This window comes from Narcine bancroftii, unplaced genomic scaffold, assembly GCF_036971445.1.
Source record: "Narcine bancroftii isolate sNarBan1 unplaced genomic scaffold, sNarBan1.hap1 Scaffold_242, whole genome shotgun sequence".
NCBI classification, from domain to species: domain Eukaryota; kingdom Metazoa; phylum Chordata; class Chondrichthyes; order Torpediniformes; family Narcinidae; genus Narcine; species Narcine bancroftii.
The window spans coordinates 75,614-147,226 of record NW_027211977.1 but is presented as its reverse complement, the minus strand read 5'-3'; the positions used below and the strand labels follow the sequence as shown (position 1 = coordinate 147,226).

Below are 71,613 nucleotides of genomic sequence, written 5' to 3'. Positions count from 1 at the left end.
ATAACAAATCTTTTTTGTGCACCATCCAAATCAAGTCCAAATTCTTTGTTTTTTATATTACTTAGGAGGAAGATCTCTGGGTTTTTTGGTATATTTCTTTTTGTGATTTTATTTAATATCTGGTTTAGATCTTCCCAAAATTTTTTCACTTTCTCACATGTCCAGATTGCATGAATTGTTGTTCCCACTTCCTTTTTACAGCAAAAACATCTGTCAGATACTGTTGGGTCCCATTTATTTAACTTTTGAGGTGTAATGTATAGCCTGTGTATCCAGTTATATTGTATCATACGTAACCTCGTATTTATTGTATTTCTCATCGTTCCAGAGCATAACTTCTCCCATGTTTCCTTCTTTATCTTTATGTTTAGATCTTGTTCCCATTTTTGTTTAGTTTTACCATTTGTTTCCTCATTCTCCTTTTCTTGTAGTTTAATATACATGTTTGTTACAAATTTTTTGATTATCATTGTGTCTGTAATCACATATTCAAAATTACTTCCCTTTGGTAACCTCAGACTGCTTCCCAATTTGTCCTTCAAGTAGGATTTCAGTTGGTAGTATGCCAACACTGTATCGTGAGTTATATTATATTTATCCTTCATTTGTTCAAAGGATAATAATTTATTTCCCGAAAAGCAATTTTCTATTCTTTTGATCCCTTTTTTCTCCCATTCTCTAAAGGAAAGGTTATCTATTGTAAAAGGGATTAGCTGATTTTGTGTCAGTATTAGTTTTGATAGTTGGTAATTTGTTTTATTCCTTTCTACATGAATCTTCTTCCAAATATTGAGCAGATGATGTAATACTGGAGAATTCCTATGTTGTACCAATTTTTCATCCCATTTATATAATATGTGTTCAGGTATCTTCTCCCCTATTTTATCTAGTTCTAATCTAGTCCAATCTGGCTTTTCCCTTGTTTGATAAAAATCTGATAGGTATCTTAATTGTGCGGCTCGATAATAATTTTTAAAGTTTGGCAGTTGTAAGCCTCCTTGTTTATAACATTCTGTTAATTTATCTATTGCTATCCTCGGTTTCCCTCCTTTCCATAAGAATTTCCTTATTATTTTCTTTAACTCCTTGAATAATTTCTCTGTCAAGTGTATTGGCAATGCCTGAAATAGGTATTGTATCCTTGGGAAAATGTTCATTTTAATACAGTTTATCCTTCCTATTAGTGTTAGTGGTAAGTCTTTCCAATGCTCTAAGTCGTCTTGTAATTTTTTCATTAGTGGATAATAATTGAGTTCATATAGATGGCCGAGGTTTTTATTTATTTGTTTTTTTAAAAACTTTATTTAAAGATTTTATCACAGGAATAAAAAGAAAAATTACATTTAAAGAAAAGATATAAAATAAAAACAATATAATTACAATACAACATTAATAACCTAACTTAATTCAACCTAACCCCCCATACATATACAAGAACTAAAAAATCTATATATAAAAAAAACCCACCCTTCCCCTCTCCCAAAATAAAGAGTGAAGAATTAGTAAAATTAATAATATTATGTATTAAAAAAACACACACAAAGAAAAAGAAAAATATGACAAATAAAAATAATTAAAAAGAAAGATTTATCAGATCTAAAATATCACATCTAAGAACATACTTAAATCAAACTTAATTGCATATACTTAACAAATGGAGTCCACTTCAACTTATAAAAAGACATCTTATCTTGAATTGAAAAAGATATCCTTTCCATAATTAAACAAGACTTCATCTCTAAATACCACCTGTCCAAAGTTGGTATATTTCTATCTTTCCAAGTAGACGCTATTCATTTCTTGGCCACTGCTAAAGCTAAATAGATAAAAGAAATCTGATAATCATTTAATCCTAAATCAATTAATGATTGCATATTCCCTAATAAAAATATATCAGGATCTAATACAAGACAAATATTATATAATCTATTAAATATAGATTGAATACCTTTCCAAAACTGTTGCAATCAGTCACAGGACTAGACAGTATGTAAAAAAGTATTAGCTGTCTGGTCACAACGAAAACAACAGTCTGACTTACTAAGACCAAATTTTTTTAATTTTTCTGGTCTTAAATATAATTGATGTATAAAATTATAATTAATCATCGCTAATCTAGCATTTATCAATTTCCGAATACTGTTTTGACAAATTTCCATCCAAGCTTCTTCAGCTATTGTAGAACCTAAATCTTTTTCCCATTTCAACTTATCTTTGTCCCAATCTTTCTTACTTTCATTTTCTTGCAAAATACAATACAAATCAGATATATACCCCTTTTCTGGTATTGAAAGTACATATTTCTCAAAACTAGTTTCAGGCAATAAAGTCATTTGCCGACCACATATCTGTTTTACAAATGATCTTAACTGATAGTACACAAATACAGAGTTTCCACTAATCTGTATCCCCACTCTCAGGGAAAAATGTCCATGTACCCCGGTGTCTGTCTGTTTTACAATACACTTCCCTGCCCCGTCTACCTGTGTCCCCACTCTCAGGGATAGAGGTCCCTATACCGCGGTGTCTCTGTTCTCCAACACCATTCCCAGCCTGTCTATCTGTGTCCCCACTCTTATGGAACAATATTCCTGTACCACGGGGTCTCTCTCTTCTACAACACCCTTCCCCGCTCTGTCTACTTGTGTTCCCACTCTCAGGGAACAATGCCCTGTACCCCGGGATCTCTCTGTTCTCCAACACCCTTTCCCGCTCCATCTAAGTGTGTCCACATTCTCACTGAACGATGTCCCTGTATTCAGGATCTCTCTGTTCTACAAAACTCATCCCCGCACCGTTTACCTGTGTCCCCACTCTCAGGGAATGATGTCCCGATACCCCGGGGTCTCTCTGTTGTACAACACCCTTCCCCGCTCTGTCTATTTGTGTTCCCACTCTCAGGGAACGATGTCCCTGTACCACGGGGTCTCTGTTCTCTAGCACCCTTCCCCGCTCCGTCTACTTGTGTTCCCACTCTCAAGGAAAAATGTCCATGTACCCCGGGGTCTGTCTGTTCTACAATACACTTCCCTGCCCCGTCTACCTGTGTCCCCACTCTCAGGGATAGAGGTCCCTGTACCGCGGTCTCTGTTCTCCAACACCATTCCCAGCCATGTCTATCTGTGTCCCTACTCTTATGGAACAATATTCCTGTACCACGAGGTCTCTCTGTTCTACAACACCCTTCCCCGCTCCGTCTACTTGTGTTCCCACTCTCAGGGAACAAGGTCCCTGTACCCCGGGGTCTCTCTGTTCTCCAACACCCTTCCCGCCCCATCTACCTGTATCCCCCACTCTCAGGGAACAATGCCCCTGTATCCCTGGGTCTCTCTCTGTTCTACAACACCCTTCGCCGATCCATCTACCTGTGTCCCCAATATCAGTAAACGGTATCCCTGAACCCCGGGGTCTCTCATTTCTCCAGCACCCTTCCCCACCCATCTACCTGTTACCCCACTCTCAGAGAACAATGTCCCTATGCCCAGGGTCTCTCTGTTCTCCAACATCCTTCCCCACCTCATCTCCCAGTCTTCCCACTCTCAGGGAACTATATCCCTGTACCCCAGGGTCTCTCTGTTCTCCAACAACCTTCCCTGCTCCGTCTATCTGTGTCCCAACTCTCGTGGAATAATGTCCCTGTAACCGGGGTCTGTTTGTTCTATAACATCCTTCCCCGCCCTGTCTACCTGTCTCCCCACTCTCAGGGAAATATTTACCTGTACCCCTTGGTCTCTCTGTTCTCCAGCACCCTTCCTTGCCCCATCTAACTGTATCCCCACTCTCTGGGAACAATGTCCATGTACCCCGGGGTCTGTCTGTTCTACAATACTGTTCCCCACCCCGTCTACCTATGTCCCCACTTTGAGGGAAAGAGGCCCTGTACCCCAGGATTTCTCTGTTCTCCAACACAATTCCCCCCCACGTCTATCTGTGTCCCCACTATCATGGCTCAATATTCCTGTACCACGGGGTTTCTCTGTTCTCCAACAACTTTCCCTGCCCCGTCTACCAGTGTCCCCACTCTCATGGAACAATGTCCCTGTAACCTAGGGTCTTTCTGTTCTACAACACCCTTCCCAACCCCATCTCCCTGTGACTCCACTCTCAGTGTACCATGTCCCTGTACCCCAGAACCTCTGTTCAATAACACTCACAAGGGCATGACTATTCACTGCATACATCCTGATATGGTTTAACATGTCTTTCTCTCTCTCTCTCTTTACCTCCTCGTTTCTTCCCCCCTCTCCGTCCCTTTGTCTATCTCTCCCTCTCCCTGCTCTCTCTACCTCTCTCTCTTTCTCTTTCTCTCTCTCTCTCTCTCTCCCTCTCTGCCCCACCCCCTCCTCACTTGTGACTTGTCCCACCAGATCACCGAAGGACAGTACCCATGATTATAATCATATTTGTTCCTATTGTGGTTTTCTTACTGATGGTAATTCTGGTGATCTGCACAGTGAAAAATGAGGGATCAAAATCCTCGAGGTAGGTTCAGTGTGAAGACGGCTCCCTCCGCACCATCCTATCACCTGCTCCCTCCCTCCGCACCATTCAGTCTCACTGTCCCTCCGCACTGTCCTGTCAAACACTCACTCCTTCCGCACCATTCCATCACACACTCCCGGGGTCAGACACAGAGTGAAGCTCCCTCCACACCGTCCCATCACACACTCCCGGGGTCAGGCACAAAGTGAAGCTCCCTCCGAACCGTCCCATCACACACTCCCGGGGTCAGACACAGAGTGAAGCTCCCTCTACACCATCCCATCACATACTCCCGGGGTCGGACAGAGTGAAGCTCCCTCCACACCGTCCCGTCACACACTCTCGGGGTTAGACACAGAGTGAAGCTCCCTCCGCACCATCCCATAACACTCTCCCGGGGTCGGACACAGATTGAAGTTCCCTCCGCACCATCCCGTCACACACTCCCGGGCTCAGAAACAGAGTGAAGCTCCCTCTGCACTGTCCCATCACACACTCTCAGGGTCAGACACAGAGTGAAGCTCCCTCCATACCGTTGCATCACACTCTCCCGGTGTCAGACACAGAGTGAAGCTCCCTCCGCACTGTCCCATCACACACTCCCGGGGTCGGACACAGAGTGAAGCTCCTGATCATGTTTGAACATTAATAATTATTCTCCTTTGGTGAATTCCAGGTTGAATTTCCCTAAAGCTTCTGAAGTGTAATTCTGGATTCTGGTTCGTTTGGTGGACTTCACGAAATTACGTTACCCAAACTTTCATCCCGGACAGACTATTTTATTCTACAGAATTTTGAGTTCTCTGCACAAGGCCTCACAAAGATGCTCTCTATAAAGGCTGGTAGAGACTGACCTTGTGTTTCCCAGCTTGCCTTTGTTCAGTTTACTCATGGGCGGAGTATACACCTGTTTGTTGATTCATTCAGAGTAAATTCCTACTGTTAGTCTGCTAATTGGTCCTTTTGAATTGCCTTGCCCTCCTTACTAGAATGCCTCAAAATCTGCCTTTTACTCTCATTGGCTTTTAACCCCTTTCTTCCTCGTAATGATTTCTCCTGCGGTGACCGTGGAGGGGGCAGGGGGGTAAAGGGAGACATACGACTGGTTCAGGCTCCTGGTCATGCCCAGTCTCTGTCCTCCTAGGCTTAGGTTTCCAGTGACACCTACAGAGCATCACCCTCACCTTCAGTGGGCTCCTACCCCCGCTTATGCTCCACAGTGCACTGTCCCACAACTCCAAGCCCACCTGAGGCCTCTCCACACTGTGCATCACCTCTCCTGCCCTCTTCTCCTACCTCACACCAGACTGTGAGCCGATAGCCGCCAGAAGCAGACGAGAGAGAATTCATTAAAACAAAGGTAAAGCGGCTCCTGGCGGAGGGCGTCGTAGAACCCAGTACCAGCTTGTGGAGAGCCAAGGGGGCAGCCAACCGAGAATGGTCATAGACTACAGTCAGACTATTAACCGGTACACCCAGCTGGATGCCTACCCCTTACCCAGGATAGCTGACATGGTCAATGAGATAGTCCGCTACAGGGTCTTCTCCACAATCGACCTGAAGTTGGCCTATCATCAGCTCCCAATCCACAGGTGGGACAAGCCCTACACTGCCTTTGAGGTAGACAGGTGTCTCTACCAGTTCTGCCGAGTTCCGTTTGGGGTCACTTCCAGCACGAAATGGACAGCAGGGTAGACCTGCACAACCTTCCCATATCGGGACAATGTCACCATCTGCGGCCATGACCAGCAGGACCTCAATGCCAACCTGGAGAGATGACTCCGGATGGCCGAGGAGTTGAACCTCACTTACAACAAGGAGAAGTGTGTGTTCTGCACCACCCGCCTCGCCGTCCTAGGGTACATGGTGAAACCGGCCCTGATTCAGAGCGCACGCGCCCATTAATGGAGCTACCCCTCCCCCACACACTCAAGGCCTTCCACAGGTACCTCGGCCTCTTTTCCTACTACTCCCAGTGAGTTCCCCGCTTCTCTTTTGACCAATTCAAAAGGCCCAGGCCACCACCTTTCCCCTCCCACCTGCGCACGGCGCAGGCAGCCTTTACCTGCATCAGGCAGGACATTGCAGATGCCACAATGCATGCCGTGGATGAGGACTCCCTGTTCCAAGTGGAGTGCGATGCCTCTGATGTGGCCCTCGCCGCCACCCTCAACCAGGAGGGGCGGAGGGGGTGTGGCAAGATGACGTAGAGGGCAGATGTGCGATCCCACCCCTCCTCCGACAGTTTTTTAAGCACCCGTCTTTAAAGTTATCTAAGTGATTAAAAGTTGTATCTTTATTTTTGGGAACATTACTGGGTCACAATGGCGACTAATGTTAAAAAAAAACAGAAGCTCAATTACAGAAGAAATTACCTTTTAAAAGTGCTGAAGAATTGAGGCCTACCTGTCCAGTTGAAGCCACGGAATTGTCGTTTGGAACCTCCAAGGCACAGAGAACTCCTGCCAGGCTGAGTATTACACTGGCACCGACCTTGTCTCCACAAGATGGCGCCAGCATGTTGACGAGCTCGGCCGGAGTTGATTCGCGTGTTCGCGATGTCAATCGCGCAGGCGACCCGGCTGAGAGAAGAGCCCTTGAGCCTGGGCTGCCATCGGGTGAGCCGGGGACGCGCAGAAGGGCGTCAGAAGCTGCCTCTGCACAGTCCCTGGCCTTGCCAGGCATGCGCAGGCGCTTCAAGGGTCCGTGAGTTACTGGACCGTGTGTGGGCTGTAGGTGGGGGGGGCTGAGCGGCGGCGTCCCGACGTGGTCAGGATACCGCCGTCAGGTGTACAGACCTGCAGCCGCACTGGGAAGGGCCCGACAACGTTGGAAGAAGAGGAAGACTTACCTTTAACGAGCAGTTCACAAGAACAATTGGAGGTGGAGTCCAGAGAAGGTAGGCCTCAAAATGTGGAACTGGAATCTGGAATGGAGTCTGTACAGTGTTGGAAGGGATTCCCTATCATATGGACAATATGTCTAAACAAATGACTCAAGGATTTTTGGATGTGACCGCTAAAATATCTAATATGTCTGAAGATATATCTACAGTTAAGAGGGGTCAGTAAATGTATTAAATCAGTGGATACAGTGCAAGAAAATTTTTTTTTAATTGAAAGAGTTTTTTCTGAATGTAAAATTCAAGTTGAATGAAACAAGCAAAAAAATAGAGAAAGTGGAAGATTAGTTTGTGGATTGGGGAATCCAGAAGAAAGACTTACTGAAAAAAAATTGATTCATTGGAAAATCAAAGTCAGAGAAACAATGTGAAAATTGTGGGTCTTCCAGAAGACATTGAAGGGTCTGATCCAATAAAATTTTTCAAGAGTTGGATTCCCGAGGTGTTGGGCAAAGAATTTTTTTCAGAAGGTTTAGTATTGGAGAGGGCACATAGAGCATTACGAAATAAACTGTTACCATGACAACCACCACGAGCGGTCTTAGTTCGGTGCCTGAACTATCAAGACAGAGAAATGATACTACGGTGGGACGAGAAAGTCAATCTCCAATGATAATTCAAAATAATAGTTTTCTTTTTACACAAATTTGAATTAAGAAATTATTAGGCGACGAAGGGAATTTAATTCGGCTGAAGAAGTGCTGTGGCGGAAGGGTTATAAATTTGCTTTTCGATATCCTGCTGTGTTAAAGGTCTTTTCTGGCAACTTTCAATCTCAATTTTTTGAGAATGATCTCGATGCGTTAGTTTTTGCTAATTTATCACCGGATTTACGTGGACATGGAAGAGTTTCACCACCGTCGCCTAAAAAGAGGGCAAATGGAAACGGAAATGGGCAGAATGAGAAAAATGGAAAGAAAGAGGTTTTAACACAAAGTCTTATTGACATTGAAGACCCGGAACAATCATTGGGAATGGAGTCATTGGGTTGAATATATTTGCAGTACTGGATTGTATTAATATGAATGATGTATTTCTGGCTGGGTGGGAGGGGATAGCAATGAAATCTTTGATAGTCATCTGCCACTAGTGGGGTTTACCACACCCAGTTTTTTAGGGCATTACTACCTTTTTTGGGGGGGAATAATTAATTTTTTTATATGTATACTTTCTTATAAAAAATATTTAGGGGAGGGAGAGTGGTTTTAACTTACTAGAAGGGGAGTGATATTTTGTAGTAAGTGTTTATATTGTTAGTTTATAAGGATGTCTAATTTGAAATTTGCAACTTTTAATGTTCAGGGGTTGAATAAGCCGATTAAGTGAAAGCGAGTTTTGGCTTATATCAAGAAAATGAAAATTGATATTGCCTTTTTACAAGAAACGCATTTGACTGAAACAGAACATCTGAAATTGAAAAGAGATTGGGTTGGGCATGTGTTTTTTTCTTCATTTAATTCTAAGGTGAGAGGTGTAGCGATTCTAATTCGTAAGAATTTGTCTTTTGAGTTGCAAACTATGGAAGGGAATGCGGGAAGGGTTTTAAAGGTGAATTGTAAAATTTTTAATGAATCTTGGACTTTGCTTAATGTTTATGCACCTAATGTGGATGATGAGTGTTTTATTTCGGATGCTTTTTTGTTATTAAATCAAGCTAATGAAAATATTTTAGTTGGGGGAGATTTTAATTGTGTCTTGGATTCTTTTTTGGATAGATCCCCAAATAGAATAAAGAAATCAAAGATGGCAATACAAATTGGGGTCTTGATATAGGATTTAAATTTGGTGGATATTTGGAGAAGGGTTAATCCTACAGAGAAGGATTTTTCTTTTTACTCGTCTCAACATGATTCATTTTCTAGAATAGATTTTTTTTTTTAGTATTGACACATTTACAAGGAAGGGTATTATAGGCAGAATATAAAAGCAGGGTTATATCAGATCATTCTTTATTATTTTTTTCTTCTGTAAGTTCAGAAGTGATATGTTCATCTTATAGATGGAGATTTAACATTATGTTGTTGAAAAAAACAGAGTTCATTATCTTTGTTAAAGAACAGATTACTTTTTTTGTCTGAAAATGCTAATTCAGTAAAAAGTCATTTTGTGTTATGGGATGCATTAAAAGCTTACTTAAGAGGACAGATTATTAATTACACTACTAAAGTTAAGAAGCAGTATATGGCAGTAAGTTTAGAATTAGAAAAGCAAATTGATGAATTGGAGAAGGAATTTCAGAAGGAAGTGACAGAAGATTTTAAAAAGTGGCTTTGACAAAATTGAAATTGTGTTATCATTGCAGACTTATCAATTTGAATGTTTAATTAATCAATCTAAGCAGCGATATTATGAGTTGGGTGAGAGGGCACATAAAGTACTTGCATGGCAGTTAAAGAAGGAACAAGTTTCACAGATTATTAATGCTGTAAAAAAGTAATTCAATAGTTACCTATAAACCTCAGGAAATTAATGACCAGTTTTATTCATTTTGTAAAATAATTATATACTTCTGAGGGGAAACAGGACAATGGTTCTATTGATTTTTTTTATCTAAGTTAACGTTATCAGCATTAGAAGAGGAGAATGTTATGGATCTGGAAGCTCCGTTTACAGAATTAGAGATTAAGGCGGCTATGTTGGAAATGCCCAATGGAAAGTCATCAGGTGATGATGGGTTTTCGGTGGAATTATATAAAACTTTTTATGAAAATTTATCTTTGGCGTTTGGGGAGGTATTACAACAAGTCACTGAACATTATGAGTTACCAGAATCTTGCTCTAGTGCTTTAATTACTGTAATCCTGAAAAAAGATAGAGACCCGTTGAAAGTGTCTTTGTATAGACCTATTTCTTTATTGAATGTTGATTATAAAATTATAGCAAAAGTGTTAGCAAATCGACTTTCTAAGTATTTACCTAAATTGATACATGTTGATCAAACAGGTTTTATTAAAAATAGAAATGCTTCAGATAATATTCTTTGATTGATTAGTTTGGTCAATGCATCTCGACAGCTTGATGTGGAAAAAGCCTTTGATAGGGTCGAATGGGATTTTTTAAATTTAAAGTATTGGAGAAGTTTAAATTTGGCCCTTTTTTTATTGGTTGGGTTTAAGCTTTATATACGAACCCGACTGCTAGGTTGGTGACAAATGGTCAAATTTCATCATCGTTTAAATTGAGGCATTCAACTCAACAAGGTTGTCCATTGTCACCAGCTCTGTTTGCATTGGCTATTGAACCGTTAGCTCAAACAATAAGGCAGAATGAACAGATAAGAGGGATGAGAGTTATGGATGAAGAGTGTAAGATTAATTAATTTGCAGATGATGTTTTGATATATTTAACAAACCCAGAACAATCATTGCCACATTTGCGGGAATGTTTATTACAATATGGAACATTATCCGGATATAAAGTTAACTGAGACAAGAGTGAAATTTTGCCAGTCAGAGAAGGAGATTATTCAGAGTATAAAAATATTATAAAACTGAAATGGTCTGATAAAATTAAATATTTAGAAATAATTGTAAATACTGAGTATCTATCTTTATACAAATTAAATTATGTTCCATTATTAAAAAAGATTAAAGCAGATTTAATTAAGTGGAAAGATCTTCCGTTAACTTTAATTGGTTGAGTTAACTGTATTAAGATGAATATTTTTCCTTGTATTCAATATTTATTTCAATCAATACCATGTTCTCTTTCAAAGAGTTTCTTTCAGGATTTAAATAAAGTTACAAGAGAATTTTTATGGAAAGGTAAACTACCACGAGTAGCATTATATAAACTTACTGGGAAGTATGCGCTAGGTGGGCTTCAATTACTTCATTTTCAAAATTATTATGAAGCAGCCCAGTTTAAATTTATTAGTAGACTGATGGATTTGGACCAGCCCCTGAGTTGGGCTAAAGTTGAGATGGCTTGTATTTCTGAAGTTGATGTGTATCAATTCATATTTTGATGGAATGTAAATTTGTTGAGGGAATATAATATGCCGATATTAAAACATCTATTAAAACTATGGATTAAAAAAAATAAGATTTTAGGATCAAAAGGTAAATTGTCAATTTTAACTCCATTATATAATCAGCTTATTTATTTTTCAATGTTGAATAATCATTTAAAGAGTTGGGACTCTCAGGGTATAAAAATATTACAGGATTGTTTTGTAGAAGGTCAGTTTCTTTTACTCATTTGAAAGAGTGTTTTGATATTGCTGAAAATTCTTTATTTGTTTATTATCAACTTTGATCTTTGGTGAAAAATATGTATGGTAGAGAGATTATTTTACCTGTATTGACAGAATTCGAGTCTTCGATTTCCTCTATACCAAAAAGGGGTTATATTTCTGTTATGTATCAAGTATTACAAGACAATATGGATAAGTTGTGGAATGGGAGAAATCTAAGCTTAAATGGGAAAATTATTTAGCTTTTGTTTTTCCTGAAGATGTGTCATGATAATGTTACTAAATTGACGAATGTACGGTATGGAATGGTTAATTATAACTTTCTACATCAATTGTATTGAACACCAGAGAAATTGAAAAAATATGGTTTTAGTAATTCGGATTCTTGTTTTAGATGTGGTGTATGTACTGGAACTTTTTTATATGCTGTTTGGTTTTGTGTGCATGTACAACCATTCTGGGATGAAATTAAGTTAATTTTGGAAAAATTATATAATTTTGTTACCATTAGATCCATCTATTTTTTTAATGGGTTATATGATTCCATCAAGGGGATTAGGGTTGGATAAATTTCAAATTGCATTTATATATTTAGCATTGTCTGTAGCTCGAAAATGTGCAGCAAGTACATGGAAAGATAACATAGTTATTAATATAATGTGATGGGATAATGAATTGAAAGCTTGTATGTTATGGAAAAAAGTTACATATAATCTGCATGACAATTATTCTTTTTTTGTTAATAAGTGGTCACCATATTTGGAATATATGCATTTAGATATATTTTGATTTGTTGCATACTTTTAGTTTCTGTTTATATATTTTTAGCTCTCCTTAAGAGAGTTGGTTGATGGGGTGGGGGGGGAGGGGATTTGATTTATTTTTTCTCTTATTATTTTCTTTCTTTTTGTTTTTTTTTAATTTTTAAAAAATATATATATTCATATAAAATTCTCTTTATGGAATGTATTCTGTATTACTATTAATGATTCTTCAAATAAATAAATTTTAATTAAAAAAAACCAGGAGGGGCGACCTGTTACCTTCTTCTCCAGGACTCTCCATGGTTCCGAGCTCGGGCACTCCACCATTAAAAAGGAGGCCCAGGCAATAGTGAAAGTGGTCCACCACTGGCACCTGGCAGGCAGGAGGTTCACCCTCCTCACCGACCAGCGTGCAGTGGCATTCATGTTCAACACCACCCACAAAGGCAGAGGGGGGGGGGGGTGGGGGGGTGGCTTGGGAGGAGGGAGGGGGGAGGGAGAAAAAGTCACTGTAAATGTGTGGAAAAGAAAAAGTGTATATCATGGCTATTGTGATTTATGGTGTGAAAAATAAAAAAAAAAAAAAAAAACACCACCCACAAAGGCAAGATCTTGCGCTGGAAAGTCGAGCTGGCAACGTACAGTTCAATGACTCCCCTGACGCCCTATCCCGGACCTGCGCGTCAGCCCAGGCTGACCAGCTGCAAGCACTCCACGAATCCCTCTGCCACACCTCTTCCATTTCATCAAGTCCCGGAACCTTCCATACACCATCCAGGAAGTGATAGACGAGCACTCCTGTTTTCCCTTCGCCATCCCATGCCCAGACACCTCCATGGCCACCGTCATCAGAGTCCTGACACAGATCTTCACTCTGTTCGGCTACCCCATGTTCATCCACAGTGACCAGGGGCTCCAGCTTCATGAGTGAGGTGCTGCGTCAGAACCTGACAGAGAGGGGCATCGCAACAAGTTGCATGACTAGTTACAACCCGAGGAGCAATGGGCAGGTGGAGTGCAAAAACGGGGTATCTGTAAGGCAGTCCTCCTGGCCCTTAAATCAAAAAGCTGATCCATGGACTACTGGCAGGACACCCTCCTCGAGGCGCTCCATGCCATCAGGTCACTCCTGTACACGGCTACCAACAAGATCCCCCACAAACACCTGTTTTCATTCCCCAGAAAATCGGTGACTGGAATCTCCCTCCCAGCATGGCTCATGTCTCCAGGACTGGTGCTCCTGTGTAAACATGCATGGGCCCACAAGGCCGACCCCCTGGTCGAGCAGGTGTTCCTCCTACACACCAACCACAGCTACACCTACGTCAGGTACCCCAATGGCCAGGAGGACACCATCTCAACCAGGTATCTGGCCCCAGCGGGAGCACCCACCTCGACACAGCAGCCCCCATCGCCCCAGGACCACTTTGGTCCAATGTGTCTTCCCCATCTCGGACACACATTGCCCACTCACACCACAGGGGACGACCTTTCTTCCCCACCCCACCCCTCCAACACCTCACACGCATGCCGATCCAGGCAGCCCTAGCCACCCCACCGCGCAGCGCCACGCCAACCACCCCACCGCCTGCCCTAGCCACTCCATCTAGCCCTCCCAGCATGCGCTCGCCGACCTTTGACCAGGAGCCGACCCTGCGACAGAAACAGACTGCGACGGCTGCCAGACCGTCTAAACCTGTAAATGTGCACATATCACCTCAGAATGTTACTAAAAAAAACCCCAACCCCCTGGGACAATTTTAAAGAGGGGGTGAATATGGTGATACACCACTAGCTGACTGCAGGGGGCGATCTCTGTACCTGCAGGAAGATCAGCAGAGCACAGACCACACCTGGCTGGCTATCGATCAGCCTAACTCCACCCAGCTGGCTGTCAATCAACCTAACTCCACCGGGCCGACAGTCAATCAGCCTAACTCCACCCAGCAAGCTGTCAATCAACCTAACTCTACCAGGCTGGCTATCAATCAACCTAACTCCACCCAGCTGGCTGTCAATCAACTTAACTCCACCGGGCCGACTGTCAATCAGCCTAACTCCACCCGGCCGGCTGTCAATCAACCTAACTCCACCAGGCTGGCTGTCAATCAGCCGCCTGGGATATAATCCTGAGCCAGACCCTCCTGAGGCAGTCACTCGGGAGCCACCAGTACAGCTACCACTGTAGCAGAGACTTTTAACTGAATAAAGCCGGTTGTACAGTCCTTCTCGAGTTTGTGTCTGTTCACTGCTGCACCACAGCCTATTGTTCAGGGATTTTGTGGATCCGATCAAACTGTGGTTATAAAATCATCCATTAAAAAGTGAAGTCCCTTTTATTGTCACCCAATTGTACAAGTACAACCCGATGAAACAGAGTTCTCTGGTCCTCAGGGCAAAACGCACAAGCACACAACCAGACAGAACACACAATCAGACAAACAGGTCAAGAATTTCTCATTTATACAAATAAATATTATTTCATGAATATGATGTTCCCAGAGGATCAGTGTGAGCGGTTTCCTTTGGTCGTTCGCTGCCCGTGGGAAGAAGATGCCTGGTGGTGCCGGCTCTAATCCTCCTGGATCTCTTCCCCCGACGGGAGCAGCTGGAAGTCACCATGTGCAGGGTGGAAGGGGGTACTCAATGATTTTGTGCACCCTCTTCAGACAATGATCCCGGTAGATCATGTCAATGGGAGGGGAGAGATATCCCAGTGATCTTCTTTGCTGCTCTTAGGGTCCTGTGGATTGACCCCTGATCCATTTCCCTGCAGCGACCGTCCCCACGCTGTGATGCAGCCCGGCCAGGACGCTCTGGATAGGGCTCCTGTAGAAGGTTGACGTGACAGTGGCCGGTGGCCTTGCCTGACTCAGTCTTCTCAGGAAGTGCAGTCTCTGTTGCTCCTTCCTGACAAGTGAGTGTACATGATAGGTCACTAGTTGATAAATGTAATGTCTGCCCACTGTCAGACCGAGAGTCACCGTGACCATCGCCCGATGCCTCTAACGGGAAAGAAAAGCAAGAGAGACCCTTCAGAGACACCGAGTGTCCGTGGATTGACCTCCCGCGGCCTCTGCAGCTCGCACAGGCTCCATCGGCCTTCCGAGCCCCTGATCTGAACCCCCGACATGATAGGGAAGCCCTTCAGTGCCTGAGCCCCCTTCGGGAGCCCCCTTCGTGTCCCTCGGCGCCCTCCCGAGCCCTGGCTCCGATCCCCAGTTCCCTACGAGCTGGTCTCCGGCAGCCCGCATGAGTCCCCTGGCTGGTCCAGCGACCACCATGCCCCTCCTTCTCCTTCTGTGGTGGGTAAGTCGGTTTGCGGGCGACACGTAGGACAGAAGAGCAATGGATGGAGCTGAAAGTCGTTGTTGGTTACAAGAGGACATCGGCAGGGTCCAGAGTTGGGTGGAAAAATTGGGAGATGGACTTCAATCTGGATCAGTGCGAGGCAATGAAAAACCAGAAGGCTGAGTACAGAGTTCACGGCTGGTTCGAGTGTGCGTGACACGATAAGTCCAAGCCAGTGTGAAGTGACGATCCTGCCTGACCAACCTATTGGAATTTATTTGAGGTAATCTCAGGTAAGGTGGACAAGGGGAAGGCTGTGGATGTCATGGATTTGGATTTTCAACAACCCTTGAATAAGAGGCTGTTTAATAAGATTAGAGGCCATGGAATTACCGGGAAGATGATAGACTGGGTGGAGCGTTGGCTGACAGGCAGGGGATAAAGGGGTCCTGTTCTGGTGGGCAGCCTGTGATGAGTGGTGTCTGCAGGGGACTGGTGTTGGTGGCCACTTCTTTTCACAACGTACATCGATGATTTAGATTGTGATGAAGCTTGGAGATGATGCCAAGATGGATGGTGGAGCAGGAGGTGTAGAAGAAACCGAAAGGTTGCGGAGAGACTGGGCAGTTTTGGGCCCCTTATCTGAGAAGGGATGGACTGATGTTGGAGAGAGGACAGAGATTTACCAGGCTGATTCCTGGACTGCAGGGGGCTAACAAATGAGGAGTGTTTAGCAGCTCTTGGACTGTATTCTTTTTTTTTTAATTTTTCACACCATAAACCACATTGACCAAGATACATACATTTTCCTTTTCAAATATATACAGTGCCATTTTCTTCCCCCCCTCCCTCCTCCCATCCCACCCTCCCTACCTCCCCCCCATTCATTTAAAGTACAAAATCTAAGATACATTAAACCAGTCAAACAATGTTGTCATTCATTAAAAATAAACAAGAAATTCCACTGAGTCAATTCTTTTCATTTCCTTCTCCTTTCGTTAATTTAGGTGGTAGACGTCCCCGGTAGGTTTCCTCTATTATGTTTCATGTATGGCTCCCATATTTGTTCAAATATTTCAATATTATTTCTTAAATTATGTTATTTTTTTCTAATGGAAAACATTTATTCATTTCTATATACCATTGTTGTATTCTCAAATTATCTTCCAATTTCCAGGTTGACATAATACATTTTTTTGCTACGGCTAGAGCTATCTTAACAAATCTTTTTTGTGCACCATCCAAATCAAGTCCAAATTCTTTGTTTTTTATGTTACTTAGGAGGAAGATCTCTGGGTTTTTTGGTATATTGTTTACTGTAATTTTATTTAATATCTGGTTTAGATCTTCCCAAAATTTTTCTACTTTCTCACATGTCCAGATTGCATGAATTGTTGTTCCCATTTCTTTTTTACAACGAAAACATCTGTCAGATACTGTTGGGTCCCATTTATTTAACTTTTGAGGTGTAATGTATAGCCTGTGTATCCAGTTATATTGTATCATACGTAACCTCGTATTTATTGTATTTCTCATCGTTCCAGAGCATAACTTCTCCCATGTTTCCTTCTTTATCTTTATATTTAAATCTTGTTCCCATTTTTGTTTAGTTTTACCATTTGTTTCCTCATTCTCCTTTTCTTGCAGTTTAATATACATATTTGTTATAAATCTTTTGATTATCATTGTGTCTGTAATCACATATTCAAAGTTACTTCCCTCTGGTAACCTCAGACTGCTTCCTAATTTGTCCTTCAAGTAGGATCTCAATTGGTAATATGCCAATACTATATCTTGAGTTATATTATATTTATCCTTCATTTGTTCAAAGGATAATAATCTATTTCCTGAAAAACAATTTTCTATTCTTTTGATCCCTTTTTTCTCCCATTCTCTAAAGGAAAGGTTATCTATTGTAAAAGGGAGTAACTGGTTTTGCGTCAGTATTAGTTTTGGTAATTGGTAATTTGTTTTATTCCTTTCGACATGAATCTTCTTCCAAATATTGAGCAGATGATGTAATACTGGAGAACTCCTTCGTTGTACCAATTTTTCATCCCATTTATATATGTTCAGGTATCTTTTCCCCTATTTTATCTAGTTCTAATCTAGTCCAATCTGGCTTTTCCCTTGTTTGATAAAAATCTGATAGGTATCTTAATTGTGCGGCTCTATAATAATTTTTAAAGTTTGGCAGTTGTGAGCCTCCTTGTTTATACCATTCTGTTAATTTATCTAGTGCTATCCTCGGTTTCCCCCCTTGCCATAAAAATTTCCTTATTATTTTCTTTAACTCCTTGAAGAATTTCTCTGTCAAGTGTATTGGCAATGCCTGAAATAGGTATTGTATCCTTGTGAAAATGTTCATTTTAATACAGTTTATCCTTCCTATTAGTGTTAGTAGTAAATCTTTCCAATGCTCTAAATCGTCCTGTAATTTTTTTCATTAGTGGATAATAATTGAGTTTATATAGATGGCTGAGATTTTTATTTATTCGTATACATAGGTATCGTATTGCTTGCATTTGCCATCTGAATGGTGATTCCTTCTTAAATTTTGAGAAATCCGCATTATTCATTGGCATTGCTTCACTTTTATTTACGTTAATCTTGTAACCCGACACTTCTCCATATTCCTTCAATTTCTTATATAATTATTTTATTGATAGTTCTCGTTCTGTTAAGTATACTATAACATCATCCGCAAATAAACTGATTTTATATTCCTTGCCTTTTATTTTTATCCCTTTTATATTATTTTCTGTTCTTATCAATTCTGCTAGTGGTTCTATAGCTAATGCGAACAATAAGGGTGATAGTGGGCATCCCTGCCTTGTTGATCTGCTTAAATTAAATTGCTTTGATATATATCCATTTACTGTCACTTTCGCCAATGGCCCCTTATATAATGCTTTAATCCAATTAATATACTTCTCTGGTAAACTGAATTTTGCAATACATTGAATAAATAATTCCATTCTACTCTGTCAAAGGCCTTCTCTGCGTCTAAAGCAACTGCTACTGTTGGCGCTTTACTCCCCTCCACTGCATGAACCAAGTTAATAATTTTACAAATATTGTCTGTTGTGCGTCTTTTTTTAATAAATCCAGTTTGGTCTAGTTTTACCATTTTCGGTACATACTCTGCTAATCTGTTTGCTAATAGTTTATCTATTATCTTATAATCTGTGTTAAGTAATGATATTGGTGTATATGAAGCTGATGCGAGTGGATCTTTCCCTTGCTTTGGGATTAATGTAATTATTGCTGTTTTACATGAATCTGGTAAGCTTTCTGTTTTATCAGTCTGGTTGATTACTTCCAGGAGGGGAGGAATTAATAAATCTTTAAATGTTTTATAGAATTCTATTGGGAATACATCCTCTCCTGGTGTTTTATTATTTGGTAGTTTTTTTATTATCTCTTGTATTTGTACTATTTCAAATGGTTCTGTTAATTTATTTTGTTCCTCTATTTGTAATTTTGGTAGTTAATTTTTAGTTAAAAATTCATCTATTTTGCCTTCTTTCCCTTCGTTTTCAGTTTGGTATAATTATTCATAGAATTCTCTAAAGTTTTCCTTAATCTCCATTGGATTATATGTGATTTGTTTGTCTTTTTTCCTTGATGCCAATACCATTTTCTTAGCTTGTTCTGTCTTAACCTGCCATGCTAGAATTTTATGCACTTTTTCCCCTAGTTCATAATATTTCTGTTTTGTCTTCATTATGTTCTTCTCCACCTTATATGTTTGTAGTGTTTCATATTTTATTTTTTTATCTGCCAATTCTCTTCTTTTAGTTGTATCTTCCTTCAATGCTAATTCTTTTTTCTATATTTACTATTTCCCTTTCCAACTGCTCTGTTTCCTGATTATAGTCCTTCTTCATCTTGGTTACATAACTTATTATTTGCCCTCTAATGAACGCTTTCATTGCGTCCCATAGTATAAACTTATCTTTCACTGATTCTGTATTTATTTCAAAGTACATTTTAATTTGTCTTTCAATGAATTCTCAAAAATCTTGCCTTTTAAGTAGCATGGAGTTTAATCTCCATCTATACATTCTTGGAGGGATGTCCTCTAACTCTATTGTCAATATCAAGGGTGAGTGGTCCGATAATATTCTAGCTTTATATTCTGTTTTTCTTACTCTATCTTGCATACGAGCTGATAACAAAAATAGGTCTATTTTTGAGTATGTTTTATGTCTACCCGAATAATATGAATATTCCTTTTCCTTTGGGTGTTGTTTCCTCCATATATCCAAAAGTTGGATTTCTTGCATCGATTTAATTATAAATTTGGTTACTTTGTTCTTTCTGTTAATTTTTTTCCCAGTTTTATCCATATTTGAATCCAAATTAAGGTTGAAATCCCCTCCTATTAATATGTTCCCTTGCGTATCTGCTATCTTCAAAAAAAATCTTGCATAGACTTTTGATCTTCTTCGTTAGGTGAATATACATTGAGTAGATACTAAAACTCCGAATATATCTGACATTTTATCATTACATATCTCCCTGCTGGATCTATTATTTCCTCTTCTATTTTAATTGGTATATTTTTACTAATTAATATAGCTACTCCTCTTGCTTTTGAATTATACGACGCTGCTGTTACATGTCCTACCCAATCTCTCTTTAATTTCTTGTGCTCCAATTCAGTTAAATGTGTTTCTTGCACAAATGCTATATCAATTTTTTCTTTTTTCAGTAAATTTAGCAGTTTCTTTCTTTTGATTTGGTTATGTATTCCGTTAATATTTAAAGTCATATAGTTCAACATAGCCATTTCATACTTTGTTTATCTTCCCTTTCTGTTTCTCCATCATCACCTTTCCTTCTTATCCATTTCTGCTTTCTTGTTTTGAACACTTTATAAGACAACATTTCTAAAACATCAAACATTTTCCTTATTCTCCTATCTAAAACTTCCTTAACCCCATTCTCCCCTTCCCCTCCTAAGTTGCCCTTTATCCCTTGTCGGGCAACCACATCTCCCCTCTCCATTTGGATTTGCGAATTCACTCGCAAGCGTCAACTGATTTTGCAGTGACCGTAACTCCTCCCCACCCAGCACCCCCCGGAAAAGATTTCAATTTTCATATATAACAAAGGTCACTCTTTTAATTCCCTCCATTTATATATCTATATATATATAGATATATATAGATATATAAATATATATATATATATATATATATATATATCTATATATATCTATATAGATATATATAGATATATATATAGATATATACCCATAGACACACATACATATAGTTCGTGGTCATTTTTACTCTCATTACATGTCTTCATCCCTCAGTCTATTTTGTAGTTGTTCTGCAAATTTTCGTGCTTCCTCTGGATCCGAGAATTGTCTGTTTTGTTGCCCTGGAATAACTATTTTCAGTACTGCTGGGTACTTTAACATAAATTTATATCCTTTTTTCCATAAGATCGTTTTTGCTGTATTGAACTCCTTCCTCTTCTTCAGGAGTTCAAAACTTATGTCTGGATAGAAAAAAAATTTTTGACCTTTGTATTCCAGTGGCTTTTTGTCTTCTCTTATTTTCTTCATTGCTTTCTCCAATATATTTTCTCTTGTTGTATATCTTAAGAATTTTACTAAAATGGATCTTGGTCTTTGCTGCGGTTGTGCTTTCGGGGCTAGTGTTCTATGTGCCCTCTCTATTTCCATTTCTTCCTGTATTTCTGGACTTCCTAGGACCCTGGGGATCCAATCTTTTATAAATTCTCTCATATTCTTGCCTTCTTCATCTTCCTTAAGGCCCACTATCTTTATATTATTTCTTCTATTATAATTTTCCATTATATCTATCTTCTGAGCTAACAGCTCATGTGCCTCTTTAACTTTTTTATTAGATTCTTCTAATTTCTCTTTTAAGTCCTCTACTTCCATTTCTACGATTATTTCTCATTCTTCCACATTATCCACTCTTTTTCCTATCTCTGATATGACCATTTCTATTTTATTAACTTTTTCTTCTGCACTCTTAATTCTTCTTTTTATCTCATTAAATTCTTGTAATTGCCATTCTTTCACTGATTCCATATATTCTTTAAAAAAAGATATATCCATTGTTCTGCCTTTCTCTTCTTCTTCCATTTCTCTATGTTCTTCTTCTTCTTCCTCTGGGTTGACCATCTGTTGTTTCCTTGTTTTCTTTTTGCTTTCTTCTTTCTTATTGTCGTTATTTTCCATGTTCTGCTCCTGTTGCTGTGTTGCAGCTGTCACTCTCAGCTGTGGAGATCGACTCCGCAGCTGTTCCCCCCTCCCGTCAGTGTGTTTTTTTTCATGCGCGGTTGCGCACTTTTACTCGGCTCCGCGAGCCATTTTTGTAGTCCCGAGCTTGGGACTTCCACTGACCTGAGGGAGCGGGCTTCGCTCTCCACGGTGGGCCTCTTTGGACAGGTAAGGCCTTCACCTTCTTCTTCCGACGTTCTTTCATCTTCTCTTCTTCCCGTTGTTTTCGACTTCTCTCTCTTCGCTGCCATTTTCTTCTCACCTTTATTTTTACTTTGTTTTAATTTTTACTCTTGTACCTTTGTGTTTTGTGCGTTTTTTTTAAAACTTTTCCGGAGAGGGCTGGAATTCCCTGACCGGCCACTACTCCATCACGTGACTCCTCCTCTTGGACTGTATTCGATGGAGTTTAGAAGAATGAGGGGATCTCATAGAGACATTTCAAATGCTGAAAGGATCGGACAGAGTCGATGTGAATCAGATGTTTCCCCTGTTGGGTAAATCCAGGACAACAGGGCACGGTCTTAGAATGAGAGGAGACCCATTTACAATAGATATGAGGAGAAATTACTGCAAGCAGAGGGTCGTGGATTTGTGGAATTCGTGCCCACGCTCAGCTGTGGTGGCCTGATCACCGGGGAGGGGGGAGATTGATGGGCATCTAATTAGTCAGGGGATCAAGGGATATGGGGAAACAGTCGGAAATTGGAACCAGATGTAAGAATGGTTTAGCTCAGGGTGAATTTTTGGAACAGATTCAATAGGTCAAATGGCCTGCTTCTGTTCCTTTAACTTATGACCTTGGGGGTCCAAATTCATACATCCCTCAAGGACATTGCACATTAATAGGATAGTCAAGAAGGCCTATGGGGTTAATTAATAGGGTCAGATACGAATTGAAGCTCCTTCCACACCATCCCATCACACACTCCCGGGATCAGATCCAGAGTGAAGCTCCTCCGCACCATCCCATCACACACTCCCGGGGTCAGACACAGAGTGAACCTCCCTCCACACCGTCTCATCCCACACACGCGGGGTCAGACACAGAGTGAAGCTCCCTCCACGCCATCCCATCCCACACTCCTGGGGTCAGACACAGAGTGAAGCTTCCTCCGCACCATCCCATCACACACTCCCGGAGTCACACACAGAGTGAAGCTCCCTCCGCACTGTCCCATCACACACTCCCGGGGTCAGACATAGAGTGAACCTCCCTCCGCACCGTCCCATCCCACACTCCCGGGGTCAGACACAGAGTGAAGCTCCCTCCGCACCATCCCATCACACACTCCCGGAGTCACACACAAAGTGAAGCTCCCTCCGCAAACCGTCCCATCACACACTCCCGGGTCAGACCCAGAGTGAAGCTCCCTCCGCACTGTCCCATCTCACACTCCTGGGGTCAGACACAGAGTGAAGCTCCCTCCACACCATCCCATCACACACTCCCGAGGTCAGACACAGAGTGAAGCTCCCTCCGCACCATACCATCACACACTCTCGAGGTCAGACACAGAGTGAAGCTCCCTCCGCACCATCCCATCACATACTCTCGAGGTCAGACACAGAGTGAAGCTCCCTCTGCACCATCCCATCACACACTCCCGAGGTCAGACACAGAGTGAAGCTCCCTCCACACTGTCCCATCGCACACACACGGGGTCAGACACCACTGAGATAAACTTTTTCAGAATTGTTCAAATGAGACCACACACAAGTGATCTATTTACAGAGTGTTTATTCAAATGGTGGTTAAATACAGTCAGGACCAAGTCTGGCACACATTATAAAATAAGGCTCGTGGCCTCTCTCTGCCATCTGTTGCACAGGAGACAGGAGGCCATTCTGCTCCTCTTCAGCCTGCTAATCTCCCCCCAAGCTCTCCAGTGGTGTCTGACATCCCAAACAAATTGCGGGAGGGGTTGTAAATTGTCCTACCTCTCCAGTGTTTCAAGCAGGGTGGGGAGGTGTGGGTGGGGGAGAGAGTAGGTGGGAGTGTGGAGAGCTTGATGCAAGTAAGTACTTGAACAGCATGCTCACTAGGGGCCAAATGGCCTCTCTTGAAGAGGCAGCTCCTGTTGACACTCCATCCTGTGGACCCTCAACCCTTCCCACATGTCATGACGAGGCACAGGGTTTGAAGGGAAATAAATAGACAGGTCATGGTTTAAAATGCCTCTCACGTACAAGCCATGGTCGATACGGAACAGATCCCAGAGACAAATCTGGGAAACCTGCAGATCAAGGCACTCTGGAATCAATTCAGGAGAAGTGCGGAAGAGGAGGCAGAAGGAAAGAAGAGGGAGGGAAGGGGGGGAGAGAGAGAGAGAGAGAGAGAGAGAGAGAGAGAGAGAGAGAGAGAGAGAGAGAGAGTGAGGGAAGAGGGGAGAGGGTGGAGAGAGAGGAGCGGAGGGGAGGAAGAGAGTGGGGAGGGGAGAGTGGGATGGAGGGAGGGAAGGGTGAGAGGGGGAGAGGTGGAAGAGGGGGTGAGAAAGGGAAGGAAAAGGAGGGAAGCAGAAGGAGGGAAAGAGGGAGGGGAGGGAGACAGAGAGAGGGGGGTAGAGAGGAGAGAGAGATGAGAAGGGGAAGTGTGGTAAGGGAGAGAAAGAGGGAGTGGGAGAGAGAGAAGGAGGGGAGAGAGGGGAAGGGAGGGGGAAAGAGACAGAGAACTTTGGTGGAAAATTCAAGATATGTGCAATGGAAACGTTGCTTGGTGGAATCGTATTGTGCACCTCCACTGGTGGATCCTGGAGTGGTCTGCGGCGCCATTAATGCTTCCTCGGGGTCGTCGCTGATGTCATTCTGTGAAGGGGAATGATTAATTAACATTCTTGTGTTTATCAAATATCTCCCGAAATGTCTCCCGATTCAGTTCCCGAGTGTGTGTGTGTGCGTGAGAGGGTGTGTCATTGTCAGTATGTAAGAGTTATCTGTTGCACTAGTAAGGTGAGACAGAGGCAGGACAGGGGCAGGACAGAGGGGGGAGGGAGGGGGAGGGAGAGAGAGAGGGATGGGAGAAGGGGTGAAGTGGTAAGGGAGGGTGGTTCCCACCTACCCAACAGACGACTCCTGATCCAGTCACTTCGCCCCAGGGTTGGGCCGGCCCAGCAGGTGCACGGAGAGGCATTGGAAGATCCCGCAGTGCCAGGTGCGGTAACACAGGGCATCAACTCCCACCAGCAGGGCCAAGAAGATCACCAGAATGATGCCAACTACTCCACCCGTACCGAGCCTCCTCTGCTCTCCTATGGCACAGATGGGGCAGGGTCAGGAGCATGGTGGGGAGGAACGATGGAGGTTCATCCCGTCACCCACTCCCAGGGTTAGACCCAGAGTGTAGCTCCCTCCGCACCATCCCGTCACCCACTCCCGGGGTCAGACACAGAGTGACGCTCCCTCCACACTGTCCCGTCACTCACTCACGGGGTCAGACACAGAGTGGCACACAATGTGGATTGAGTGGGAGGGTTTCAGAGGGTTCAGGAGTGTAGGATTGGGATCGGATAGGGTCGAGCTGGGGTTGAAGATCATCGGAGGGGAGAGAATAGGCGGTACTTCTCAGCCACTCACCTACAGCAGCAGCAGGGGCTCGCTGCAACGTGCGGACATTGAGGTAAGTGCTCTGTGATCGTCCAAAGCTGTTCTCCGCCTGAATCTTTACCTCGTATGTCGAAGCCCAATTCAGGCCCTCCAGAAGGTACGAGTCAGAACCGTTCACAGTCACATTGTTCCACTTTTCATCGTGAACCTGCAGAGGGTCAAACCAGATCAATCAAGCCATATCAAAACGGATCAATCAAACAATCCTTCATCCTTCCTCCTTCTGCTCCGCACTGTCCCGTCACACACTCCGGGGTCAGACACAGAGTGAACCTCCCTCCACATCATCCCATCACACACTCCCGGGGTCAGACACAGAGCGAACCTCCCTCCGCATCATCCCATCACACACTCCCGGTGTCGGACACAGAGTGAAGCTCCCTCTGCGCCATCCCGTCACACACTCCCAGGGTCAGACACAGAGTGAAGCTTCCTCCGCACTGTCCCATCACACACTCCTGGGGTCGGACATAGAGTGAAGTTCCCTCCGCACCGTCCCATCACACACTCCTGGGGTCAGACACAGAGTGAACCTCCCTCCACATCATCCCATCACACACTCTCAGTGTCGGACACAGAGTGAAGCTCCCTCCGCACTGTCCCTTCTCACACTCCCAGGGTCAGACACAGAGTGAAGGTCCCTCCACACCGTCCATCACACACTCCCAGGGTCAGACACAGAGTGAACCTCCCTCCGCACCATCCCGTAACACAATTCCCAGTTTGAAGTACAGGAGGGGCTCAGCTCTAACCTCTTTGAAGCTGATGATGTGTCTCAGCACCTTGCTCCCATCACTCTCCGAATCCTTGAAGAATATCCAGATACTGTTGCTGATCTCTTCCATCTCACTAGTCACTTTGGGTCTGTCTGGTTCTCCTGAGGGGGGAGGAGGGGTTGAGGAGTGGAGAGGCCGACTTGCATTGGCCCAAACCCTTGGGTTGGTAATTTGGCCCTTCCATACTTCTACTAGTCCAATTGACCCCTCCCACTCTCCCACTCCCGCACCATGTTGACATGCATCTGCATTTGTTTCTCTCCGACCCCCGCCCTCTCCCTCTGCGTCATCCCGTACCCCATCCCGAACCCTCTCTTCCCACACCTCCAACATCTCTTCCTCTCTCTCCCTCCCTCCCTGGCTCTCTCATATAAAATGGCGGTTCTGACGGACTCCTGTAATGGCCGCTCTGTGTCTGGTTCAGACCCATGAGGAGCGCAGATACCCCACTCCCGTAGCTACGAGGGGGTTGGAATCCAGCGGAGCGGAGGCATGAGAAAACAGAGAGACCATCCTCCTATTCCCCCCCCCCCCCACCCATGTCTGAGAAGGAAAAGCAGAGGAGATGACCCACAGTGGTGGAAAAGTGAGTGGGGGGGTGCTCTATGCCTGAAAGACCCACGCACGCGGCGGGTTACTGGAGACCATGGTTGGGGGGGGGGTAGTCTCATGCTAGAAACTGTGGGCTGCTGAGTTGGCTGGAGGGGACAACAGGGCGCGTGAGGATGCTGGAGGCTTCTTGACCATGTCGGAGGTTGGGATCTGGGGTGGCTGATGGTTTGGACTGAGCTCAGTGGGGCAGCGGGAGGTGAATCCATGGACACTCGGTGACTCTGTGGGCTGGACTCCCACTCTCCCACCTGCACCGACTGTGGTATTGGAGTTGCCAGCCACTGGGAGGTCCCCACTTCTGCAGAGGACACCAATCTCATGAGCTTGCATTCTGCTCTCCCCTTCCCCAGGGCATCGAGGATGCAACATCAGGAGCACAGGATGCTGTGCTTCCCACCCTGAGGGAGAATCTCACACGGAATTTGGGGAGCGGAGACACGGTGGTGCTCCGCAGGGTCCTTGTGCCCGGTCTTGATGCCGACACCTCCATACAGGCTTTAAAAGGCCTGCTTGAGGAGCCGGTCTTTTCTTTCTACGTCCTGCCACTGTGGGGGGTCTGCGCCCAAGATGGCATTGCCTGTGCTGACAGCAAACTGTGAGGAGTTGCAGTCTCTGGGTGAGCAGTGGACTGGCACAGGACACCAGCGTACTGGTGCAGGACACCCCACCTCCCCGTTGTGAAGGAAACGCAGAGGGACCCCACAGGGACCGTGACCTCCGCGGTGGACCAGCGAGAGGCTCACTGGCCGAGGGACCCATGCGGGCTGCGGGTGACTCGTGATTGGGCTGGGGAGACCCTCATGGGCTGCCGGACACTGGCTCACAGGAACCAGGTATCGGAGACGGGGTTCGAGATGGGGCCAAGGGCAAGATGGGGATCCCGAAGGGGTCTCAAGAACTGAAGGGCTCCCTGACCACGTCGGGGGTTCAGATCCAGAGCTTGGATGGCCGACGGATCAAACAGGAGTCCGTCCGACTGCAGAGGCCATGGGAGGCGAGTCCACGGGCACTCAGTGACTCTGAAGGGACTCTCTCTTTTGCTTCTCTTTCCTCTGTTGTTACATGTGCCGGGCAATGCTCACAGCGACTGTTTGTCTGCCTTACCTGCTGGCAGATGTATATTGTGTATATGACACTTCTATGGCAATAAAAAGAACCTTATCTTTATGTGCATTGTTTTAAGATATCCTCGAACCCTCCAGCACAGAAACAGGTCCCTTCGACCCTTCTAGTCTGTGCCAAACCATTTTATTTTGCCTTGTCCCCTCCACTGACCTGCACCCAGTCCATAGCCTCCCATCCACGTTCCTTCTTAAATGTTAAAACCGAGCCCACATTCACCACTCGTTTCACACTCCCACCCCTCTCCGTGTGAAGAAATTCCCCCTAAACCTTTCCCCTTTCACCCTTAACCCACGTCCTCTTGTTTGTATCTGACCCCCCTCAGTGGGAATAGCCGACCGACATTTACTCTGTCTCTCCCCCTCAACATTCAGAATCAGAACGTATTGTCATGAGCAAGACACAAAATTCATTGTTTTGTGGCAGCGTCACAGGACGAACATTCACATAAACCACCTTCCAACCATAAATAAATATAGTCCACAAAAAGTCAAAGTGAGGCTGTGTCTGGGGTTCATTGATCGTTCAGGAACCTGATGGGAGCAGATTTTTTAAATACCTGCATCAAATCTCCCCTCGATCTTCTATGCTCCAGGGAATAAAGTCCAAACCTGTTTAACCTTTCCCTGTAACTCGATTCCTGGAGTCCAAGCAACATCCCATAAATCTTCTCTGCCCTCTTTCTATCTTTCTATCTTTCCTGTAGTTCGGTGACCAAAACTGCACACAATACTCCACATTTGGCCTCACCCATGTCTTGTACAACTTTACCATAACATCCCAACTTCTGTACACAATTCTTTGATTTATGAAGGCCAATCTGCCAAAAGCTCTTGTTATGACCCTGTCCTCCTGTGACGCCACTTTCAGGAAATTCTGTATCTGTGTTCCCAAATCCCTCTGTTTCTACCCCACTCCTCAGTGCCCGACCATTCACCAAGTCCGTCCTTCCTTGGTTTGTCCAAAATGCAGCCCCTCACACTTGTCTGCATTAAACTCCATTGGCCATTTTTCCAACTGGTCCAGATCCCTCGGCAAGCTTTTCTTCGCTGTCCCCAACACCTCCGATCTTAGTGTCATCTGCAAGTTTGCTGATCCGATTTACCACGTCTCTCTCCCCCTTACCCCCCCATCTCCCCCATCTCCATTCACCCCTTCTCCTCCTCCACTCCGACGGGCAAGAAGTCAGTGATGGGAAGATGAAATAGAACATTACCTCCTATTGTATGGTGCAGAGTGACATCAACAGGCGGATAAGGAGCAGATGCATTGATTGGATGACAACGATGATACATGCCCACGTGAGCGAGAGAGAGAGAGAGAGAAAGAGAGAGATGGGGTGCTGATGAATGAATTAATCTGAGAGGCAGGGGTTAATAACATCCAACGTCTCCGAGATTTCCTTCAGGAGGCACTTTGGCCCACACAATATGAACTAGCCCCTCTGATGCAGCTGCACCCCACCCTTCCGCTCATTCCCCACATTCTCCACCTCCCCCACAAGAGCTTCTTCAACACCCCCCTCCACCCCACCGACCTCCTGCCCCTTAAAGATCCCGGATTGGAATAACTACATAGATGATATCCATGGCACCATTTGGCCGCCCGTCAGGCTGCCACGGGGTCGCACGACATGACAGCGAACGCAGCCCACCCTCCCCTCGGGCCTTCTGAACCACCCGCAGGTGCTCCCCAGTGGCGGTGTCACTCACGCAATGACAGAGTCCTGGCCAAGGTGGTGTTGGAGAAGGCACCCATGCCTTTGCCATTGATAGCGGCCACGCGCAGCATGTACATTGTATACGGCTCCAACTTCCTGATCCAGTAGTGTTCTTGGGGGGGGGGGGGAGGGAGAGGGAGAGAGAAAAGAGAGAGCAAAGAGAGTGAAGGAGAGACAGAAAGAGAGAGAGGGAAAGGGAAGGAGAGAGAGGGGAAGGGGAAGGGAGAGCATTAGAAAGGGAGGGAGGAAGATAGGAAGAAGGAGAGGGGGAAAGAAGGGAAATGGGAGAGGAGCAAGAGTGGGGGGGAGAGAGGGTATAGAAATGATGGAGGGAGATAAGGAGAAGGAGAAATGTGGGGAGAAAAAGAGATAGAGAGGGAGAGATTGAAAAAATAGACAGTCATAATCTATTTAAATGAAACACAAAAGTCTGACAATGGACATGGAAAAGAACGTTCAAGTTCCCCCAACATTTCAAATCATTAGGAATCTTATTCCCCAGGAGAGAAATGTCATGGATTTCATCATAAGGAGAGAGGTGGGAGGTGGGGGCATGTTTAAGGGAGTTGTGTGAGGAAGGATTTTCACAGAGAGGAGTGGGTCATGGAGGTAGGGGTGGAAGCAGGTACAATAGTGAAGTTCAACAGGCTTCCAGACAGACCCCTGAATCTGCTGGAAAGGTGGGATACACGTCGGGAGGAGACGCGAGGCATTTAGTTTGGTTAAACAAGGAAGGTCCGCAGACGCTGGGGTCGGGCCACAGGACACATCCATGCTGGAGGGACAGAGCAGGTCAACTACGCAGGGGGAGGAGAAGAGAAGGGAGGAAGGGGCAGGGGAAGGGGTGAGGAGGGAGGAAGGGGAAGAGGAGTGAGAGAGGAGGGAGGAAGGGGCGGGGGAGGAGGGAGGAAGGAGCAGGGGAGGAGGAGAGTAGGGAGAGAGGGGGGAGGATCCTTTTGGGACATTGAGGGCAGACAGTGGGGGAGAGCAGGTAGGCAAGGGAGGTTAAGACTCTGGGTGGGCGGGGGGTGGTGTGGGGAAGATAGAGGCAGAGAAGTTCATGGACTGGAGATCCAGAAAAGTCCCTGTCGAGTTATACCAGGCCTTGAATTTCCATAGACCCAGGGAAAGATGGATCAGTGTGGGAAAGGGAATGGAGTGGTAGGGAACAGCAGCCCCTAACTCTCCCTAACTCTCCTCCCCATCAACGTTCTCACTCCCCTCTCTACTCCCTCTCCCCCCACTCTCATCCTCTCTCTCCCCCCCACTCTCTCCCCCACTCTCTCTCCTCCACTCTCTTCCCACTCTCTCCCCCCCACTCTCTCTCCTCCACTCTCTTCCCACTCTCTCCCCCCACTCTCTCCCCCACTCTCTCCCCCACTCTCTCTCCTCCACTCTCTTCCCACTCTCTCCCCCACTCTCTCCCCCACTCTCTCCCCCACTCTCTCTCCTCCACTCTCTTCCACTCTCTCCCCCACTCTCTCCCCCACTCTCTCCCCCACTCTCTCTTCCCCTCTCTCTGCCCCTCTCTCTCCCCTTCTCTCTTCCCACTTTCTCCCTCCTCTCTTTCTCACCCTCTTCCCCCTCTCTCCCCAATCTCCTCTGAATCTCCCCCAATCCCTCCCCTCTCCCCTCCCTCTTCCCTCTCTCTAACCCCCCCACCACTTTTCTACTGCCCTCTCTCCCTTCCCCCCCTCCCTCTCTCCCTTCCCCCCCTCCCTTTAACCCTCTGTAAACCCCCTCCCAGGAGAGACCCTGGCCATTACCCTGGTCAATCTTCATCCGGGACCATTCCTGGTTGGAATTCTGCCTCCACTCCAGTTGGAAGGTCAGGTTCGGGATTCCTCCATCGTCTTCTGGCCGGGAGAAGGATACATTGATGCCAGAGGAGAGCGGCACTGCAGTCAGGTTCTGGGGGGAGCCAGGAATTCCTAGGGGAGGGGGAAAGGAAACATCAGGAAGATGGTGCCCTTCACCGGAGGTCAGCGGGCAATGCCGTGAGCAGATCGGAGAACTAGAGGGATCGAGGGCTCAGGCACAGGGCTGGGCTGGGACAGCGGAGAGAGGAGGAGGAGGAAGGAGGTGTCTCTGAGAACAGGCGTCCTGGTACTGAGAGGGTGGACTAGGGGGTGTGTGAGACAGGAAGGGATGGACAGAGAGGGGGAGGAGAGGGAAAGAGTCGGGGGGGAGAGATGGGGGGAGAGAGAGGGGGGAATATAGGGGGAGAGGGGTGACAGGGAGGAGAGAGGAGAGAGAAGGGGGTGAGAGAAGGGGGTGAGAGAAGGGGGTGAGAGAAGGGGGTGAGAGAAGGGGAGAGAGAGTGGGAAAGAGGAGGAGAGAAGGGGATAGGAGAGAAAAGGGGAGAGAGTGGGAAAAAGGGGGAGGGAGGGGATATAGGGGAGAGAGAGGAAAGAGAGGGGTGACAGGGGGGAGAGAGAGGCGGGAGAGGGGGGAAGACGGCAAGAGAAGGGGAGACGAGGGGAGAGGGAGGGGAAGGGGAGATTGAGGGGTAGAGGGAGATGAAGGTGGGGAAGGGAGAGAGAAAAATAGAGAGTGAAGAGAAAGAGGCAACAGGGAGAGAGAGGAGAGTGTGTGAGAGCGCAGTGGATTTGTGTGTGTGTGTGTGTGTGTGTGTGTGTGTGTGTGTGTGTGTGTGTGTGGGTGGGTGTGAATGGGTGTGTGGGTGTGTGAGTGTGGGGTTGTGTGGTTATGGGTGTGGGTGAGGGTGTGTGGGTGAGGGTGTGTGGGTGTGAGTGTGTGTGTGGGTGTGTGTGTGGGTTTGTGTGGTTATGGGTGTGGGTGAGGGTGTGTGGGTGAGGGTGTGTGGGTGTGGGTGTGTGGGTGTGAGTCTGTGTGGGTGTGTGTATGTGGGTGTAGGTATGGGTGTGTGTGTGTGGGTGTGGGTATGGGTGTGTGTGGGTGTGGGTATGGGTGTGTGTGGGCATGTGGGTGTGTGTATGGATGTGTGTGGGTGTGGATATGGGTGTCTGTGTGGGCGGGTGTGGGTGTGTGTTGGTATGAGTATGTGTGGGTGGGTGTGGGTGTGGGCGGGTGTGTGTGTGGGTGGGTGTGTGGATGTGAGGGTGTATGTGTGGGTTTGTGTGTATGTGCGGGTGTGTGTGTGGGTGGGTGTTGGTTTGGGTGTGTGGGTGTGGGTGTGTGTATGGGTGTGGGGGTGGTTGAGGGTGTGTGGGTGTGTGGGTGGTTTTGGGTGTGTGTGTGGGTGTGTGTGTGGGGGTGATTGTGGGTGTGTGTGTATGGGTGTGTGGGTGGTTGTGGGTGTGTGTGTGTAGGTGTGTGTAAGTGTGTGTGGGTGTGGGTGTGTGGGTGTGTGTGTGTGGGTGGGTGTGGGAGTGGGTGGGTATGGGTGTGGATGTGTGGGTGGGTGTGGGTGTGTGTGTGTGGGTGGATGTGGGTGTGTGTGTGGGTGGGTGTGGGTGGTTGTGGGTGTCTGTGTGTGGATGTGTGTGTTTGTGGGTGTGTGTGTGGGTGTGGGGGTGGTTGTGAGTGTGTGTGTATGGGTGTGTGTTTGAGTGGGTGTGTGTATGGGTGTGGGGGTGGTTGAGGGTGTGTGGGTGTGTGGGTGGTTTTGGGTGTGTGTGTGGGTGGGTGTTGGTTTGGGTGTGTGGGTGTGTGTGTGTGTGTGTGGGTGGGTGTGCGTGTGTGGGTGTGGGCGGGTGTGTGTGTGGGTGGGTGTGTGGATGTGAGGGTGTATGTGTGGGTTTGTGTGTATGTGTGGGTGTGTGTGTGGGTGGGTGTGGGTTTGGGTGTGTGGGTGGGTGTGGGTGTGGGTGTGTGTGTGGGTGGGTGTGGGTGTGTGTGTGTGGGTGGGTGTGGGAGTGGGTGGGTATGGGTGTGGATGTGTGGGTGGGTGTGGGTGTGTGTGTGTGGGTGGATGTGTGTGGGTGTGGATATGGGTGTCTGTGTGGGCGGGTGTGGGTGTGTGTTGGTATGAGTATGTGGGTGTGGGTGTGGGTGTGGGCGGGTGTGTGTGTGGGTGGGTGTGTGGATGTGAGGGTGTATGTGTGGGTTTGTGTGTATGTGCGGGTGTGTGTGTGGGTGGGTGTTGGTTTGGGTGTGTGGGTGTGGGTGTGTGTATGGGTGTGGGGGTGGTTGAGGGTGTGTGGGTGTGTGGGTGGTTTTGGGTGTGTGTGTGGGTGTGTGTGTGGGGGTGTGTGTGTGTGGGGTGATTGTGGGTGTGTGTGTATGGGTGTGTGGGTGGTTGTGGGTGTGTGTGTGTAGGTGTGTGTAAGTGTGTGTGGGTGTGGGTGTGTGGGTGTGTGTGTGTGCATGTGTGGGTGTCGGTGTGTGGGTGGGTGGTTGTGGGTGTGTGTGTGGGTGTGTGTGTGTGGGTGTGTGTGTGAGTGGCTGTGGGTGTGTGTGTGGGTGTGTGGGTGTGGGTGTGTGAGTGGGTGTGGGTGTGTGTGTGTGGGCGGGTGTGGGTGTGTGTGGGTATCAGTATGTGTGGGTGGGTGAGGGTGTGGGTTTTGTTGTGTGGGGGTGTGTGTATGTGTGTGTGTGTGGGTGTGTGTGTGGGGGTGGGTGTGGGTGTGGGTGGGTGGGTGTGGGTGTGTGTGGGTGTGTGTGTGTGTGTGTGTGTGTGTGGGGGTATCAGTATGTGTGGGTGGATGTGGGTGTCTGTGTGGGTATGGGTGTAAGTGTGGGTATGTGTGTGGGTGGGTGTGGTGTGTGTGTGTGTGTGGGTTTTTGTGGTTATGGGTGTGGGCATAGGTGTGGGTGTGGGCATGGGTGTATGTGTGGGTGGATCTGTGGGTGTGAGGGTGTGGCTGTGTGAGTGTGTGTACGTGTGTGTGTGGGTGTGTGTGAGTGTGGTTGTGTGTGGGTATGGGTGTGCGTATAGGTGTGGGTGTGGGTATTGGTGTGTGTGGGTGTATGTGTGGGTATGGGTGTAGGTATGGGTGTTTTGGTATGGGCATGGGCGGGTGTGTGTCTGTGTGGGTGTGTCTGTGTGTGTGGGTGTGTCTGTGAGTGGGTGTGAGGGTGTGTGTGTGGATATTGTGAGAGATGAGTAAAACTGATATAAAAATATGAAGACGAGGAAACTAATATAGATATATGGGTAAATGAATAAAGCCAGTATGAATAGGATCAGAATAGATATGAGAATGTAGGACGTAATAAAGTTAGTCTGAATAAGATAAGGGTCTTCTAGCCCTAGATAGAATTAGCAGGTTTTGCATATGTAATACACAAGTTCTACATATGAAGAGGTTGTGGCCCTGAGAGCTGGGAAGGTGTAAATTAGAACAAAGACAGGTTTGTGAATAAGGACAATGAGGATAATGACATGATGAGACACCGACAGGATACCCCCTGGTCCTCCAAGCTCACAGAAACAGCACGTAGGCAGGCAGGATTGCCTAATGCCAAACCTCTCCAGGAGGCAGAAGAATGTAAGGGGGAGGGTATACCTATACTGAAATAAACTGTATAAAAGTTGAGTGAGCCCCAGTGTATGTATGTATTCCCAGGGTAAGGGGAAGCACCCAACTTTGCATTGTTGTATAATAAATGTTCTTTGTTCTCAATTTTTGTCTTGAGCAATTTCTGTGAAGGTACTTCTGTTTCTAACAGTATGGGTGTGTGGGTGTGTGTAGGTGGGTGTGTGTAGGTGTGTGTGTGGGTATGTCTGTGAGTGTGAGGGTGTGGGTGTGTGTGTGTGGGTATAGGTTTGGGTGTGGGTATAGGTGTGTGTGTGTGTGGGTTGGGTGGGGGTGTTTGTATGTGGTGTATGTGTGTAGGGGTAGGTGTGTTTGAGTGGGTGTGTGGGGGTGTGTGAGTGTGGGTGTGCGTGTGGGTGTGTGAGTGTGAGGTTGTGTTTGTGCGTGCATGTGAGTGTGTGTGGGTGGGTGTGGGTGTGTGTGAGTGTGGTGTGTGGGTATGGGTGTTTGTGTATGGGCATGGGCGGGTGTGTGTGTGTTGGTGGGTGTGTCTATGTGGGTGTGTGGGTGTGGGTGTGTGAGGGTGTGGGTGTGTGAGGGTGTGGGTGTGTGAGGGTGCATGGTTGTTGGTATGGGTGTGTGTGTGGTTATGGCTGTGTGGGTGGGTGTGTCTGTGTGGGTGGGTGTGAGGGTGTGTATGTGGGTATGGGTGTGTGGGTGGGTATGTGTGGGTGGGTGTGTGGGTGAGTGTGGGTATAGGTTTGGGTGTGGGTATAGGTGTGTGTGGGTTGGGAGGGGGTGTGTGGGTGTGTGTGTAGGGGTGGGTGGGTGGGTGTGTGTGGGTGTGAGGGGAGGTGTAGGTAAGTGGGTGATCACGAGATCTGCAGGAACCTGTGGGGGGGGGGGGGGGGTTCACTGAATTCTGCTCTCACCTGCCTCGCGGAGGCTGACCGACTGAGACACCTTGCCCAGGGCATTGACTGCAGTGCACACGTACTCAGAGAACTGGTCCATGGAGTCAAGCCGTACCTGTGAAGGGGGAAAAGGGAGGACAGGTCAGAGAGAGGGGCAGACACCCACCTTAACTCCCTCCTGCCCCCTACATCCCTCCCTGTCACTGACCTCGAGGACAATGCTGGAGTTCTGAGCTGTGGCGTCAAGATCCGTCCCATTGTGGCTCCAGGTCATGTTTGCTTGAGGGTGGGATTGCACTGCGCATGAGATATGGACGGGGTTTCCCAACCAGCTATACAGGATCTGAGGACCCTCACGGACAAATCTAGGGGCATCTATAATCAGTGCAGGAGATGGTCACTGTCTGAAGCTGGGATCAACAGAAAGCAGACCTGGAGGAGTTCCCTCCCCCCTGCCTCCTCACCATCCCCTCCCTCCACCCCGCCCCTGCCTCCTCCACTCCCTCTCTCCTCGTGTCCCCTCCCTCCCCGCCGTCCCTTCCCCCTGCCTCCTCCACGTTCCTCTCTCCTTGCGTCCTCTCCCTCGCTGACCCCTCCTTCCTCGCCGCCCCTGCCTCCTTCCTGTCCCTCTCTCCTCGCATCCCCTCCCTCCCCCCCGCCCGTCCCCTCCCTCTGCCTCCTCCCCGTTCCTCTCTCCTTGCGTCCACTCCCTTGCCGACCCCTCCCTCCTCGCCGCCCCTGCCTCCTTCCTGTCCCTCTCTCCTCGCATCCCCTCCCTCCTCCCTCTCTCCTCGCATTCCCCTCCCTCCTCCCCACCCCCTGCCTCCTCCGCATCTCCATCTTCCTCCCCATCTCCTCCCTCCTCCCTCCCTTCTCGGTAAACCCTCCATCCTCCCTGCCCCCTCCATCCTCCCCGTCCCCTCCCTCCTCACCTCCCCTCCCTCCCTCCCCAACCCCTCCCTCCTCCCTGCCCCTTGCCTCCTCCCCATCTCCACCTTCCTCACCATCCCATCCCTCCTCGCATCACCTCCCTCCTCATGTCCCCTCCCTCCTCTCTCCCTCCTCCCCGTCCCCTCCTCGCCAACCCCTCCTCCTCCCGTCCCCTCCCTCCTCCCTTCCTCCTCCACATGCCCTCCCTCTTCACCATCCCTTTCCTCTTCCTTGCCCCCTTCCTCCTCTTTTCCCCACTCCCCCAGCTCCTTGAGATACTTACACCGTACATTCACCATTATATCGCACACGTTTTCCACATTTCTTGATTCGATTTTGCCAACACACTGGTAAGTGCCTGCATCTGACGGCTGGATATTTTGAATCTTCAGGTAACCATTATCTTGGAACTGGTAATGTTCTGGACAACAAAAATTATGGTATAAAATCTCACCACCACAGGAGCATCCAAGTGACTGTATACAGTTTTCCAACTTCGTATCCCACACCAGGAGCACCGTACACAGATCCCCGACTTAGTGTCCCGCACCGGGAGAACCGTGCACAGATCTCCATCATATCCCACACTGGGAGCACCGTGTGCAGGTCCCAGTCTCCGTATCCCACACCAGAAGCTCCCCACTTCCTACCTGAGGGTGTAATCTCCCGTTGATTATACATCCAGGTCATGGTGGGGGTTGGAATTCCCACAACGTTGCACTGCACGACTGCATCCGAACCCTCTGTGAATTCCTGGAACATGGTGAAGGGCTGAAAGATGGGATCCTCTGGCAAAAGAAACAAAAATATCAACTCCATACGAATCCCCAGAGGGGGTGGCGAGGAGGTAGGGGATGGGGAGGAGGGAGAGGGCGGGTGGGAGGGATGGGGAGGGAGGGGCATGGGAAGGAGTAGGGGTAGAGGGGGCAGTGTGGAGGGAGGGGATGGGGAGGAGGGAGGGGGGCAGTGAGGTGGGAGGGGACAGCGTGGAGGGAGGGGATGGGGAGGAGGAGGGGTGAGACTGGAGGACCGGCTCTGCCCCTTGGCCGACCGCTCCCTGTAGGTGGTGGCATCCTCAGGGAATGCCCCGACCATGCCGGGCGTCGCACCCTCCAACCAGCCCAAACTCACGTATCACAGAGATGGTCACATGGTTCTCCAGGTCCTCTTCGCTCTCGCCTATTGACCTGCACTTGTACGTCCCCTCCACCTGCATGGTGCTGGCCGTCACCTCGAGCTGTGCGTTGTATTCACTGACAGTCACCTTCACATTCTCCTGCTGGTCACCGTCTTCAAGAATCTCGCCGCTCGGCAGCACCCAGGTGATGGTGTCGACATCTCCCCCTTCCACTGGGGGAATGAGGATAGGGCAGGGGGTCAGAGGGCGTGTGTGTTTCTGTGTGTGTTAATCAGTATACAAATGTGTGTGTATCAGTGTGTGTGTGAGTACACGGGCAGTGTGTACACGAGAGCTGTGCATGTGATACGTGGTCTGGGTGTGATACGCAGGCTGTGTTTGATATGTGGAATGTTTATGATATGTGGGCAGGGTGTGTACACAGGCTGAATGTGTGCGCAGGCTGTGTGTGATACGCAGGCAGTGCATGTACGCGGGCAGTGGGTGATACTCAGGCAGTGGATGTACGCAGGCAGTGTGTGATATGCGGGCAGTGCATGTACGCGGGCAGTGTGCGATACGTGGGCAGTGCGTGTACGCGACAGTGTGTGATACACGGGCAGTGCATGTATGTGGGCAGTGCATGATACGCGGGCAGTGCGTGCACACTGACCTTTACAGATGAAGGTCTTCTTGTGACCCAGGTGGATAATTCCTTGTGAGGGGTGGATACTCAGATGGATTTCACCTAAGGGTTGTCGGCACACAGTCAGGCTCCCTCACTCACACCCTGTCACTCCCCCTCACCCCACCCCCAACACTCCACCCTCACCCTCATTCCACCCCATCACTCCCCCCTCATTCCCACCCCCCGTCCCCCCCCTCACCCTCACTCCACCACCCCATCACTTTCCCCTCACCCCACTCCTGTCATTCCCCCTCACCCCACCCCCATCACTCCCCCCTCACCCCACCAGCAGTCACTCCCCCCTCACCCCACCCCCATCACTCCCCCTCACCCCACCCACATCACTCACTGCTCACCCCACCACCTGTCACTCCCCCCCCTACCTTCACCCCACCCCCATCACTCCCCCCTCACCCCACCACCCATCACTCCCCCCTCACCAAATTGCAAGCCGCGCTCCTACTGGCTGAAGAAACCGCACTTGATCAAGGCCCACCCGCCCCTTCAAACGTCTAAGTATGGACTTCAAGGCCCCCCGCGATCTGGGACGTGCATTTTCTCAACTCTGTTTACGAATCTCGGTACGCGTTCGCTATCCCCTGCCCAGTTGTGACTGGGTGCTAGTCAATGGGACAGGACAGAATAATACTTTGGCACAGATTGGAAGGGCCAAAGGGCTTGTTACTGTGCTGTAATGTTCCGTGGGAAGAATGGTCGGCAGCAGGTGGTGGGGGGGGGGGGGGGAGGGGTGACGTGAATCCTAGTTGCAGTCGTAGGCACGATGGAGGTCAGTGCATCCCCTGGACCTTCGCCCACGATCCAAATGATTGGCTCAATTCTCCACCTCCCCCCTACCTGCACACACAGACACGTATGTGCACACACGCGCATGCACACGCACAGACACATATGCGCGCACACACGCACGTGTACACACATCGAGGCACACGCATGCACGCACCCCTCGCTGGGATATTGGCAGAGGAAACCATGAGGGAGTTCGGTGTCTGTGCTGCCTTCTCCCCATGGATCAGCCCTCCTGCCACTCAGTGGCAGGCTCCCGGGGGCTTGGAGAGGGAGAAAGGGGGAAAAGAGGTGTGAGAGATAATAGAATATAGGAAGTAAAGCTAGTATGAATGAAATAAGGAATACTAGACTAGACTAGAGGAAGTTAAGTAAGTGCTGAGTAGGGATGAATTTCGATAAGAGTGTGAGGAAGGGTTACGCAAGTATAATAAAATAAGGGCCTTATAGTGATAGAAAGAATTAGCAAGTTCTGCATATATTAGTAAGTCCTGGGGTGAGATGTGTGAATAAGGACAAAGGCAAATTCATGAATAAGGACAATGACATGATGGGACCCAATACCCCATGGTCTTTCAAATTACAGAAACTGCACGTAGGCAGACAGAATTACCAAATGCCAAATCAATCCAGATGAATGTTAGGGGGGGGAGGGTACCTATACACGAAATGAACTGTATAAAAGTTGGGTGAGCCCCAGTATGTGTGTGTATTCCCAGGGTAAGGGGAAGTACCCAACTTTGCACTGTTGTACAATAAATGTTCTTTGTTCTCAATTTTTGTCTTGAGCGAAATCTGTGAAGGTACATCTGTTTCTCACAATTGGGGGATCGTCTGGGATCCCACTCCCTCCACTGACAGAGTGCCCGACGACACGGGTAGGTGCACCCCGGCTGATTCAGCTGGACTCCCGGACGACAGATGACTGGTCAGTGGACGAAGCGAGTGATATCCGAGAAGAGGCATTGAGAACAAATGACGGGAGAACGTTAAGGAAGCGCGCTAGGAATAGCTACTGGATCCCGGTAAGAGGAATTTTATTTACCTGCTAGTATGGGAGGAGGAAGTAGCAAGGGAAACAGTCCTAAAGAAGGATGGGAAGATCAGATACCTAAACATAGTCCATTAGGATTGATGTTATCTGATTTGGGTGCGGGGAAAACCCATGGGAAAGATAAACAGACCATGGTCAGGTATTGCTGTCAGGAATGGGTTAAGAATCCGATAAAAGGGAGTTCGGTATATTGGCCAAAGTTCGGATCCGACGAGGACTGGATGTGTCAGGCATTGAACATCTGGCTCAAAATCAAGGAGGTAATACCGAGAGCAGAGAATATGCAGCCTGTTGGCTCAGTGGATCGTTTGATCAAATGATTTTGAGCGAAAAGGAATGTAAGAACAAGAAGGATGAGGAACCTTCTGCCCCTGAAATACAAGGATGGGATGTGTTACATTCCCTTCCTCCACCTTATGTCCCCCCTGTGCCGGCTCCTATCTCCCCCCCTCACCTACGCTTTACACTTCCTTACCTTCCCCTCCTCCTCCACAGTTAGAGAAAGAAGAAGAAAGTAGGGGTGGTATGATGACCCGCTCACAGAGAACAAGATTACCGCCTCACTTGACACGAGAGGGAGGTGACTTTGATTATGAGGGCCATTCAGAACAGTGTGAGACCCTTCGGGAGGGAAGGGCAGAACCCTTTGATTTGTCTCCCGGAAGGCAGGAACCTAAACATCATAGAGGAGGGGATAAGCCAGAAATTAACTGGATGAGACCTTTACGAGAGGTTCCCTTGGGAGGGGATGTGGGGGGGTCTCGGGTTCGTAAATGTGCCTCTGACTAGTACGGAGGTGCGCAATTTTAAGAAGGAAATTATCTCCCGGCAACACCAAGGGGGACCAGAGGCGATACCTGGGGAACTTAAATTCCCCCTGGTAAACCCGAATTGGGATAAGAATACTAATGATGGTCGCACACGAATGGAGCAGTATAGGATTAATCTAATAAAAGGAATGAAGGAGTCTGTTCCAAAAGGACAGAACTTTAAGAAGGCATTTGAGATTCCCCAAGGTCCCAAGGAGACCCCCTCTGCATTTCTGAATAGATTGCGTGCGGCCAAACAGCAATATGGGGAGTTGGATATAGAATCCCCAGCAGGTGAACAGTTGGTATTGATGGGCTTTGTTACTAATTCAGCCCCAGATATCAGGAAGAAATTACAAAAGACAGAGAATTGGCATGAACAGGGAATAACACAGCTTTTACAGATCGCACAAAGGGCATACGTCCAGAGGTCTGAAGATAAACAGAAAGGAAAGGCTAAGATTTGGATGCAGGCAGTCAAGGAAGTTGTGGAGGGACAGCAGGGAAATGTTAGGAGCTGAGTGCCAGTTCCTGGATGTTGGGAGGAGCGCCGGGAGTGGGGAAGTAGAGACCAGAGCAGAGGCAGGGGTAGAGAAGAATTCCGGGGACGACGACTATTCCCAGGACCCCGTGGAGACCCTAGTAGAAATTGGGAAACAGGAGCATTAGTTTGCTATTATTGTAAAAAGGAGGGACACTTTAAGAGGGAATGCCCAATGTGAGCCAGGGCGACGCGATCTTACGCATTGATGGAGGCAGATTATGAATAGGGGGGTCAGGGTTCTCAGTCAATACACACCGTGGGGCTGCACGGAGAACCATTGATCAATTTAAGCATAGGACCCCACAGAGACAAGATGACCTTTTTAGTAGATTCTGGGGCAGCCCGGTCTAGTATTTCACAACGACCCGAGGATGTTAAAATAGAAGGGACAGTGATGATTTCGGGAGTGGGAGGAAGAGATTTTATGGTCCCTATACTAAAGAATGTAAGGATACAAATGGGAGAAAAGATAATAACAGAGGATATTTTACTAGTTCCCCAAGCTGGAATTTGCTTGTTGGGACGAGATTTACAGGACCAATTGGCTATCGGTACCAGACCACAGGGATCAGGTATCGGGGTTCAATTTTATGTACTAACAGAGGAGGATCGGGAACTAATAAATCCTAGAGTATGGGCAAAAAGAGACAATAGAGGAGGGTTAGATGTTCCTCCCCTGCAAGTTACTTGAAAAGACCCTGACCAAGTAATTAGACGAAAACAGTATCCAATTCCTATGGCTGGCCGAAAGGGGCTGCAGCCAATAATTGACCAATTGGTGAAGGATGGTATACTCGAACCTTGTATGTCACCTTTTAATACCCCAATTTTACCTGTCCAAAAACCAGACGGTCCTCGATTAGTGCAGGATTTGAGGGAGTTAAACAAAATTATTCTCACCCGTTATCCGGTTGTACCTATATGGTAACGGGTAAAATTGATCCCCATAGTAAGTGGTTTAGTGTAATTGACCTCAAAGATGCCTTCTGGACCTGTCCGTTGACAATAGACAGTAGGGACATGTTTGCATTTGAGTGGGAGAATCCTTTTACAGGACGGAAAAATCAATACCAGTGGACGGTCCTTCCCCAGGGTTTTACAGAATCACCAAATTTGTTTGGTCAAGTTTTAGAACAGGTACTAGATGAGGCCTCTCGGACCGAGAATTGTCAATTAATACAATTTGTTGATGATTTATTAATCACGGGAAAAAACGTATGATGTGGTTAAACAATACACTGTTGAATTTCTGAATTTCCTTGGGAACAAGGGTCTTAGAGGAATTAGGAAGATAAGTCCAGAGAGAACACGCGGTATTCTGTAGATTCCTTGGTTTAGTGGGATACTATAGAATTTGGATTGAGAATTATTCTAGCCTGGTCAAATTTCTTTATGATAAACTTGCGACTCTAGGGGGCGAAACTGTTGTCTGGACGGAGGAGGAGATTAAAGATTTTACCTTGGTGAAACAGCGTCTTATTAGTGCCCCAGTTTTGGCTTTAACTGACCTAAATAAGCCATTTGACCTATATACCAATGCGAAAGATGGTGTGGCCATGGGAGTATTAACACAAGAGAGGGCAGGCTTTAGACAACCAGTTGCCTTTCTGTCAAAAATTTTAGATCCTGTTTGTCGTGGTTGGCCAGAATGTGTGCAAGCAATTGCAGCCACTGCTATTTTAGTCAAAGAAGGACGAAAGATTACGTTTGGTGCCCCGATGTTAGTTCACACCCCTCACACAGTCCGCACCATTCTCTTACAACGTGCCGGAAGGTGGCTTACTGATTCTAGAATTTTAAAGTATGAAGCGATTCTCATGGATAGGGATGATTTGACACTGATTATAAACAAAGAACAAAATCCAGCCGCCTTCTTGGTTTCTCCAGATTCTGATACTGTCCCGAATGATTTAGAGCATGTATGTTTAGAAGTGATAGATTTACAGACAAAAATTACAGATGATTTAAGTGATGAACCTTTACGGGAGGGTGAAAAATGGTTTATTGATGGACCTTCCCGCTACATTGACGGCATTCGTTATAGCAGGTATAGTATAGTGGATGGGAATGAAGGAGTTGTGATTGAAGCCGATCGTCTTCCCGGTCATTGGTCGGCACAATCCTGTGAGTTATATGTCCTCTGTAGAGCTCTCCAGGGTTTAGAGGGAAAAGTGGGCACAATCTATACCGACTTGTGAGAGATGAGTAAAATATGAAAATATGAAAGATGAAGAAAACTAGTATGGATATATGTGTAATGAAAAAAGCCAGTATGAATAGGATAAGGATAGATAATAGAATGTAGGAAGGTAAAGTTAGTCTGAATAAGATAAGGGTCTTCTAGCCTCTTAGACAGAATTGGCAAGTTCTGCATACAAGAAGTTAGTAAGCCCTGAGAGTCGGGAAGGTGTGAATAAGGACAATGACATGATGGGACACCGACAGGATACCCCCTGGTCCTCCAAGTTCACAGAAACAGCACGTAGGCAGACAGGATTGCCTAATGCCAAACTCATCCAGGAGGCAAAAGAATGTAAGGGGGAGGGTACTTCTATACTGAAATAAACTGTATAAAAGTTGGGTGAGCCCCAGTGTATGTGTATATTCCCAGGGTAAGGGGAAACCACCCAACTTTGCATTGTTGTATAATAATTGTTCTTTGTTCTCAATTTTTGTCTCGAGCAAATTCTGTGAAGGTACTTCTGTTTCTAACAAATGGGGGATCGTCCGGGATCCCACTCCCTCCACTGACAGAGTGCCCGACGACGAGGGTAGGTGCACCCTGGGTGATTCAGCTGGACTCACGGACGGCGGGTGACTTGTCAGTGGATAAAGCGAGTGATATCCAAGAAGAGGCATTGAGAACAAACGACGGGAGGACGTTAAGGAAGCGCGCTAGGAATAGCTACTGGAATAATTACTTACCTGTTAGTATGGGAGGTATGAGTAGCAAGGGAAATAGTCCTAAGGAAGGACATGACAATCAGATAACTAAGCAAAGTCCGTTAGGATTAATGCTATCTGATTGGGGTGCGGGGAGAACCTGTGGGAAAGACAAACAGACCATGGTCAGGTATTGCTGTCTGGAATGGGTTAAAAGCCCGATAAAAGGGAATTCGGTATATTGGCCAAAGTTCAGATCCGAGGAGGACTGGATGTGTCAGGCACTGAACATCTGGCTCTATCAAAACCAAAGAGATAATATTGAGAGCAGAGAATATGCAGCCTGCTGGCTCAGTGGATCGGTTGATCAACTGGTTTTGAATGAAAAGGAATGTAAGGACAAGAAGGATGAGGATGTCCCTGAAGCACAAGGATGGGATGTGTTACATTCCCTTCCTCCACCTTATGCTCCTCCTATGCCGGCTCCTATCTTTCCCCTCTCTCCTATGCTCTACCCTTCTTCACCTTCCCCTTCTCCCCCACAGCTAAAGAAAGGAGAAGAAAGTAGGGGTGGAATGATGACCTGTTCACAAAGTACTAGATTACCACCTCAATTGACAAGAGAGGGAGGAGACGACTTTGATTCAAAACAGTGTGAGACCCTCCACGAGGGAAGGGCAGAACCCTTTGATTCATTTCCTGGAGAGCAGGAAATTATAAAGGAGAGGACAAGCCAGAAATTAACTGGATGAGACCTTTACGGGAAGTTCCCATGGGAGGGGGTCTCGGTTTCGTAAATGTGCCCCTGACTAGTACGGAGGTGCGTAATTTTAAGAGAGAATGCCCAATAAACAGAAAGGAAAGGCTAAGATTTTGATGCAGGCAGTCAAGGAAGTCGTGGAGGGACAGCAAGGAAAGGGTAGGGGCTGTGTGCCAGCTCCTGGACATTGGGAGGAGCTCCGGGAGTGGGAGAGTAGAGACCAGAGCAGGGGCAAGGGTAGAGGTGAATTCCAGGGACGACGACTGTTCCCGAGACCTCGTGGTAATCCCGGTAGGAATTGGGAAACAGGAGCATTAGTTTGCTACCATTGTAAAAAGGAGGGACATTTTAAGAGAGAATGCCCAATGCGAGCCAGGGAGACGCGATCTTACGCACTGATGTGTTGGAATATAGGGGTTAATTAATCATAGAAAATATGTAGAATATATGCTTATGTACTATTCAGTTTGTATACATGAATTCAGTACTATGTAACAATTTAATATTTACCTCATGGTGAAGGGAAAGAGTAATGTAAGTAAGGGGCAGCCACAGTATGTAGCAAAGTTGGCTGATTACAGTAGGTTTAGAATTGCCTGCTCCCAAATACAAAAGAGAGGATATGTATGAAACAATTTAGTAGGAATGTTAAGGCAAAAGGAGGTGTTGATTAGCACAAACAAAAAGAATCTGACAGAGACTGTCAGAAACAAAGAGAATGGAATCAGTAAGAAGCTAAGACAGAAGGAGGTGTTGAGTAGAACAGAGAATATGGCCAGATGAGAACAAAGAAGTAATTAGAAATATCTGGGGTATGAAAATTGATTTCTCATCAAAACAACAGGATATTCTGACCTTGAGGATTAAAGAAAAAGAGATGGGAGCTCTACACCCCAGATAACTGCAGAGGAGGAAATTACTTGTGATAAATCTTATGCAAGAAATCTAGCAAAGAAAGCCAACTTTTGTTCTGGATGATAAGGTTGAGCTATATAAACTGTAGAGACTGGACAGTAGAGGTCAGTCTTGGGAATAGCTCACTGTGCAGGTGACCTATGAACTAACGACTGAACCAGAGCTCTGTTAAGCTTTATTCTTTTTTTAAAAATTTTTATTTTTCACACCATAAATCACATTAGCCATGATACACACTTTTTCTTTTTCACACATATACAGTGACTTTTTCTCCCCCCCCCCACCTCCTCCCAAGCCACCCCCCCACCCCCACCCCCATCCATTTTAGGTATACAATCTAGGATACATTTAACCAGTCAGACAATGTTGTCACTCAACAAAAATACACCAGAAATTCTACTGAGTCCATTCTTTTCATTTCTTTCTCCTTCCATCAACTTAGGTAATGATTGTCCCCGGTGGGTTTTCACTATTGTATTTAATGTAAGGCTCCCATATTTGTTCGAATATTTCAATGTTATTTCTTAAACTATATGTAATTTTTTCTAATGGAAAATTCATTCTAATTCATTTCTATATACCATTGTTGTATTCTCAGATTATCTTCCAATTTCCAGGTTGACATAATACATTTTTTTGCTACGACTAGAGCTATCTTAACAAATCTTTTTTGTGCATCCTCCAAATCAATTCCAAATTCTTTGTTTTTTATGTTACTTAGGAGAAAGATCTCTGGATTCTTTGGTATATTGTTTTCTGTTATTTTATTTAATATCTGATTGAGATCTTCCCAAAATTTTTCTACTTTCTCACATGTCCAGATTGCATGAATTGTTGTTCCCATTTCTTTTTTACATCGAAAACATCTATCAGATACTGTTGGGTCCCATTTATTTAACTTTTGAGGTGTAATGTATAGTCTGTGTAACCAGTTATATTGTATCATACGTAGCCTCGTATTTATTGTATATCTCATCGTTCCAGAACATAATTTCTCCCATGTTTCCTTTTTTATCTTTATATTTAAATCTTGTTCCCATTTTTGTTTAGTTTTACCATTTGTTTCCTCATTCTCCTTTTCTTGCAGTTTAATATACATATTTGTTATAAATCTTTTGATTATCATTGTATCTGTAATCACATATTCAAGGTTACTTCCCTCTGGCAAACTCAAACTGCTTCCTAATTTATCCTTCAAGTAGGATCTCAATTGGTAATATGCCAGCGCTGTATCTCCAGTTATATTGTACTTATCTCTCATTTGTTCAAAGGATAAGAATCTACTTCCTGAAAAACAATTTTCTATTCTTTTAATCCCTTTTTTTTCCCATTCTCTAAAGGAAAGGTTATCTATTGTAAAAGGGAGTAACTTATTTTGCGTCAATATTAGTTTTGGTAATTGATAATTTGTTTTATTTCTTTCTACATGAATCTTCTTCCAAATATTGAGGAGATGATGTAATACTGGAGAACTTCTATGTTGTACCAATTTTTCATCCCATTTATATAATATGTGTTCAGGTATCTTTTCCCCTATTTTATCTAATTCTAATCTCGTCCAGTCTGGTTTCTCCCTTGTTTGATAAAAATCTGATAGGTATCTTAATTGTGCGGCTCTATAATAATTTTTAAAGTTTGGCAATTGTAAGCCTCCTTGTTTATACCATTCTGTTAATTTATCTAGTGCTATCCTCGGTTTCCCCCCTTTCCATAAAAATTTCCTTATTATTTTCTTTAACTCTTTGAAGAATTTTTCTGTCAGTTGTATTGGCAATGCCTGAAATAAGTATAATATCCTTGGAAAAATGTTCATTTTAATACAGTTTATCCTTCCTATTAGTGTTAGTGGTAAATCTTTCCAATGCTCTAAATCGTCCTGTAATTTTTTCATTAGTGGATAATAATTGAGTTTATATAGTTGGCCGAGATTTTTGTTTATTTGTACACCTAGGTATCTTATTGCCTGCATTTGCCATCTAAATGGAGATTCCTTCTTAAATTTTGAGAAATCCGCATTATTCATAGGCATTGCTTCACTTTTATTTACGTTAATCTTGTAACCCGACACTTCTCCATATTCCTTCAATTTCTTATATAATTCTTTTATTGATAGTTCTGGTTCTGTTAAGTACACTATAACATCATCCGCAAATAGACTGATTTTATATTCCTTGTCTTTTATTTTTATTCCTTTTATATTATTATCTATTCTTATCAATTCTGCTAGTGGTTTTATAGCTAACGCAAACAATAAAGGTGATAGTGGGCATCCCTGCCGCGTTGACCTGCTTAAGTTAAATTGCTTTGATACATGTCCATTTACTGTCACTTTCGCTAACGGTCCCTTATATAATGCTTTAATCCAATTAATATACTTCTCCGGTAAACTGAATTTTTGCAATACTTTGAACAAATAATTCCATTCTACTCTGTCGAAGGCCTTCTCTGCGTCTAAAGCAACTGCTACTGCAGGTGCTTTATTTCCTTCTACTGCATGAATTAAGTTAATAAATTTACAAATATTGTCTGTTGTGTGTCTTTTTTTGATAAATCCAGTTTGGTCTAAATTTACCATTTTCAGTACATGCTCTGCTAATCTGTTTGCTAATAGTTTAGCTATTATCTTATAATCTGTGTTTAGTAAAGATATTGGTCTGTATGACGCTGGTGAGAGTGGATCTTTCCCTTGCTTTAGCATTACTGTAATTATTGCTGTTTTACATGAATCTGGTAAGCTTTGTGTTTCATCAATCTGGTTGATTACATCCAGGAGTGGCGGAATTAATAAGTCTTTAAATGTTCTGTAGAATTCTATTGGAAATCCATCCTCTCCTGGTGTCTTATTATTTGTTAATTTTTTTTATTATCTCTTGTATTTCTACTGTTCCAAATGGTTCTGTTAATTTATTTTGTTCCTCTATTTGTAGTTTTGGTAGTTCAATTTTAGTCAAAAATTCATCTATTTTCCATTCTTTACCTTCATTTTCAGTTCGGTATAATTGTTCATAGAATTCTCTAAAGTTTTCCTTAATTTCTTTTGGATTATATGTAATTTGTTTGTCTTTTTTCCTTGATGCCAATACCATTTTCTTAGCTTGTTCTGTCTTAAGCTGCCATGCTAGGATTTTGTGCGTTTTTTCACCCAGTTCATAATATTTCTGTTTTGTCTTCATTATATTCTTCTCTACCTTATATGTTTGTAATGTTTCATATTTTATTTTTTTATCCGCCAATTCTCTTCTTTTAGTTGTATCTTCCTTCATTGCTAATTTTTTTTCTATATTTACTATTTCCCTTTCCAACTGCTCTGTTTCCTGATTATAGTCCTTCTTCATCTTGGTTACATAACTTATTATTTGCCCTCTAATGAATGCTTTCATTGCATCCCATAGTATAAACTTATCTTCCACTGATTCCGTATTTATTTCAAAATACATCTTTAATTGTTTTTCAATAAATTCTTTAAAATCCTGCCTTTTAAGTAGCATGGGGTTTAATCTCCATCTATACATTCTTGGAGGGATGTCCTCTAGCTTTAATGTCAATATTAAGGGTGAATGGTCCGATAGTATTCTAGCTTTATATTCTGTTTTTCTTACCCTATCTTGCATACTAGCTGATAACAAAAATAGGTCTATTCTTGAGTATGTTTTATGTCTAGCCGAGTAATATGAATATTCTTTTTCTTTTGGGTTTTGTTTCCTCCATATAACCAAAAGTTGCATTTCTTGCATTGATTTAATTATAAATTTGGTTACTTTGTTCTTTCTGTTAATTTTTTTCCCAGTTTTATCCATATTTGCATCCAAATTCAGGTTGAAATCCCCTCCTATTAGTATGTTCCCTTGCGTATTAGCTACCTTCAAAAAGATATCTTGCATAAACTTTTGATCTTCTTCGTTAGGTGAATATACATTGAGTAGATTCCAAAACTCCGAATATATCTGACATTTTATCATTACATATCTCCCTGCTGGATCTATTATTTCCTCTTCTATTTTAAATGGCACATTTTTACTAATTAATATAGCCACTCCTCTTGCTTTTGAATTATACGATGCTGCTGTTACATGTCCTACCCAATCTCTCTTTAATTTCTTGTGCTCCAATTCAGTTAAGTGTGTTTCTTGGACAAATGCTATATCAATTTTTTCTTTTTTCAGTAAATTTAGCAGTCTCTTCCTTTTAATTTGGTTATGTATTCCATTAATATTTAAAGTCATATTGTTCAACGTAGCCATTTTATACTTTGTTTATCTTCCCTTTCCGTTTTTCCATCATTTCCTTTCCTCCTTTTCCATTTCTGTTTTCTTATTTTAAACCCTTTATAAGACAACATTCCTAAAACATCAATCATTTTCCTTATTCTCCTATTTATAACTTCTTTAGCCCCAATCTCCCCTTCCCCTCCTGAGTTGTCCTTTATCCCTTGTCGGACAACCACATCTCCCCTCTCCATTTGGGTTTGCAAATTCACTCGCAAGCGTCAACTGATTTTGCAGTGTCCACAAATCCCCCCCACCCAGCCCCCCCAGAAAAGATTTCACTTTTCATATGTAACAAAGGTCACTCTTTTAATTCCCTCCTTATTCTCTCTATTCCATTACCTTCCCTTATTAATTCTTGTCTATACTATCTATATTTTCCTCTAAATACAGATACATTCACGTATGCACATTATACCTATACACTCTTATACCTCTTTACCCACATACATATCAATCGTGATCATTTTTACTCTCATTACACGTCTTCATCCCTCAGTCTATTTTGTAATTGTTCTGCAAATTTTCGTGCTTCTTCTGGATCCGAGAATAGTCTGTTTTGTTGTCCTGGAATAAATATTTTCAATACCGCTGGATGCTTTAGTATAAATTTATACCCTTTCTTCCATAAAATCGCCTTTGCTGTATTGAACTCTTTTCTCTTCTTTAGGAGTTCAAAACTTATATCTGGATAAATGAAGATTTTTTGCCCTTTATACTCCAGTGGTTTGTTGCCCTCTCTTACTTTTTCCATTGTCTTCTCCAGTACCTTTTCTCTCGTAGTATATCTTAGGAATTTTACTACAATAGATCTTGGTTTTTGTTGTGGTTGTGGTTTAGAGGCCAATACTCTATGTGCCCTTTCTATTTCCATTTCTTGCTGTAGTTCTGGACATCCTAGGGTCTTAGGGATCCACTCTTTTATAAACTCCCTCATATTCTTGCCTTCTTCATCTTCCTTAAGGCCCACTATCTTTATGTTATTTCTTCTGTTATAATTTTCCATTTTATCTATTTTTTGAGCTAGTAGTTCTTGTGTCTCTTTAGTTTTTTTTATTAGATTCCTCCAATTTCTTTTTTAAGTCCTCTACCTCCATTTCTACTGCTGCTTCCCGCTCTTCCATCTTGTCCATTTTCTTTCCCATTTCTGTTAAGGTCATATCTATTTTATTCATTTTCTCTTCTGTGTTGTTTATTCTTCTTCTTAAATCATTAAATTCCTGTGTTTGCCATTCTTTAAATGACTCCATGTATCCTCTAACAAGAGAAAGTATATCCTTTACCTTGCCTTTCCCTTCTTCTAATTCACTGTACTCTTCCTCTTCTTCTTCCTCTGGGTTGGCCATCTGTTGTTTCTTTGTTGCCCTTTTCTTCTCTTCTTTCTTGTTTTCATTGTCTTCTGTGTTCTGTTCTTGCTGCAGGTGTTCTGCAGCTGTCGTTGCCGGCTGTGGAGATTGACTCCCCAGCTGGTCACCCCTCCCGTCGGTGTGTTTTTTTTCATGCGCGGTTGCGCACTTTTACTCGGCTCAGCGAGCCATTTTTGTAGTCCAATTTCTACCGACCTGAGGGAGCGGGTTTCTCTCTCCACCGCGGGCCTCTTCGAACTGGTAAGGCCTTCTCCTTCTTCCTCCGTTGTCTTCTCTTCCTCTCTTCTTACCGTTGATTTCGATTTTTCTTTTTTTGTCGCCATCTTCTTTCCACCTTTATACTCACTTTTCTTTAACTTTTATTTCTTTGCCTTTGTGTTTTCCTTTGTTTTTTCCGACTTTTCTTGAGAGGGCTGGAGTTCACCGTCCGGCCACTACTCCGTCACGTGACTCCTCTTAAGCTTTATTCTTATGTTGTGTAATAAACTGATTCTCCTATCACTTCATTTAATGAACACGCTGGACTCAGACGACACATAGACTAAATTAAGGGTAGGGTAAAGCCAGAGTCCGACAGATGGAAGCAGATTATGAATAGGGGGGGGGTCACGGTTCTCAGTCAATACACACTGTGGGGCTGCATGGAGAACCATTGGTAAATTTAAGCATAGGACCCCACAGTGACAAGATGACCTTTTTAGTAGGTTCTGGGGCAGCCCGGTCTAGTATTTCACAACCACCCGAGGGTGTTAAGATAGAGGGGACAGTGATGATTTCGGGAGTGGGAGGAAGAGATTTTACGGTCCCTGTATTAAGGGGTGGAAGAATACAAATGGGAGAAAAGATAATAACAGAGGATATTTTACTAGTTCCCCAAGCTGGAGTTTGTTTGTTAGGACGAGATTTACAGGACCAATTGGCTATCGGCACCAGACAACAGGAATCGGGTATCGGGGTTCAATTGTATGTATTAAGCGAGGAAGATCGGGAATTAATAAATCCTGGAGTATGGGCAAAAAGAGGCAATAGAGGAGTGTTAGATATTCCTCCCCTGCAAGTTAGTTTAAAAGATCCTGAGCAAGTAATTAGACGAAAACAGTACCCAATTCTTATGGCTGGCCGAAAGGGGCTGCAGCCAGTAATTGACCAGTTGGTGAAAGATGGTATACTCGAACCTTGTATGTCACCTTTTAATACCCCAATTTTACCTGTCCAAAAACCAGACGGTACCTATCGATTAGTGCAGGACTTGAGGCAAGACTTGAGGGAGCTGAACAAAATTATTCTCACCCGTCACCCAGTTGTACCTAATCCCTATACAATAATAGGTAAAATCGATCCCCATAGTAAATGGTTTAGTGTGATTGACCTCAAAGATGCTTTCTGGACCTGTCCGTTAGCAACAGAGAGCAGAGACATGTTTGCCTTTGAATGGGAAAATCCTTTTACTGGACGCAAGAATCAATACCGGTGGACGGTCCTTCCCCAGGGCTTTACAGAATCACCAAATTTATTCGGCCAGGTCTTAGAACAAATATTAGATGAGGCTCCTCGGAGAGAGAATTGTCAGTTGATACAATATGTTCATGATTTGTTAATTACGAGAAAAACTTACGAATTAGTTAAACAGTATACTGTTGAACTTTTGAATTTTCTGGAGAATAAGGGTCTCAGGGTGAGCGAATCCAAATTACAATTTGTTCAATTAGAAGTTAAATACTTAGGTCATCTGGTAAGTCAGGGAACTAGGAAAATAAGTCCAGAGAGGATACGTGGTATTCTACAGATCCCACCTCCCAAGAATGCCCAAGAACTTAGGAAATTCCTTGGTTTAGTGGGATACTGTATAATCTGGATTGAAAATTATTCTAGCCTGGTCAGATTTCTCTATGATAAACTCACGATTCTAGGGGGCGAAGCTGTTGTCTGGACAGAGGAAGAGATTAAAGATTTTAACTTGGTGAAACAGCGCTTTATTAGTGCCCCGGTGTTGGCTTTACCCGACCTAAATAAGCCATTTGACCTATACCAATGCGAAAGGAGGTGTAGCCACTGGAGTACTAACACAAGAGAGGGCAGGCTGTAGACAGTCAGTTGCTTTTCTGTCAAAAGTTTTAGACCCTGTTTGTCGTGGTTGGCCAGAATGTGTGCAAGCCATCGCAGCCACTGCTATTTTAGTTGAGGAAGGACGAAAGATAACGTTTGGTGCCCCGATGATAGTTCACACCCCTCACACAGTCCACAATATTCTCTTACAACGTGCTGGAAGGTAGCTTACAGATACTAGAATTTTAAAATATGAAGCGATCATAATGGATAGGGATGATTTGACCCTGATTACGAATAAAGAACACAATCCAGCAGCTTTCTTGGTTTCTCCAAATTCTGACAATACCATGAATGAGTTAGAGCATGTATGTTTAGAGGTAATAGATTTACAGACCAAAATTAGAGAGGATTTAAGCGATGAGCCTTTACAGGAGGGTGAAAGGTGGTTTCTTGATGGATCTTCCCGTTGCATTGATGGCACTCGCTATAGCGGGTATAGTGTAGTGGATGGGAAAGAAGGAGTGGTGATTGAAGCCAGTCACCTTCCCGGTCATTGGTCAGCACAATCTTGTGAATTGTATGCCCTCTGTAGAGCTCTCCAGGGTCTAGAGAACAAGGTGGGCATGATCTACACAGACTCAGAGTATGCTTTTGGTGTAGTGCACACCTTTGGGAAGATCTGGAAAGAGCGGGGAATGATAACTGGAAAAGGACAAAAGTTGATCCATGAAAACTTAATTGTCCTATCTCTAGATGCTCTTACATTACCTGAGAAAATAGCTGTAGTTCATGTACGAAGCCATCAAAGTGGTGACAGTCCTGAAGTACAGGGGAACAGACAGGCAGATGCAGCTGCCAAACAGGCTGCGCTCATGGAGAAAATAGACATGCAGCTGTTACTGCCCACCCCTGGAGTATCCTATTCATTCTATTAAACCTGGTGATTGGGTATATGTAAAAGCATGGCAAGATCACCAACTAAAACCTGTCTGGGATGGCCCCTATTGTGTACTTTTGATTACCGACACTGCCGTGCGAACGAAAGAAAAGGGATGGAGCCACATCCAACGAATTAAACGAGCTGCTGAACCACAGACTAACGACACTGATAATCTACCCTCCACCTGGCGTGCTGTCCTTCATCCTTCTGATCTGAAAGTTACACTACGCCGGGAAAAAGTGCTGTAATGTTGTTTTTACCATTTGCTGTTTTGTTTACTTGTTGGTTCCCAATTTTTGGGAAATCACCAAATTGCTCACAATGTATTAAGTCCTCCTGGAATAGAGGCAGCAGAGGTGACAATTATTTACCTTGAGAATGCAGACAGGGCGCAGGTATAGAGTATAGTCATAGTGGGGTACCTTATTTAGTATGGGTTAATATAGGATCCCAACATGGACCAGGGGAACAGAATGGCCTTAGGGGAGTAGACTTGGTTTGTATTCTGGCCTCTACAGATATTAAAAAGGAATTTTAAAGAGATAGCACAAAGAAGATAGTGGGACAATGACAGACAGAATGGTAGTCAGGATTGTACATGTAGCAGAGATAGAGTGAATACATATGCTAATGTTCGCAGACAAGCTGCAACTCACAGGTTAAGTGATAAGAAACAGCCCTCCCCAACTTGGTCTCCTGTAAATCATCCTTTGGGTCACACAGACATTTGGAATGTTAAGAACCACCACTGTAAGGGGAGTTCCAGTTGTAAACGACGTAAGCTGCTCCAGAACACCACAACTGGTTGGCATTTAAATCATTTAATCAGACTCCAGCCTTGGAGATCATCACCGAACAGACAGTGATGGCCCTGAATTTAGGGGCTGAAGAAAGACGACAGATACGAGCCACAGTTCAACAAAACCGCCTGGCTCTCGATTAATCGTTGGCTGCTGAAGGCAGCGTTTGTGAAAGACTGGTTAATGACAATGCTCACAACGGTCAGGCACTTCTTCAGGAGTTTAAAAATCTTCCCATGCCCAGGTTCAGACTTGGCAACCTTGGTCCGGTGTGGGATGGACTAGACTTTTTATTGGTAACTGGAGTCTGATACCCACAGCCCTTATAGCAGCTGGACTCGCTATTCTGGCCATTATGGTGCTCCCCTGCCTAAAGACTTGTGTGCAGTATTTAATTCAATGAACCCCTCGTCAGAACACTATAACCCAAGGGATGTATGTTTCCCTAATTCTGTCTGATGATGCTGAGACTGCAGTTCATTTACTGACCAGCTGGGAAAAAGACTAAGTTTACAAGTAATACATTCCAGTTGAGAAGTCACGAAGTGTAGCTAAAAGAAAAGCGAGGATTGTGAGAGATGAATAACACTGATCTAAAAGAAAAGTGAGGATTGTGAGAGATGAGTAAAACTGATATAAAAATATGAAGATGAGGAAACTAATATAGATATATGTCTAATGAATAAAGCCAGTATGAACAGGATAAGAATAGATATTAGAATGTAGGAAGTAGAGTTAGTCTGAATAAGATAAGGGTCTTCTAGCCTTTTAGACGGAATCAGCAAGTTCTGCATACAGGAAGTTAGTAAGCCCTGAGAGTCGGGAAGGTGTGAATAAGGACAATGACATGATGGGACACCGACAGGATACCCCTTGGTCCTCCAAGTTCACAGAAACAGCACGTAGGCAGACAGGATTGCCTAATGCCAAACCTCTCCAGGAGGCAGAAGAATGTTAGGGGGAGGGTACTTCTATACTGAAATAAACTGTATAAAAGTTGGGTGAGCCCCAGTGTGTGTGTGTATTCCCAGGGTAAGGGGAAGCACCCAACTTTGCATTGTTGTATAATAATTGTTCTTTGTTCTCAATTTTTATCTCGAGCAATTTCTGTGAAGGTCCTTCTGTTTCTAACAGTACCAACAACAAAGAGAAAGCTTCTTCCCACAGGATGCGCCATTGACGAGCCATGGGCCACTTACAAATGTTGTTATCCCAAATTATTTGTATGCATCTGGGTGGTTTTTTCATGGTGTGTGTGTGAGATGTATGTGATTGTGCACTAATGTGTGAGTGTTTTTGAGTGAATGTGTGTGCATGAGTGTGTTGTGTGTGTGTGTGCATGAGTGAGTGTGTGGGTGTGTACATGCGTGCCTGGAGAAGCTGTTTTATATTTGCAGTGTGACGATGAATTTGAATATCGTCAGCTCGCTTGGGCAGACACTTTTCCCAAAAAGTCGGGAACTTCACTCACAGGAAGTCACAACGTTAAAAATAAGTCAACCCCAAACACAAACAATGGGCTCAAAATAGCCAGCACTTCCTTCTTAGGTCAAATACTACTTGGGGGAGATTCTGATTCTGGATCTCCATACATCAGGGATGTTATGACCAGAAGACAGAGAAGCAGGAATAGGCCATTCAGCCCATCGAGTCTTCCCCACAAGCTGATCCATTCTCCCATTCAGCCCCACTGCCCAGCTGTCTCCTCATAATCTTTGATGCCCCGGCTAATCAAGAACCGATCAATCTCTGCCTTAAATAAACCCAATGACCCGGCCTCCACAACCGCCTGTGGCAACAATCCCTCAGGTTCACCATCCTCCGGCTGAATGAAATCCTCTCTCGTCTCTGTTCTAAGCGGATGCCCTTCAATCCTGAAGTTGTGCCCTCTTGTCCTGGACTCTCCCACCGTGGGGGAACAACCTTTCTACATTGTCTCTGTCCACTCCCCCACCTCACTTGCCTCCACCTCTCCCCTCTGTTGTGCTCCCCACCACCACCCCCCCAAGTTCATCACCACTGTTCTGGACAGTGACTTCCTCCACTTTCTCCTCTCATTGCAGATGAACCCCTGGGCTAGCAGAGTGGCCGTCGGGCCAAAGGGCATCATTGTGCTCCCACTTCCCGTCCCCAAGCCTGCTGAGCCCTTGCAGAGGCGCACCCCATTCGCCCCTCTCCAAGCTCATGAACATCGGTGCCCTGCTTGTGTGAGATTTTGTTTTTACTGACGGTCTGTCCTTCTCCACCATCCTCCCCGCAGTAAGAATCTGGCAGAGATTCCATGGGGAAAGGACAGAGCGATGTACATTGTCGAGTGCACCAGAATATTCCTCAGTGTGGAGAAAACCTCGGTCAGTGAATGGTGGGGAGAGGGGGTAGTGTTGAACGGGAGGGAGGAGTGTGATGTTGCTCCCCTGATCGGCAGGAGATCCAACCACCCGTCACTCCATGGTCCAGCCATCGAATCGGCCCCACCGTCCAATCACGAACTGATCCATTCTCCCACTCAGCCCCACTGCCCGGTCTTCTCCCCGTAACCCTTGATGCTCTGAACTGTGAACCTCTGCCTTAAATACACCCAATGACCTGGCCTCCATAACAGCCTGTGGCAACAAATCCCCCAGATTCAACCTCCTCGAGCTGAAGAAATTCCTCCGCATCTCTGTTCTAAGCAGACGCCCTTCAATCCTGAAGTTGACCTTCTTGTCCTGGACTCTCCCACCATGGGGTACAACCTTTCTACATCTACCTTGTCCACACCTTTCAACATTCAAAATGTTTCAATGAGACCCCCCCCAATTCTCCTAAATTCCACTGAGTTCAGGCCAAGAGCCATCAAACGCTCCTCGTGTGATAACCCTTTCATTCCCGGAATCGTCCTTGTGAAGCTCCTCTGCACCCTCTCCAATGCTAGCACATCCTTTCTTCAACGAGAGCCCAAAACTGCTCACAATCTTCATGTGAGGACTCACCAGGGCCACATAAAGCCTCAACATCACATCCCTACTCTTGTATTCGATTCCTCTTAAAATGCATATTGGTTGAATGGTCCAGAATGAATTTTAGGTCACCTGGAATTTGGCAGAACATTGGGATGAGGGTGAGGGTCAGACATCACAGTGAACGACACTGAGCAAAGAAGTTTGGAGCGGAGAGTTCACTCATCCACTGTCCCCTCCCTCCTCCCCCCGACATATCTGCTGAAGTTTCCTCCCCTCATTTGTCCTGAATGTGTACCGTGTGTCTGTATGTGTGTTATGTCTGGTTGTGTGTCTGCGTGTTGTACACCGAGGACCGGGGAACGCTGCTGTTCTTGGACAATCAAATGACATCAAACTTGGACTTGACTTAAGATTCTTTTTCCTGCAAACCAGGTGCTCTCACCCTTTTATTGGCTATGGGCTGTGCTCAAAGTTTATAGGCCCCCTTCCCCATGAGGCCGTCGTGTTTAGTTGGTTTCTTCCATAATCTCTCCTACTGACAACATAAAAAACGAAAAATATCTTATTCCTCATGAGGTGAAAAGATAACAAGGTGTTTACTCAAAGCATAACAAGTGTGGCTTATAATTCCAGCCCAGACCCACTATCGCACTCCTCAGTGCCCAACCGTTTACCATGTACGTCCTTTCTTGGTTTGTCCTTCCAAAATACACCTCACACTTGTCTGCATTAAATCCCATTGGCCATTTTTTGGCCCACAAGCCTGTACTGCCCAAATGCCCCAATTAACCTACAAACGTTGACATGTTTTTTGAACAGTGGGAGGGAACCCATGCAGTCATGGGGAGAACGTACAATTTCTTTATGGACAGCGGCAGATTTGAACCCGGGATCGCAAGCGCTGTGGACTGACCACTAGGCTAACCGTGTTCCTATCGAACACACAGGGAAGGGGAAGGCATGAGCCAACAGCAAATTAACCAGAGATTCTAGCAGCACAATTGTTTGTACTCAATGCATCATAAGGGCTGCCTTAAATACAAAATGAGAGGGAGTTTGAGAGAGAGGGAGAGAAGGAGAGAGCGTTTGAGAGAGGGGGGAGAGTGTGAGAGTGAGCGTGCAAGAGGGAGAGAGAGAGGGAGCATTTGAGAGAGAGGGAATGTATAAGAGATGGGGGAGAGTGAGTGAGAGAGTTAGAGTGCGAGAGGAGAGAGCGTCTGAGAGAGAAAGGGAGTGTATGAGAGAGAGAGAGGGCAAAGTGAGTGAGTGAGTGAGAGAGACAGTTAGAGTGCTAGAGAGAGGGGGTGAGGAAGCGTGTGAGAGTGAGCATGCAAGAGAGGGAGCATATGAGAGAAGGGGAGAGGGAACGTTTGAGAGAGAGGGGAGAGAAAGAGGGAGCATTTAAGAGGGGGAAAGAGAGAGGGAGCATTGGGGGGGGAGAGAGCAGAACAATCTCGTTGCAGAGGGAGTGATGCAGAGAGCGTGAATTTCCTCCAAAATCCTCAGGAGTTTCCAGTCCGTGAGTATGAAATCATTTTCTTACAAACCAAGCGATAAAAAGTTGGAAGAGCCAAAGTTCATTGTTTAGAACATTCCAGCGCAGCCCAGGCCCTTCGGCCCACAATGTTGTGCTGACCCATATAAACCTACTCTCCAATCTCCCCCTCCCCTCCCTCAACCCTTTATATCCCTTCCATCCGTGTTCCTGCCTAAGAGTCTTTTAAAGGTCCATATTGTACCAGCCTCCACCCCCTACCCCCCACCCCACCCCCCCACCGTAACGCATTCCAGGCCCCAACCACTCTCACTATCTCCCCTCATCTTGTACACACATCCCCTGGTGTTTGCTGATCCTGCCCTGGGAAACAGGCGCTGGCCACCCACCCTGTCTAAGCCTCTCAGAATCCTGTCGACCTCTATTATGTCAAGTCCTGTAGAGACTGTATCTGCTGAGTTTAGCTTGTGTTTAGCTCTGTACGATGGTCGGCGATGGCCCATTAAGACAATTCACAGAATAAATCAGACCTTGGCAAAGGTCAGGATCAAATCTGGGTCTCTGTGGCCAAGAGGCGGAGGCTGGACCACTGTCACCCCTCCCCCCATACACACGCGCACGCACACACACACACACACACACACACACACACACACACACACACACACACACACAAACGCACACCTACACCCACTCACACATACACAGCCCACTCTCACACAGACCTACACTCACACACCCATGAACTTACACACCCCCACACTCACACACAAACCACACACACCTACACCCACTCACACATACACACCTACACTCATAAACACCCATGAACTTACACACTCCCAGCCACTCACACATACACTCCCCCACACTCTCACACACACCTACACTCATACAAATACACGAACCTGTGCACACACACAAACACCCACTCACACACCTACTCACACAAGTACATGAACCTACACACACACACACACACCTACACTCACACACACCTACACTCACACAAACCTGCAAACCCAACCACGTACCCTCACACATACACACCCATCCACCCCCACACGCACCAGCACTGCTGGCCGTGTTGGTGTGGAAGGGGCCACATTGTTTCCCCACTACCCCACCACCCCATTGCACACCTGAGACACGGGCACCCCAGCTCCGTGTACCGGCCCCCCCCCCTCCGCGTCCGGGCACGCCGCTGCAGATAAAGTGCCACAACTCCCCCCACCCCAAGAATGGAAATATTTTACCTGCTACAATGTTGCCCAGCCACAAGAGCCCGGCGTAGACAGTCAGGAACAGCATGGTCCGTGTGGGTGTTCTCTCCTCTCTGTCTACCTCTTTCTCTCTCTCTCTCTCTATCTATTTTTCCTCTCTTTCTCTCTCTAACGGCCTATCTTTCTCTCTATCTCCCTCTCTTTCTACTTCCCCCTTTCTTTCTGCCTCTTAACCAGTCTCTCTCTCTCTCTGTATTTCTATTTCCCTTTCCCTCCCTCTCTCTCTCTCTGCCTCCCTCCCTCCCTCCCTCCCTGTTCTCTGAGCCCTGTGGTCTGTTGCCCAGGGATCTGGATAACTGTGGTCTTTGTGTGCAGTCTGACGGGCCACCCATGCCTATTTATTGCCTCTGGTTTGGCCCTGGCTGCCAGCAACCTTCCCCTGGCTCCACCTTATCTCCCATCTCCTGCACGTTCATCCCCCTCGTTAGGATTCTCACCTCCCTCCCTGGCGCCTGGACCGGCTCAGATTGAGTTCCACCCCAGCCTCCGAGGGCTCCGAGCTGGCTACCTCCCACCTCCCCAAAACCTGAGGGGCAGACGGGAACCGGCTGGGTGTCTAGGACAGAACCAAAACTGGACAGAGACTCAGAGACATACAGTCAGAGAGAGAGAGAGTGAGAGAGACTCTCACAGACACTGTCTCTCTGTCTCATACATTCACACATTCTCTCTCACACTTTCTCACTCTCTCTATCTCTCTAACACACTTTCGCACCCACACACGCTCTTCACACATTCTCCCTCTCTCTATCTCTCTAACACTCTCACACCCACACACTCGCTCTTCACACAATCTCCCTCTCACACTTTCTCATTCTATCTCTCTAACACACACTCTCTCTCTCTATCAAATGCACTTTCCCTCTCACAAACACACCTGTCCCCGATAAGGGAATGAATCCACGGTCCCTCCCCTAGGTTCTGACAATCCAGCCACTGCCCAGATCAGGGCGGTAGACCTGCCTACTACCCCATCGCATTGCCCCGCTCTGGTCCCCAACCCTCCTCCCTCACAGCCTACCACCAGAATGCCCTCCCTCACTGGCCTGGAACCACCTGGCAACATGTCCCACGATCCGAGTGCCGACTCATTGTGTGGTCCGGGCCAGCACAACAGAGGGAGAACATTAGTTTGTGTCAGAGAGATTAAAGGTCCCAGTGCCAACGTGCAGGATGCCAGACACGTCCCCACTCTCTGTGCCTCCCCTTTCCCCTGAAACCCAAAATAACAGGCTCACAATCATTCCACCTCACAGTGGAGTGGGGGGAGTGCTCAGGGAGTGGATTACAGGCTGGGGTCTGATGCAGGGGTTCGGGAGGGTTTATATATAGAAGAACAAATCCCTGGGTGTGGGTCACAGGCTGGGGTCTGATCCAGGGGTACAGGGGGGGGTTTAATATATAGAATAACAGAACCCCAGGAGGGGGTCACAGGCTGGGGTCTGATCCAGGGGTTCGGGGGGTTTATATACAGAATAACATACCCGGGAGTGTGTTAGAGGCTGGGGTCTGATCCAGTGGTTCGGTGTGTTTTATATATAGAATAACAAATCACCGGTAGTGGGTAACAGGCTGAGGTCTGATCCAGGTGTTCGGGGGGTTTATATATAGAATAACAGATCCCTGGGTGTGGGTTACAGGCTGGGGTCTGATTCAGGGGATCGAGGGTTTATATAAAGAATAATAGATCCCAGGGAGTGGGATACAGGTTGGGGTCTGATGCTGTGGTTCGGCAGGGTTAGATTGAATAACAAATCCTCAGGAGTGGGTTACATGCTGGGGTCCAATATACGTGTTTGGGGGTTTATATACAGAATAAAAGATCCCCGGGGAGTAGGTCACAGGCTGGGGTCTGATCCAGGCGTTCGGGGGTTTATATATAGAATAACAGATCCCCGGGAGTGGGTTACTGCCTGGGGTCTGATTGAGTGGTTCGGTAAGGGTTTATATATAGAATAACAAATCCCCGGGAGTGGATCACAGGCTGGTGTCTGATCCAGGCGTTCGGGGGTTTATCTATAGAATAACAGATCCCCAGGAGTGGGTTACCGCCTGGGGACTGATCGAGTGGTTCGGTAAGGGTTTATATATAGAATAACAGATCCCCAGGAGTGGGTCACATGCTAGGGTCTGATCCAGGCGTTCGGGGGGGTTTATATATTGAATAACAGATACCCGGGAGTAGGTTACCGCCTGGGGTCTGATCGAGTGGTTCGGTAAGGGTTTTAGTTGCCCATTCAGAGCCAGCTCTTCAGCGCTTGACGTCCTGCTTTGCGGAAACTGCCAAAATGTTTGGCCTGGAAGTCAGCCTGAAGAAAACTGAGGTCCTCCATCAGCCAGCTCCCCACCATGATTACCAGCCCCCCCACATCTCCATCGGGCACACAAAACTCAAAACGGTCAACCAGTTTACCTATCTCGGCTGCACCATTTCATCAGATGCAAGGATCGACAATGAGATAGACAACAGACTCGCCAAGGCAAATAGCGCCTTTGGAAGACTACACAAAAGAGTCTGGAAAAACAACCAACTGAAAAACCTCACAAAGATAAGCGTATACAGAGCCGTTGTCATACCCACACTCCTGTTCGGCTCCGAATCATGGGTCCTCTACCGGTACCACCTACGGCTCCTAGAACGCTTCCACCAGCGTTGTCTCCGCTCCATCCTCAACATCCATTGGAGCGCTTACATCCCTAACGTCGAAGTACTCGAGATGGCAGAGGTCGACAGCATCGAGTCCACGCTGCTGAAGATCCAGCTGCGCTGGATGGGTCACGTCTCCAGAATGGAGGACCATCGCCTTCCCAAGATCGTGTTATATGGCGAGCTCTCCACTGGCCACCATGACAGAGGTGCACCAAAGAAAAGGTACAAGGACTGCCTAAAGAAATCTCTTGGTGCCTGCCACATTGACCACCGCCAGTGGGCTGATAACGCCTCAAACCGTGCATCTTGGCGCCTCACAGTTTGGCGGGCAGCAACCTCCTTTGAAAAAGACCGCAGAGCCCACCTCACTGACAAAAGGCAAAGGAGGAAAAACCCAACACCCAACCCCAACCAACCAATTTTCCCCTGCAACCGCTGCAATCGTGTCTGCCTGTCCCGCATCGGACTTGTCAGCCACAAACGAGCCTGCAGCTGACGTGGACTTTTTACCCTCTCCATAAATCTTCGTCCGCGAAGCCAAGCCAAAGATATATAGAATAACAAATCCCCGGGAGTGGGTAACAGGCTGAGGTCTGATCCAGGCATTCAGTGGGTTTATATATGTAATAGCAGATCCCTGGGAGTGGGTTACAGGCTGGGGTCTGATCCAGGGGTTTGGGGGGGGGGGGTTTATGTATAGAATAACAGATCCATGGGTGTGGGTCACAGGCTGGGGTCTGATCCACGGATTCAGGTGGTTTAAATATAGAATAACAGATCCCCGTGAGGGGTTCACAGGCTGGGGTCTGATCCAGGGCTTCGGGGGTTTATATAGAGAATAACAAATCCCCAGGAATGAGTTAAAGGTTGGGTTCTGATTTTGGGGTTCAAGGGGGCTGAAATGTAGATTAACAGATCCACGGGAGGGGGTTACAGGCTGGGGTCTGATCCAGGGGTTGGGGGTGGTTTATATATAGAATAATAGATACCCGGGTGTGGGTCACAGGCTGGCGTCTAATCCAGAGGTTCGTTGGGGTTTATATATAGAATAACAGATCCCCAGGAGGGGGTCACAGGCTGGGGTCTGATCCAGGAGTTCGGGAATTTATATATAAAATAACAGATCCCCGAGAGTGGGTTACAGGCTGGGGTCTGATCCAGGGATTATGAGGGTTTACATATAGAATAACAGATCCCTGGGAGTGGGTCACAGGCTGGGGTCCGATCCAGAGTTTTGGGGTTTATATATAGAATAATAGATCCCCAGAGATTAGGTCACAGGCTGGGGTCTGATCCAGGGGTTCGAGGGGTTTATACAGATAATAAAAGATTCCCGAGAGTGGGTTACATGCTGGGGTCCGATCCACGGGTTTGGGGGTTTATATACAGAATAACACATCCCCGTGGAGTAGGTCACAGGCTGGGGTCTGATCCAGGGGTCCGGGGATGGGGGGGCAGGGGGGTTTATATATAGAATAACAGATCCCCGGGAGTGGGTCACAAGCTGGTGTCTGATCCAGGGGTTCAGGGGCTTAAATATAGATTAACAGATCCCCGGGAGGGGGTCACAGGCTGGGGTTTGATCCAGGGGTTCAGGGGGTTTATATAGAGAATAACAAATCCCCGGGAGTGGGTTAAAGGTTGGGTTCTGATTCAGGGGTTCAAGGGGGCTTATATGTAGAATAACAGATCCACGGGAGGGGGGTTACAGGCTGGGGTCTGATCCAGGGGTTGGTGGGGTGTTATATATAGAATAACAGATCCCGAGGAGTGAGTCACAGGCTGCGGTCTGATCCAAGGGTTCGGGGTGGTTTATATATAAAATAACAGATCCCCGGGTGTGGGTCACAGGCTGGTGTCTAATCCAGAGGTTCGTTGGGGTTTATATATAGAATAACAGATCCACGGGAGGGGGGTTACAGGCTGGGGTCTGATCCAGGGGTTGGGGGGGTGTTATATATAGAATAACAGATCCCGAGGAGTGAGTCACAGGCTGCGGTCTGATCCAAGGGTTCGGGGTGGTTTATATATAAAATAACAGATCCCCGGGTGTGGGTCACAGGCTGGTGTCTAATCCAGAGGTTCGTTGGGGTTTATATATAGAATAACAGATCCACGGGAAGGGTTACAGGCTTGGGTCTGATCCAGGGGTTCGGGGGCGGGTTAATATATACAATAACAGATCCCCAGGATTGGGTCACAAGCTGGGGTCTGATTCAGGGTTTCGGGGTGGGGTGGAGGTAAGGGTTTGAAGACGTTATGTTTATACTCTGAGGCAAAACTGTTCAGAAATCTTCCCAGGAGCATCTCAGGCGACTTCGTGGGGAGTGAGATGGAAGGAATTCATTCCAAAAGTGGTGGGGGGTGTAGGGTTGTGGGGAGGAACATCCATGGTACAGGATCCATTAGCAGCGTCCATTAGCAGCGTCCATTAGCAACTCTATGCAGGCACAGAATGCAGAAATTCTGGGGAGATTTCCTTTTTGTCAGTCGGGTGGTCGCAGGGCGGTCGCTTGCAGGATGGAGGGAGGGAGGTGGGGAGCGGAGGACGAGGTGAGATCGCAAGATATCGGAGCAGAAGTAGGCCAATTGGCCCATCGAGTCTGCCTTGCCATTTTCAGGGGGTGCAGAGAATATTCACTAGGGTGTGGCCTGGATTTGGGAATGGGTCTCGTGAAGCAAGTTTCGCAGAGCTGGGACTTTTCTCTCTGGAGAGATGATGGATGAGAGGAGACTTGATGGAGGTCGATAAGATTAGACAGTGGATGGACAGTACCTGTTTCCCAGGGCAGGATCAGCAAACACCAGGGGACGTGGTGGAGGCTGGAACATTGAAGGCATTTAAGACAGAGACATGAATGGAAGGAAAATGGAAAAGGGATACATTTTTTATGGAAGGACTATTTGGGTCAGCAGAACATCGAGGGTCGAATGGTCTGTACTGTGCTATAATGTTCTATGTTAATCATGAGCCAATCCATTCTCCCACTCAGCCCCTCTCCCCGTGACACTTGATGCCCTGACTCATCAAATTCCTGTCAATCTCTGCCTTAAACACACCCAACGACCTCCCTTCCACAGGCATGGCAACAAGTTCCACAGACCCCACGACCCTCTGACTGAAGAAGTCGAGGGGGGAGGAATCCCATGACGTGACCTGTGTCCCAACGTGGACAAGATGAGGGAGATGACTGTGGACGGCAGGAGGACCAGGAACGACCACCCTCTGCTACACGTCAACAACTCTGCAGTGGAGAGAGGGGAAACACCAAGTCCCTTGGAGTTCATTTAACTAGTGACCTATCATGGACATCTCTTTGCTTGTCAGGAAGGTATAATAGCAACTGGACTTCCTAAGAAGACTGAAGCAGGCAAGGCCATCGGCCGCCATTGTGTCAACCGAGCAACAACAACTCATACATACGGCTGCTCTTCAGTGACTACAGCTCGCCCTTCAACACCATTATTCCTACAAACTCTGGGCTTCTGTACCCTTCCTCTGCAACTGGATCCTTGACTTCCTCATGGGAAGACCACAGTCAGTACGAATTGGAAACAATGTATCCTCCTCAATGATCATCAACACAGGAGCACTCCAAGGATGGTGCTTATCCCACGTCTCTACTTATTATACACCCACGACTGTGACCAGACACAACTCCAGTGCCATCTACGTTTGCCGATGACCCCGCAGTTGTCAGCAGAATCACAGACGGCAACGAGGAGGTGTACAGTAGGTAGATCGATCATCTTGTTGAGTGGGGTCACAACAACGTTGCGCTCAACGTCAGCAAAACCAAGATGATCGTGCACTTCAGGTGGGAGTCAGGGGAACACAACCTAGTCCCCATCGAGGGGTCAGCAGTGGAGAGGGTCAAAAACTTCAAATTCCTTGGGGTCAATGTCTTCGAGTATCTGTCATGGAGCTTCCAGGTCAATGCAATCACGAAGAAGGCTTGCCAGTGGCTAGAATTCGTGAGGTTTTTGAGGAGATTCTGGACATCACCAGACTCTCGAACACCGCTCCAGGTGGACCATGGAGAGCATTCTGGCCGGTTGCATCACTGCCTGGAACGGAGGGGAAAACTCTCAGGACAAGAATAAACTACAGATGGTCGTTAACTTGACCTTCAACATCATGGTCACCAGATTCCACTCCATCGAGGGCGTCTATACAAGGCAGTGCCCTCTTCACACTGATCCCATCGGGAAGGAGGTCCAGGAGCCTGAAGATGAGACCCCAGGAACACAAGAACCGCTTCTTCCCTCCCACCCCCTGCCATCAGATTCCTGAATGGACAATGAACCCCAGACACGGCCTCACTTTGACTTTTCATGGACGATATATATTTATCGTTGGAAGGTGGTTTACAGAAATATTTGCCATGCGATTCTGCTGCAAAACAATAAATTTTGAAATTTATTCATGACAATGAAGTTCTGATTGAGATTTCTTCCGTAGCCTTTCTTGGAGCCAATGTATTCAGCAGATGTTTGAACAGCTGCCCAAGATGTCTCCAGGGAGCAGGTATGGCTTTCAGCAAGAGTTCTGTCTCGTGTCTGCATTTGGTACACCCCGTGCCTGGTGGTTAGAGGTATTGTTTCAGAAGCTTTGGCCACCGGACATACGCAGGGGTCTGAATCATCACTGGCTCCTGAGTGCAGAGTCGGGCAGAAGGGGAGGAAGTGGTATCTGCACGAGCGACATTCGGTTTCTGCGAACGGCTGTCCAAGTCCCATAAGGCATGGAGATAAATGGGCTGCCTCACAGACACCAGAAAAATGGGTTCAAACCTGACCCCCACTGGGTGTGGGTAGATGGATGTGGGTGTGCGTGTGAGAGAGGGGGCAGAGAAGTGTGTGCACATGGGTGTGAGAGAGGGAAGATGTATGTGGGTGTAGGTGTGTGAAACAGGAGTGATGTGTGTGGGTGTAGGTGTGTGAGAGGGGAGATAAAAGTGTGGGTGTGGGAGGGGGACGATGTGTGTGGGTGTAGGTGTGTGAGAGGGGAGAGATGTGTGTGTGTGCGTAGAGGGGGTGTGGTGTGTGGGTGTGTGAGAGGGGAGAGATGTGTGTGGGTATGTGTGAAGGGAATGATGTGTGTCAGTGTGGGTGTGTGAGAGGGGTAGATGGGTTTGGATGTGGGTGTGTGAGAGGGGAGAGATGTGTGTAGGTGTGGGTGTGTGAGAGGTGAGAGGTGTGTGTGCATGGAAATGTGAGAGGGGAAAATGTGTGTTGGTGTGTGAGAGGGGAGAGATGTGTATAGGTGTGGGTATGTGAGGGGGGAATATTTGTGTGGATGTGGATGTGTGAGATGGGGGAGATGTGTGTGGGTGTGTGAGAGGGGGAATATGTGGGTGTGTGAGAAAGGGAAGTTGTTTGTGGATGTGTGAGAACGGATAGATGTGTGTGTGCGTGGGTGTGTGAGAGGGGAGAGATGTGTGTGGGTATGGGTGTGTGAGACGGGAGAGATGTGTGAAGGTATGGGTGTGTGAGGGGGGAAGATGTGTGTGGGTGGGTAAGAGGGGGAAGTTGTAAGTGGGTGTGTGTGAGGGAAAGATGTATGTGTGTTTGGGTGGGTGTGAGGGGGGAGTGATGTGTGTGGGTGCGGGTGTGTGAGAGGGGAAGATGTGTGTGGGTGTGGGTGTGTGAGAGGGGGAAGATTTGTGAGGGTGTGTGAGAGGGGAGACATTTATGTGGGTGTATGAGACTGGGGAGATTTGTGTGGGTGACGGTCTTTGAGAGGAGAAGAGATGTGAGTGACTGTGGGTGTGTGAGAGGCGGACAGATATATGTGGGTATAGGTATGGGTGTTTGAGACGGGAGAGATGTGTGTGGGTGTGGATGTGGGAGAGTGGAGAGATGTGTGTGGGTGTGGGTGTTTGATATGAGGTGATGTATGTGCCTATGTGAAAGGTGGGAGATGTGTGTGGGTGTGTGAAAGAGGGAGAGATGTGTGTGCGTATGGGTGTGTGAGAGGGGAGAGATGTGTGTGGGTGTGGGAGTATGAGAGGGGAGAGATGTGTGTGCGTGTGGGTGTCTGAGAGGGGAGAGATGTGTGAGTGTATGGGTGTGTGAGAGGGGAGAGGTGTGTGCATGTGGGTGTGTGAGAGGGGAAAGTTTTATGTGAGTGTGTGAGAAGGGGATGATGTGGGTGAATGTGGGTGTGTGAAAGTGAAGAGAGGTGTATAGCTGTGGGTGTGGGCGGAGGAATGGATGTGTGAGAGGTGGAAATGTGTGTGGTTGTGGGTGTGTGAGAGGGGGAAGATGTATGTTGGTGTGTGAGAGGGGAGAGTTGTGTATGGGTGTGGGTATATGAGGAGGGAATATTTGTGTGGATGTGCATGTGTGAGATGGAGGAGATGTGTGTGGGTGTGTGAGAGGGGGAATGTGTGTGGGTGTGTGAGAGTGTGAAAGGGGAAAGTTGCGTGTGGGTGTGTGAGAGGGAAGTTGTGTGTGGGTGTGTGAGAGGGGGAAGTTGTGTGTGGGTGTGTGAGAGAGGGAAGTTGTGTGTGGGTGTGTGAGAGGGGAGAGATGTGTTGGTGTGTGGATGTGTGAGAGGTGGAAGATGTGTGGGGAAGTGTGAGTGTGTGAGGGGATAGATTTGTGTGAGTGTGGGAGTCTAAGATGGGAGAGATGTGTGTGGGTATGGGTGTGTGAGAAGGGAGAGATGTGTGTGAGTGTGGGTGTGTGAGAGGGGGACAGATCTGTGTGGGTCTGGGTGTGAAAGAGATGTGTGTGAATGTGGGTGTGTTAGGGGGGAAGATTTATGTGGGTGTGTGAGAAAGGGAAGAAGTGTGTGGATGTGGGTGTATAAGGGGGAGAGATGTGTGTGGGCATGTGAGAGGGGGAGATGTGTGTGCGTAAGGGTGTGTGAGAGGGGAGAGAAGTATGTACCTGTGGGTGTTGGCGTCGGTGTGTGAGACGGGGGAGATAGGTCCATGTGGGTGGCTAAGAGGGGAGAGATGTGTATGGGTGTGGGAATGTGAGGGGGGGGAGATTTGTGTGGATGTTGGTGTGCGAGGGGGACAGATGTGTGTGCGTATGGGTGTGCGAGGGGGACAGATGTGTGTGTGTATGGGTGTTTGAGGGCGAGAGATGTGTGTGGGTGTCGATGTGTGAGAGGTGGAAGATGTGTGTGGATGTGGGAGTGTGAAGGGGAGATGTGCATGCGTACAGGTGTGTTAGTGGGGAGAAAAGTGTGTAGCTGTTGGTGTGGGTGTGGGTGTATGAGACGGGAGTGATGTAAGTACGTGTGGGAGAGGGG

The 71,613-nt window shown here is 46.4% G+C and overlaps 2 protein-coding genes across 10 annotated transcripts in view; one reads left to right on the top strand and one right to left on the bottom strand.

The window, feature by feature from the left end:
• The window catches only part of LOC138750727 (serine-rich adhesin for platelets-like), a 60,447-nt gene extending 55,011 nt beyond the window's left edge, over positions 1-5,436 (top strand). For 7 of the 8 annotated variants that reach the window (XM_069912842.1, XM_069912843.1, XM_069912845.1 and 4 more), the window contains 2 exons: positions 4,368-4,482; positions 5,159-5,436. In XM_069912842.1, coding sequence (XP_069768943.1) covers positions 4,368-4,482; positions 5,159-5,189 — 146 coding nt within the window. In that variant the 3' untranslated portion in view covers positions 5,190-5,436. The remainder of the gene's footprint in view (positions 1-4,367; positions 4,483-5,158) is intronic. The other variant, XM_069912844.1, reaches the window with a different exon arrangement.
• Positions 5,437-23,626: 18,190 nt separating this feature from the next.
• Positions 23,627-61,898, bottom strand: LOC138750730 (neural cell adhesion molecule 1-like). Of its 2 annotated transcripts, XM_069912847.1 has the most exons (13): positions 61,670-61,898; positions 38,772-38,846; positions 38,113-38,331; positions 37,632-37,769; positions 37,265-37,402; positions 36,260-36,426; positions 36,070-36,166; positions 31,502-31,666; positions 29,728-29,847; positions 26,258-26,382; positions 25,476-25,653; positions 24,961-25,150; positions 23,627-24,707 (listed from the first exon to the last, which is right to left on the bottom strand). In XM_069912847.1, the coding sequence occupies exons 1-12, from the start codon at positions 61,722-61,724 to the stop codon at positions 24,984-24,986; spliced, it is 1,644 nt and encodes a 547-aa protein (XP_069768948.1). In that variant the 5' UTR covers positions 61,725-61,898; the 3' UTR covers positions 23,627-24,707; positions 24,961-24,983. The 2 variants fall into 2 exon arrangements, with proteins under 2 accessions (XP_069768948.1, XP_069768949.1); XM_069912848.1 differs by lacking the exon at positions 24,961-25,150 and having other exon boundaries at positions 26,258-26,384; positions 29,727-29,847.
• Positions 61,899-71,613: the final 9,715 nt, after the last annotated feature.

Coding starts and splice junctions, on each gene's coding strand:
- LOC138750730 (XM_069912847.1), bottom strand. CDS start 61,724: ATGCTGTTCCTGACTGTCTACGCCGGGCTCTTGTGGCTGGGCAACATT. Junction 29,848..31,501: donor CCGGATGAAGATTGACCAGG/GTAATGGCCAGG, acceptor CCCCCCCCCAAG/AACACTACTGGATCAGGAAG. Junction 25,654..26,257: donor ACATCATCAGCTTCAAAGAG/GTTAGAGCTGAG, acceptor GACCCTCTGCAG/GTTCACGATGAAAAGTGGAA.